Here is a 72,089-nt window from a genome sequence, read left to right as displayed (position 1 = left end):
AATGTGTTTTGCTTGGATTATCAAACTTCCCATCAAACACAAACTCCTGGAGTTTGCGCATTACAAGACTCGAAAAGGGTGTGTCTTTACTCATTTTGATCTGTGTGCAGCATTTTTACTATTCAAATTGACCTGGTTTATATAAACATTTACGTTTCAGTGCACATACCTGGTTCTTCAGGTCATGTGACACTCTTTACCAGTGGAGGGAGGAGTAATTCATTATAAAAGTAAAGTATGCAGTCACAGAAAACAAACAGTCTGAGCCTGAGACAGTCTGAGAGTAGTGAGTAGTAGCAGAGTTCATCATGGATAAAAGAATCCTTTGCTGGATATGTCTGCTGGCATATTTTCACACATCCTCAGCACAAAGTAAGTATTTCTCACAGGTTATAATTTTATCATTGTTTATACTTTTTAGGATTAGATAATTTTAGAGGAGTGATTCAATAGCATCAAATGTAGCATAATACTGGAACTAAATGATAGTAGTACAGACTCCACATATATTAATGATCTGATAAAATAAAATAAAAATCTGTACTACTGTGACTAAGATTATATAAAAGATTTGATTTAAATTTTGTTGAATACCTGTATTTAACAATTCCAATAAATTCAGCTTTGAGTTAATCAAATAGAATCCATTTTAAATGGGCTTAGATGAGTCATTTACTTGAGATATTTGAGAATGACAGGCAGGAGAATTTACATATATCGCCATAATAGTAGATCTGATTTAAAAATGGACTGATTCTTATATAGCACTTTTCTACTCTCCCGGAGTACTCAAAGCGCTGTATAACATGCCACATTCACCCAATCACACCCATTCTCACAAGCACTGTCTCTAAAATGAGTGCTTTTCTAACGACATTTACACACATTCACACTCCGATGGATGCATGGGAGAGCAACTTGGGGTTCGTATCCTGCCCAAGGAGGCCCAATACATATGCAGTCTCTCTTTATCCATATTGCTCATGTTTTATTTTTATGTATTTTATTTTATTTGGGGGGGGGGGGACAAATAACAGCACTGAAAACTATATCCAGTACTATATCCATCTGTAGTGATCTTCAGGGTAATCATTAATGAACTGTTTATATACCACATCTAATAACAATTTATAACATACTATATTGCAAAATTCTGCACAGCCTAAAATCTCTTCACATTTCTCAACATGCTGCAGTCTATGATTACTTTAAGGTTAAATGTGTTTTGCTTGGATTATCAAACTTCCCATCAAACACAAACTCCTGGAGTTTGCACATTACAGGACTCGAAAAGGGTGGAGTGCTCACTCCTGGTCAGGGATGACTTCTATCCCAGGTGGAGGAGTTCAAGTGTCTCGGGGTCTTAGTACACAAGTGAGTTGAGAGTGGAACGCGAGATTGACAGACGGATTGGGGCAGCGTCCACAGTAATGTCAATCCACGTTCCTATCCTCCTATTGTCATGAGCAGAGATGGGCAATAACATGTAATCCGATTACTGTTTTCAAGTAACGGGTAAAGTAAGGGATTACTATTGCGAAAAAGGTAATTCGATTACTGTTACTTTCCCGTAACCACGCTGCGTTACTGCGTTACTAAACAGTGATTTTGTTTATGAGAGTGTCTCATGACAATGACATAAGCGTGTGCGACGCCCGTGGTAACAGACATGTGCAGATCAACGATGAATCATTTAATTTGAGTGCGGGAGAGAGTACGACCATGTTACGTTTAAAGCAAGGAAATACTCTGCTGCCACGGGAATGTGAAATTCACAGAGAAACCCCGATAACGCCACTGATATGACCACTGCGACACCGGGCAAACCTCCGCCGGCCCCACTCCTGCTAAACAGGTGAAAATAGATTAAAGAGCAACAGGATTTAGTGCCACTGAACCTTTGATTTTTTGCTGCGTTTTACTTGCATCTATTTGAAAGACTGAGTGTAAACCAAAACAATTATTTTATTATATGTGCTGGAATAAGCAGAAAATGCTTAAATGTAAAACAAATTTGTTTAAGTCATTTTCTTGCATTAAGATTCAGTATCATTATGGCATTTTAAATCATATGTCATCAGTCTGAAACATTCTGACTTCCTCATAAGAAATGCTCTGCTTACCTCAAATCACATATTCAACATAAACCTTAACATGTTCAATAAAGCTTACTTGAGGTAAGTGCTTCTAAGCTTACTGCTGTCAATATCAAATTAGTGCTTGGAATTACTTTGAGTTGCCACAAAATCAGATTACCGTGTGTCACGTTATTTAGAGAGGAACCAGCAATGTTTGGCTGTTTCTGAAATTAAGGGCCATAATTTTCATGTTGTTGGGTCCTCCAAAGTGATTCTCATCTGACCTTAGCTCACTGTCTTTAACCAGCAACCACAGCTGCAGCACCAACAACCACATCTACTGCAGCACCAACCACAACTGCAGCACCAGCAATCGCAACTGCAGCACCAACAACCACAACTGAAGCACCAACAACCACTACTGCAGCACCGACGACCACAACTACTGCAGCACCGACGACCACAACTGAAGCACCAACAACCACAACTGAAGCACCAACAACCACAGCTGCAGCACCAACAACCACAACTGAAGCACCAACAACCACAACTGAAGCACCAACAACCACAGCTGCAGCACCAACAACCACAACTGAAGCACCAACAACCACAACTGCAGCACCAACAACCACAACTGAAGCACCAACAACCACAGCTGCAGCACCAGCAATCGCAACTGCAGCACCAACAACCACAACTGAAGCACCAACAACCACAACTGCAGCACCAACAACCACAACTGAAGCACCAACAACCACAACTGCAGCACCAACAACCACAAGTACTCCAGCAACGACCACAACTGCAGCACCAACGACCACAACTACTGCAGCACCAACGACCACAACTACTGCAGCAACGACAACCACAACTACTGCAGCACCAACGACCACAACTGCAGAAACCACAACTACCACAGTAGCAACCACCACAACAGCAGCACCAACCATTACAACTGCAGCTACGACCACAACTGAAGTACCAACAACCACAACTACTGCAGCACCAACAGCCACATCTACTGCAGCAACAACCACAACTGCAGCACCAACAACCACAACTGAAGCACCAACAACCACAACTGCAGCACCAACAACCACAACTGAAGCACCAACAACCACAACTACTGCAGCACCAACGACCACAACTGCAGTACCAACGATCACAACTACTGTAGCACCAACGACCACAACTACTGCAGCAACGACAACCACAACTACTGCAGCACCAACGACCACAACTACAGCAACCACAACTACTACAGTAGCAACGACCACAACAGCAGCACCAACCATTACAACTGCAGCTACGACCACAACTGAAGTACCAACAACCACAACTACTGCAGCACCAACAGCCACATCTACTGCAGCAACAACCACAACTGCAGCACCAGCAATTGCAACTGCAGCACCAACAACCACAACTGCAGCACCAACAACCACAACTGCAGCACCAACAACCACAACTGAAGCACCAACAACCACAAGTACTGCAGCAACGACCACAACTTCTGCAGCACCAACGACCACAACTACTGCAGCACCAATGACCACAACTACTGCAGAAACGACAACCACAACTACTGCAGCACCAACGACCACAACTGCAGCAACCACAACTACTACAGTAGCAACGACCACAACAGCAGCACCAACCACCACTACAACTACAACACCAACCAGTACCACAATTGCACCACCAACCACCACTACAACTGCAGCACCAACCACTACAACTGCAGCACCAACAACAACCACCACAAATGCAGCACCAACCACTACAACTGCAGCACCAACAACTACAACACCAACCACAACCACAACTGCAGCACCAACCACCACTACAACTGCAGCACCAACAACTACAACTGCAGCACCAACAACAACCACTACAACTGCAGCACCAACCACCACTACAAATGCAGCACCAACGACTACAACTGCAGCACCAACAACAACCACTACAACTGCAGCACCAACCACAACTACAACTGCAGCACCAACAACTACAACACCAACCACCCCCACAACTGCACCACCAACCACCACTACAACTGCAACACCAACCACCACCACAACAGCAGCACCAACCACCACTACAACTACAACACCAACCACCACCACAACTGCACCACCAACCACCACTACAACTGCTGCACCAACCACTACAACTGCAGCACCAACAACTACAACTGCAGCACCAACAACAACCACTACAACTGCAGCACCAACCACCACTACAACTGCAGCACCAACAACTACAACTGCAGCACCAACAACAACTACTACAACTGCAGCACCAACCAACACTACAACTGCAGCACCAACGACTACAACTGCAGCACCAACAACAACTACTACAACTGCAGCACCAACCACCACTACAACTGCAGCACCAACAACTACAACACCAACCACCACCGCAATTGCAGCACCAACCACTACTACTGAAGCACCAACGACTACAACTGCAGCACCCACAACAACCACTACAACTGCAACACCAACCGCAACTGCAGCACCAACCACCACTACAACTGCAGCACCAACAACAACTACTACAACTGCAGCACCACCAACAACTACTACAACTGCAGCACCAACCAACACTACAATTGCAGCACCAACGACTACAACTGCAGCACCAACAACAACTATTACAACTGCAGCACCAACCACCACTACAACTGCAGCACCAACAACTACAACACCAACCACCACCACAACTGCAGCACCAACCACTACTACTGCAGCATCAACCACTACAACTGCAGCACCAACCACCACTACAACTACAACACCAACCACCACCACAACTGCACCACCAACCACCACTACAACTGCTGCACCAACCACTACAACTGCAGCACCAACAACTACACCTGCAGCACCAACAACAACCACTACAACTGCAGCACCAACCACCACTACAACTGCAGCACCAACAACTACAACTGCAGCACCAACAACAACTACTACAACTGCAGCACCAACCAACACTACAACTGCAGCACCAACGACTACAACTGCAGCACCAACAACAACTACTACAACTGCAGCACCAACCACCACTACAACTGCAGCACCAACAACTACAACACCAACCACCACCGCAATTGCAGCACCAACCACTACTACTGAAGCACCAACGACTACAACTGCAGCACCCACAACAACCACTACAACTGCAACACCAACCGCAACTGCAGCACCAACCACCACTACAACTGCAGCACCAACAACAACTACTACAACTGCAGCACCACCAACAACTACTACAACTGCAGCACCAACCAACACTACAATTGCAGCACCAACGACTGCAACTGCAGCACCAACAACAACTATTACAACTGCAGCACCAACCACCACTACAACTGCAGCACCAACAACTACAACACCAACCACCACCACAACTGCAGCACCAACCACTACTACTGCAGCACCAACCACTACAACTGCAGCACCAACCACCACTACAACTACAACACCAACAACCACCACAACTGCACCACCAACCACCACTACAACTGCTGCACCAACCACTACAACTGCAGCACCAACAACTACAGCTGCAGCACCAACAACAATCACTACAACTGCAGCACCAACAACTACAACTGCAGCACCAACCACTACAACTGCAGCACCAACAACTACAGCTGCAGCACCAACAACAATCACTACAACTGCAGCACCAACAACAACTACTACAACTGCAGCACCAACCAACACTACAACTGCAGCACCAACGACTACAACTGCAGCACCAACAACAACTACTACAACTGCAGCACCAACCACCACTACAACTGCAGCACCAACAACTACAACACCAACCACCACCACAACTGCACCACCAACCACCACTACTACAACTGCTGCACCAACCACTACAACTGCAGCACCAACAACTACAGCTGCAGCACCAACAACAATCACTACAACTGCAGCACCAACAACTACAACTGCTGCACCAACCACTACAACTGCAGCACCAACAACTACAGCTGCAGCACCAACAACAATCACTACAACTGCAGCACCAACAACTACAACTGCAGCACCAACAACAACTACTACAACTGCAGCACCAACCAACACTACAACTGCAGCACCAACGACTACAACTGCAGCACCAACAACAACTACTACAACTGCAGCACCAACCACCACTACAACTGCAGCACCAACAACTACAACACCAACCACCACCACAACTGCACCACCAACCACCACTACAACTGCTGCACCAACCACTACAACTGCAGCACCAACAACTACAGCTGCAGCACCAACAACAATCACTACAACTGCAGCACCAACAACTACAACTGCAGCACCAACAACAACTACTACAACTGCAGCACCAACCAACACTACAACTGCAGCACCAACGACTACAACTGCAGCACCAACAACAACTACTACAACTGCAGCACCAACCACCACTACAACTGCAGCACCAACAACTACAACACCAACCACCACCACAATTGCAGCACCAACCACTACTACTGAAGCACCAACGACTACAACTGCAGCACCCACAACAACCACTACAACTGCAACACCAACCGCAACTGCAGGACCAACCACCACTACAACTGCAGCACCAACAACAACTACTACAACTGCAGCACCACCAACAACTACTACAACTGCAGCACCAACCACCACTACAACTGCAGCACCAACAACTACAACACCAACCACCACCACAACTGCAGCACCAACCACTACTACTGCAGCACCAACGACTACAACTGCAGCACCCACAACAACCACTACAACTGTAACACCAACCGCAACTGCAGAACTAACCACCACCACAACTGCAGCACCAACATCTACAATACCAACCACCACCGCAACTGCACCACCAACCACCACCATAACTGCACCACCAACCACCACTACAACTACAACACCAACCACCACCACAATTGCACCACCAACCACCACTACAACTGCAGCACCAACAACAACCACCACAACTGCAGCACCAACCACCACTACAACACCAACCACCACCACAACTGCACCACCAACCACCACTACAACTACAACACCAACCACCACCACAACTGCAGCACCAACCACCACTACAACTGCTGCACCAACCACTACAACTGCAGCACCAACAACTGCAACTGCAGCACCAACAACAACCACTACAACTGCAGCACCAACCACAACTACAACTGCAGCACCAACAACTACAACTGCAGCACCAACAACAACAACTACAACTGCAACACCAACAACAACTACTACAACTGCAGCACCAACCACCACTACAACTGCAGCACCAACAACTACAACACCAACCACCACCACAATTGCAGCACCAACCACTACTACTGCAGCACCAACGACTACAACTGCAGCACCCACAACAACCACTACAACTGCAACACCAACCGCAACTGCAGCACCAACCACCACTACAACTGCAGCACCAACAACAACTACTATGACTGCAGCACCACCAACAACTACTACAACTGCAGCACCAACCAACACTACAATTGCAGCACCAACGACTACAACTGCAGCACCAACAACAACTATTACAACTGCAGCACCAACCACCACTACAACTGCAGCACCAACAACTACAACACCAACCACCACCACAATTGCAGCACCAACCACTACTACTGCAGCACCAACGACTACAACTGCAGCACCCACAACAACCACTACAACTGCAACACCAACCGCAACTGCAGCACCAACCACCACTACAACTGCAGCACCAACAACAACTACTACAACTGCAGCACCACCAACAACTACTACAACTGCAGCACCAACCACCACTACAACTGCAGCACCAACAACTACAACACCAACCACCACCACAACTGCAGCACCAACCACTACTACTGCCGCACCAACGACTACAACTGCAGCACCCACAACAACCACTACAACTGTAACACCAACCGCAACTGCAGAACTAACCACCACCACAACTGCAGCACCAACATCTACAATACCAACCACCACCGCAACTGCACCACCAACCACCACCATGACTGCACCACCAACCACCACTACAACTACAACACCAACCACCACCACAATTGCACCACCAACCACCACTACAACTGCAGCACCAACCACTACAACTGCAGCACCAACAACAACCACCACAACTGCAGCACCAACCACCACTACAACACCAACCACCACCACAACTGCACCACCAACCACCACTACAACTACAACACCAACCACCACCACAACTGCAGCACCAACCACAACTACAACTGCTGCACCAACCACTACAACTGCAGCACCAACAACTGCAACTGCAGCACCAACAACAACCACTACAACTGCAGCACCAACCACCACTACAACTGCAGCACCAACAACTACAACTGCAGCACCAACAACAACAACTACAACTGCAGCACCAACAACAACTACTACAACTGCAGCACCAACCACCACTACAACTGCAGCACCAACAACTACAACACCAACCACCGCCACAATTGCAGCACCAACCACTACTACTGCAGCACCAACGACTACAACTGCAGCACCCACAACAACCACTACAACTGCAACACCAACCGCAACTGCAGCACCAACCACCACTACAACTGCAGCACCAACAACAACTACTACAACTGCAGCACCAACCAACACTACAACTGCAGCACCAACGACTACAACTGCAGCACCAACAACAACTACTACAACTGCAGCACCAACCACCACTACAACTGCAGCACCAACGACTACAACTGCAGCACCCACAACAACCACTACAACTGTAACACCAACCGCAACTGCAGCACTAACCACCACCACAACTGCAGCACCAACATCTACAATACCAACCACCACCGCAACTGCACCACCAACCACCACCATAACTGCACCACCAACCACCACTACAACTACAACACCAACCACCACCACAATTGCACCACCAACCACCACTACAACTGCAGCACCAACCACCACAACTGCAGCACCAACAACAACCACCACAACTGCAGCACCAACCACCACTACAACACCGACCTCCACCACAACTGCACCACCAACCACCACTACAACTGCTGCACCAACCACTACAACTGCAGCACCAACAACTACAACTGCAGCACCAACAACAACCACTACAACTGCAGCACCAACCACCACTACAACTGCAGCACCAACAACTACAACTGCAGCACCAACAACAACTACTACAACTGCAGCACCAACCAACACTACAACTGCAGCACCAACGACTACAACTGCAGCACCAACAACAACTACTACAACTGCAGCACCAACCACCACTACAACTGCAGCACCAACAACTACAACACCAACCACCACCACAACTGCACCACCAACCACCACTGCAACTACAATACCAACCACCACCACAACTGCAGCACCAACCACCACTGCAACTACAACACCAACCACCACTGCAACTACAACACCAACCACCACCACAACTGCAGCACCAACCACCACTACAACTGCAGCACCAACCACTACAACTGCAGCACCAACAACAACCACTACACCTGCATCACCAACCACAACTGCAGCACCAACAACAACCACTACAACTGCAGCACCAACCACTACAACTGCAGCACCAACAACAACCACTACAACTGCAACACCAACCGCAACTGCAGCACCAACCACCACTACAACTGCAGCACCAACAACTACAACACCAACCACCACTACAACTACAGCAATAACCACAATTGCAGCACCAACAACCACAACTGCAGCACCAACCACCACTACAACTACAGCCCCAACCACCACTACAACTACAGCACCAACCAGAACTACAACTGCAGCACCAACAACCACAACTGCAGCACCAACCACCACAACTACACCAACAACCACAACTGCAGCACCAACCACCACTACAACTACAGCAATAACCACAACTGCAGCACCAACAACCACAACTGCAGTACCAACCACCACAACTATAGCAACAACCACAACTGCAGCACCAACCACCACTACAACTACAGCACCAACCACAACCACAACTGCAGCACCAACCACTACAACTACAGCTACCACTACAACTGCAGCACAAAGCACTACAACCCCTAGAGAAGGGTTAACCACCATTCAAAGTATGTGATTCAAAGTAATTCAGAAAAGTACTTAATGTGTGCAACAGTTTTTCTTCCTGCTTTCTGTTGTCCTTCCAACATCCACACTCTAATACTAGGGTGGGAAACTCCAGGCCTCAAGGGTTGAAGTCCTGCAGGTTTTAGATATCACCCTGGGTCAACACACTGGAATCAAATGATTAGTTCATTACCAGGCCACTGTAGAATTTCATAACATGGTGAGGAGGTAATTTAGCCATTTAAATTACCTGCGGTGGATCAAGGACACAACTAAAACCGGCAGGACACCAGCACTTGAGACCTGGAGTTCCCCCACCCAGGGTTGGACTGGGACAAAAAAACGGCCCAGGCATTTTGACTAGAGACCGGCCCACAAAGTATTATAGGACAAGCCATAAAGCCTCAAAACGCTGTTGTGACTCCTGGTTTCATCTAAACATCTAAAAATGTTATAGTGTAATTGTTTCAGTATTGCGGGAAATGTACCTTATAGCAATAATGAAATGCTTTATGATGTATAATGACTTTGCACTTACCAATTATACTGTTATAATTCTTTTATTCAGTTCCAACAGGCCCACAAGCACTTGCACATCTAAAGATTAGGATGACTACATACGGACAGGTTAGCAATGCAACCATCATTGCCCTTCTTGAACAGGTATAGCTATATCTTAAAGTTTGCTTCGTACATTCTTGACTTATCAGTAATTTCACACACACAAATCATATCCTAAAAATTCAAATGTTTAATCTCTGTGTTTTCTTTCCATTTAGTTTCTTAACACCCAGGTCCTGAATGGAATACCCCACATTCTCTCTGTGACAAACATTAAAAAAGTTGGAGCATAAAAATTGAATGTGGACAGAAGTCAAAAATGAAAATATGAAGACAAGAGTTTAACAGTGGGTTAGTAGATTTGTTTCAACATGATCCGGAGCGGCAGTTTGCCTCAGTCGGTTCATCATATCCTGAATGATGAGTACACTGGTGTGAGAAGGAGACATCAGCTGTGCTGCAGTGGTCGACAACCAGATGGACTTGGATTGCTCTGTGAATGTATGAAACCTAAACCTGGGTGAAAGCAGATTAGATTTAAATATCAATCCCCTTACATGATCATTTGTGAAATTAAATCAAACTGCAGAAACACAATGCTGTAGTTCCCATGAATTAGAAATGCGCTTTTGGTTTATCATCTTGCAAACTACAATAGGCATCTCAAACCAGGCAGCTGGCTAATAATGTCAATACTTCTCCTATTTTAGACCAAAAGAAGCAGATGTCACTCTGACAAAATGGTGACTAAGAAATCAAATAATTTATATGCTTTGAAACTAAAAAAAATTTTTTTTTATTTATTGGTTACTTTTTTAAGTAATATCACTTTTGAGCCATTTAAAGGTACAGATCTGGAAGAGCATTCAGCTTTAATTGTACTGCACACACAGCTAGGCCTCGGAGAAAGTGGGTGACACTCAGTGGGTGAGAATTCCACAGGTGTTGAAAGGTCTTAGCCTACTGCTCACCGTGTCAATAGACTTTTTTAATTAAATTTCCATAACAGATTCTTGTTAACTGGGCTTTTCCACATGGAAAACAAGGAAAATTATTATAGCTGATGCATAAATACTGCAACTTAAATGAAGAAAATAAATCAGTTTTCAGATATTACTGACCAACAACACATTTTTTTATCCCTTTGTGGTATTAGAATCAAATCTACACTGTTAGACTTTTCATCTCCACTTTACGGTAACATACTGGCGTCACTGTTGCCAGCGTCATACCGTGGCGCCGTATTACTGTAGCTTACCGTTCTGCAGGATGATACCGTTTTTTGCTGTTGTAGTATAATACTCTTGGACAAATTATGGTAACACACCGTAGCTTTTTTTACGGTATCTCACTGGCGTCACTGTCACCAGTGAGATACCGTTATGTCGTTAATTACGTCAACAAAGTAACATCATACTGTGATTAAGAAATTGGTATACTACCGTTTATTCACGGTATGTCACTGTAAGCCCGCTACAAAGTAATAAACTGCAGTATATTTACCAGTAACTTACCGTTATCACGCATCATCAGTACCAAAAATATTAATCTCTGCTAGAGGATACCGTGTCCCAACAGGCGGTCATTTACTGTTTAACACGTCGTAATTTACCGTAATTTAAGGAAACAGTAACATACTGTAAGAGACTGGAGGGTTAAAAAAAATGTATTGTATTAAAAAAAAAGGTACCATTTATTTATTTATATTTATATAAAAACATATATATACCCACTAAAGATCGACTGATCGAGATAGATAGATAGATACACACACACACACACAAAATAATTAATGTGCTTCACACCACTTTTTATTTCTGTTCTGATTTTTCCCTGCTGAAATACACATTTCCAAAATCAAAAACTGAAAAGAACTGAAAACATATTTTCATTGAGGAAGCACTTGTTTTTACTAAACCATGTAATCCATTATTTTCTCAGATGGTTGTACAAACAATAACGATATTATGTCATATCCATATCATGGCAGACAACATATGCTCAAGTGTTGGGTTTTCTTAGTTATATTTTGTAGGGTCTTAAACCTACAATGTGAAGTGCCTTGGCATTCATTGTGTTGGCACCATACAAATAAACTGAATTGTAATGAATATAATATCAAGCCCCACACTTCTGCCTTTATATACACTTTATCCAAAATACTGGCTCACACTACCAAATCAATGCACAAAGCAGGGTCCACAGGGACATGGATGAGCGTGTGTGGTGTGAAGGAACTTGACTGACCTGCACTGAATCCTGATCTTGCTTTGTGGACTGAGTTCATTGATTTGTAGGGTGAGCCAATACATGTGACAATTAAAGTGTAAGTAGCTGAAATAAATTTTAACAAATGGGTAAAAGAAGGAAAAAAAAATCAAAACTGTTGCACTCAAAAAACCTATTGGACAGAGACAGCGTCTTGCAAGATGGCAAGAGAGCTTGTCTTCATTGTTGTTCGTCTTGTGTAAATGTCCAGAAATCATGGGCCATGGATCATCTGTGGAGACACAGGTAACAACACATTGGTCACTTAAATTATACAAGAAATTCACTAAAAATGGCAAAAACAGTTACCTAATTTGAAGTTTTCCACTCAAATTCAGTAAGCCGCTGGAGGAAAGTTGTGACATGAGGGTTAATGTGAACAACCTTTCGCTTCACAGTGGTCCCAGTCTTTCTGCTTGTCCCAACCTTGGAGGTACATTTTGTTCCCTCTTCAGGGTTTATCCTTACAAAAAACCTTAAAACATGCCACAATAAATGGTAACATACAGTAACATTGAGTTGTGATTTGAAATAATGAGTTACTTAGGGATAATTCATTCATCATCTATCACAATTAGCTGACTGTTCAAACATACCTCTGAATTACTTCCAATGTTGCACACGCTGACTCCTGGTATTCCAGGTTCAATACATAGAATGAACCAAAGAAGACTGACATCGCATCAGCAAAGGTGTTCTCTTTGTCCAGCTCAACAATTACACGCCCCTCTGCACTCACCATCCAGCAGGTGGCGGTCATTGAACTTTGTCCTTAAATGTATAGGGGCAACATTGTCATTGTGCAACATAAAATAATTTCAATACTTCACTTCTTCACACTGTCTAGATAATCAAAAAGCAAATAGCTACGTACAGTTAATTATTAATGGCCTTATGTAGTCCGTGTTAACATATTAGAATTGTACATAATTGGGAATTATTCTGCACATTAAACACACCTAAGAAAGAGTCAGCCCAATTAAATTACCGGAGATGAATCAACTGTATGGTTATTTTGGAGTTTATAGTTTGTGCTGCTGTTAAACTTTACAGTATTGACTTCAGTATTTCTGCTGTTGGTGTAGCTAGACTACCATGTTGATCAGTAATATGTAATGTGAAATATGATATTGTTACCTTGCTGGGTTCACTGAGACACATGTCCAACAACCTTGGTTTATAGAGGAAATTACAGAAATTTGAGCTAACAAAACAGAGACTGGATACCTGTGTCCATGAAAAGCTCCTGTGCCAAACAGAAATTATAATATGGTCTAATCAGCTCTATTTCATAAATGACTTCTTACCAAGCATAATCAGCCTTGGAGTGATTGGCAGGTTGCTCTCTGCTTCAAGGGACATCCTGGTAGATGTTTCCTGCAAGAAAAAGGACCAAGATATTTTATGTAACAAAAAACAAAACAAAAACAGGACAGCAAGCAACAGCGTTAAACATAGAGCTGTATGAAAAAAGCTTACATCTGCTAAGACAAAGAGGGAGTCTTCATCTTCCTTGAAATACTTAATCATGAGAAGTATGGCTGCTGTGCCAACCTTGTTGTTGGTCAAAACTCCCTCACTTTCTATCTGCTGGATGAGTGTCCTTATACCAAGGTTCCATTTGAGCTTCTGGCTGGAGAAATAGTTAATAATCCTTCTGCCTTTGGTTATGAGGGCCTGACTTAAGCGCTCACTGATATCGATGCCTGTGAGTTTGTAAAAGTGGTTCGAAAGACCTTTCCGAGTAAACAAGAATGGCCACTGCTCCTGAATTTCAGCTACTGAAAGTGAGCGACAACTGTTGATAAGCTGCCACTGAGAAATATATGTGAGGCACATGAAGTCATCCACACCAGGTCTCTCCACAGCTCCAGGTCCTTCTGAATTAAAAATTGTTAACAAGATGTGCTTCTTTTCCTCTAAAGAAGCTGGCATTTCCCCCTCAGGAAGTTCAACTGGTTGCCAATTTATACAACCATAGCTATCAACAAGGCATCTAACTTTTTTAGGTGAGGTTGCATTACTGTTGGGACTGCAGTCTTCCGCATTCCTGGTTCTCTTTGTTTGACGAAGTCTATGTGTTGTATTATCTCGATTAACATGTTCAACTCTAGATTTGATGCTTCTCAGTAGTGAATAATGTCCACAACCCAGTCTTTCTCCCTTTTCAGTAATATCTGCAAATGTTTGAGGGTATCTGTTTACAATGATTTTAGCAACTTCTTCACAAGATGCACGTTTAGGGTTCCTGCAGTGAACTTGCATGGCCTCCACAACAATTCTAACCATACTTCTCCTGTCCTCTGGATGAGCTCTGTCCCCTCTTGTGATTGCATGCGACAATCGGAGTGGAAATCTTTCCCAAGGAATCTAAGTGTGAGACCCAAGAGCTGGAGTAATGGTTGTACATAGTGGTGGACGTGGAGGAGGAGGGGTGAGGTGGATGGCTTGATGTTTCAGCTGATGCAGCAGGGCAAAGCTCCAGAGTAATGGTGTCATTCAGGTTCTCTGGTCTGTTGTCATCTAAACACATAAATAAATAAATAAATAAATAAATATCATTGGAAAAGCTACCTTAAAAAGCTACTATGTCAACAAATATGTCCTCACTAAAATATGAACCCTTCAATTAGGATTGAGTAGTAACGGCAAGGCAGTTTTTGGGGACCTTGTCTGAAGATGAAAAGAAGCAATCCCAGGACTGCAAAAGAACTACAAACTCAAGGTCTTGCATTGAAAAGACCTTGATGGATGACGGAAACATAGCCTTTGACATACTTGGTACCTTTGTAGACAACTGCTGACACATCCAAAGTTTGCCACAGCTTCTTGAATGAGAGCGTTGTAAAGATGAGGATTCTAATCACTTGTTTCTCCAATCATTTGAACCATAGGTGGAAACATTTGGCCCACTGAGAGGTAGGACTGCAGTAACTGATGCCGTTCAGTCTTGCATAAGTTGACAAAGTTATGCAAGACTGAACTTGTACATGCTTTGAAATACGAGTGCTTGCTCTCAAACCTAAGGGTGCACAAACGAATGAGTGGTCCAAAGTGAAGGATAAGCTCTGCATACTGTAACAAATAGTGATGTTTTGCTTTTAAAGCTTTGTCAGGAAACCTACTGTGTCTCAGATATATATAGTCCTCTATGACAAAAGTTCTTGATTGATTTTGTCCACTTCTGCTTATGGAATATTAAATGAAGAGTTTGTCAGACAGTATTGCAAGAACATTGTGCATTGCACAGCTGAGAAGATCCTGAAATTCCTCTATGATGCTCTGTATAGTGCTGGTTGGTAAGAGCATTTTAGCCTGCATTTTTAAATTACACAAAGCCAACTGTCTTCTAATAGATTAACTGTGTCCTGTCCTTGTATTATGGCAAATTCCCCAATTTCTTGTTGCCTTGACTGCTGAACTGTCTACTTATGTTTTCGAGAAATACGGCTGGAAAATGATGTTCGGACACTGAAGTATTTAGAGCAATCTTCAAATGGACATAATACTTTTTTCCCGTCTTTGATGTGAAATCTGAGATGGGCACAGAGTTGTAAAGTTTTGTGCAGCATACCTACATCCAGGAACTTGACAGCTGAGGTCACCCGTGAACTCATAGAACTTCTCCTCAGTGGTCTCCCTTCTTGTTCTGTGATTCCGTCCTGTGATTCCTAGGCATATGTGAATGAAAGGCAGAAAATGTTCTGAAAGTGGCAGGACAGTTCTCAGTTCCACAAGAAAGCCTATAGTTAGCTACATGTTTGTGGCTTTTAACATGCAAACTGAACAATATAAATTTGCGTGCACGGAAGCCACAAAATTTACAAATACACATAGTTGCAAAAAGTTCAATGAATAATTACCTTTCCTAAATGACATATGCAATGCAAAAAAAAAAGAAAAGAAAGAAAAATAAGAGTATTGTCAATAGGGACCAATTCCCAGTTTTTACATGATCAAAATTATTAACAAAAGGCTTCAATAAACAGAAAATGTGTGCTGACAAAAGAAAAGAGAGCAGTGTACAAAAATGAAAAGATATTTGAGCTCGATGCTTTAATGGGTTTAACATGACTAACGGTGCGTTCACACCGAACGCGATAGAGGCGGCCAGAGCGTCAGGTTCACATGTAAAGTCAATGGAAAGAGCGCGATGACACGCGATTGCGCATCCGGCGAACATGCGGAAGCAGATTTGCGTCGCCAAAACGCCTGAAACGCGCGTCAGTGTAGCGCGTGGGGCGCGTTTGACTCGCGAAGAAAACCACGCGTGTCAGATTGTGTGTTGCATTTTGTGCACACGCACATATCGCGCCAACCGCTCGAGTTGGAAAATCTGAACTCCGGCGTCAAATCGCGCCGCGACAACCAGGAGCCTGGTGACGTGGCTGTAACTAGGTCAAAGGGGCAGATCCAGCCAAAGCCCTTCATTCGTCATTCAGTATGGAGGAAAAGCTCATCAGTGCCGTGGCTAATCATCCAGAGCTAAATGATGCTGGTTGCTACTTCTACCGAGACAGGAATAAAAAGGACCTAGCTTGGAGGCACATTAGTGAGGAGATTGGGCAACCTGGTAAGGTCATTCATTCTGCTTTTTAATGTTCAGACTGACCCGATGAAACCGTGCAAAAGCTAGCAAGCCCGCCTACTGTCCCGCTATTTTCCCACTGATGTACAAATACCTTTCCGCTAACGAGATGATGTGTTTATTCAGAGGACATCTGCAGCACAACACATCTGGCACAACTTCCTCCCACATTTCCGGTCCACGCGCGTGGAAAGATGAAATTTTGAGGCGCGATGGATTTGTCTTGGACACGCGTTGAGGTGCGAATGTGCACGCGTCAAATTAGGGGCGTTTGGGGCGTTTTCGCTCGCCTCTATCGCGTTCGGTGTGAACGCACCGTTAGTCAGCACTCCGCACCGTACAGGTAGTACAAGCACACCTGAAAACACTGACCAGCTACCAGCTTTAAGCATTTGGGCGCAACCTCGGTAGTTCACCGATTCACCTATTGCAAACGTCCAACTTTCTATCAAGTCTCATAAATCCATCGGCAACTATTACCTAACTAGTCTTTTGAGTCTCCACATTCATAGATATTGATATTTTGTCTTAGCATTTGAATGAAAATAACCTGGCAGGGTAGCTTAAAAGTCAAAACAAACAGTAATAAGAACGCATTTCTGACTTCTCTCGAATAAGTGAAAAAACACTTACCTTCAGACTGATTAGCTGGTGTCAATCCAACTTTAATGTTTCCCATGTCAGTCCGTTTTAGGGAAAAAGTGTTAAGTTTAGTTGTTTCATTTACTTTTGAGATACTCCCTCATGGACGAGAAATTTGGAGTCTAGCAGAGTTGTCACGAATAGCATACGATCTTCAGATATAATCCAATCAACCGTGCATTTAACCTGACTGAACTCCATCCAGTTACCTCTGACTACTTCTAAGTTGCACATGTTAACGGTCCGTAAATTGTCTCTGTTGTTCTTCCACCATCTCATCATCACTGTGTGCTGCAGCGAACTGGATCTGTGGCACAGAATAGTTGATGGCCATGTTTTTCTCCTGCTTTGCAGCTTTGTTTGAGTTTGAATTGCGTCTTAAACGTGCAAAACTAAGAAAAGCAGATCAATATTTTCTTCTTCTTGTTATTTAATGGTTGTTGGCAACCAGCGAAAGGAGCATTAGCCGCCTCGATCAATATCTTCTATCTGCCATTGTTGTTTTGAAAGTGTGCGCCATACGTCACGTTGTACGTCAGGTAAAGGTGTGGTCTCGACTAATGCTCTCCCATTGAGATGTGTAACCAGTGCTACACACACCTGTCGCATAACACGCTTTAAAAACGTAACATTCGCTTTAAAAACACAACCCAACGCGCTAAACATGAACAAACAAAAACACCCGTGTTACATTATCATGTATATCCAGGACATCTCTTCTGAACCAAGATGAAGTGGTGCTACAAGGAGAGTGCATTTTATAGCAGTCTGGCCTGCCACAAAATGCACCGCTAAAAATACAGTTTCTGCTTGTCCCAGAATTTATTAAATTTGAGAGTGAAGTTGTAGGACTGATGCTGGTTAGTGGTGTAGGTTTCATGGATGTGACACCTGAACTTGTGTAAAATGACCACCAGAGCATATTCCGAGACTTCTGGTTAGTTCACTGTAGTTAGGCAGAGGTCTCTTAAAAGTACCACCTTATACAGAAAAAATGAAGTTCCAGTATAAAAAAGAATAAGAAGAAAAAAAGCTACACCCTGCTAAATGAAGTAACTTTTAAACATTACTCTAAATGTAACGTATAGAAAGGAAATCAGTCTAAGTATACGTTACCTACATTGGCCCCCATTTTAGTATATAGAAGTATACTTGAAATGAACTTTTGGATGTACTTTTTGTTCACTATAACTGTACTAGCATAATGTCCTTTCCAGTCTATAAGAGTATACTTAAAATATACTCTACTCTAACACAATACTAAACTTACAAGTATACTATTGATTTACTTTTTAGTTTATATTTGGCTTGCTTCTGGTTGAAAAATAGTAATTAAAATCCATTTGAAACATATTTTTCACATGTAACAAATCACTCCATTCCCCAGACAGTCAGATAATAGTTCCAACTATCAGAAGGCTTCCTTTGCAGATAACTACACTCTGAATGAGGATTTAGGTAATTACTCTTAGATCTACAGTAGAAAACAACAGAAATCCCGATGGTGTAATAGTATAATCTCAGTGACATCACCAATTGTTACATTTGCTGTATTTTACAGCTGTTTCCATGAGTACGGTGAGTTGCCGTAAAAATAATGTAATCTCATGGAATTTTCCCACAATTACTTGCAAATTACAGTACTAAACTGCAAACATCCTTTAGAGTTTTTTACTGTTGATTTTGCAGTACTAAGCTATGGAAATTACTGCAAAGGCTAACAGTGTACTGCTTTTCAGAATTTGTTTTTGTATGTCTGCTGATTTGTACTGCACTTTAAACTGTGACTAAATTTTGAATAATCCCATGTTATTTTGTGTGCAATTTAAATATGTGAAGGTTATAATTGCATGCATTACATTCTGCATGCTTGCATATTAGCCATCAAGAAGTCCTTATGCACTGTCTGGCTTAGCGGACAACATTGATGACTAATTGGTAAAGCCTTTTATTTTGTTTTACAAACTTGTTACTCCTGCTACTAAAGTCTCATATACACAGAAATATATCTGATTCTGATTGTTCTGAATAAAGAGATATATCCATTTGTAATGGCCATTCTTTGTGTCATTTATTCTTTCAGAATTCTTTTTAAATGAAACTTTATTCAACATGCGAATTTAAAGCAGATTTATATGCATATACAGAATATCAAGAACAACAGCTGTTAGAAAATACAAGAGAAAGTGAAAACATAGCTTGCTGTTCAATGTTAAATGTGCTCATCTTACATTCAACTTGTGCATTTAAAACCCAACTCAAAATCATACTTCACTAGAGCACACATTTTTAGAAGTGCATTTTAATAACTAATGAAAGAAAACTTCAGATCAAATAAGATCTGCATGGACGTTTGGAATGGAAGGGCACATCTTTCTGACTGAGTCTATTCAATCAGAAAGACTCAACGATGGTTTCAGTTAAAGCTATCGTGTTGAAAGTAGTCAGGTATATTATTATTATTGAACAATAAACATCATTACTAGAAGTAGAAATTTAAAGTAATGATTTTCACAAAAGTCGAAAAAATAACTACAGTGAAATTAACACACACACACACACACACACACACACACCTAGGCTCACCTTACCTGCATCAACAAATAAACTCAACATGGATCCATCAACTCTGACTTGGCCCTGCCAAAAAGGTCTAAGAATAGAATAGAATAGAATAGAATGCCTTTATTGTCACTATACAGTTGTACAATGAGATACAGAGCATCTCCTACTCAGTGTAAACATGCTGGGGGGGGGAATACAGTTCTGCAGCGCTATATACATATGGACAGTATTAACATATGGAAGAAGATGATATATAAAATGTACAATTTACAAGCCGTAAGTAATATATAATAAATAGTGTTATGTATGTACAGTTGAGTTATTGCACATAGAATTGGTATAAATAGTGGTGGACCATAGAGGAAGTGGGAAGAGGGGGGCTGTGTTATCGGTGCATATGTGAGTTCAGGGTGGTTATGGCTTTGGGGAAGAAACTGTTTTTGAGTCTGTGGGTTTTTGTGTTGATGCACCTGTAGCGCTTCCCTGAGGGAAGCAGGCTGAACATGTTGAAGCCAGGGTGGGAGCTGTCCTTGATAATGTTTGCTGCTCTGCTGAGGCAGCGGGAGGAATAAATGTCCATCAGGGAGGGGAGAGGGCAGCCGATGATCTTTTGTGCTGTCTTGACCACACTCTGAAGCCTCACTCTATCTGCCTTGGCGCAGCTGCCGTACCATACCGTGATGCAGTAGGTTAGCAGGCTCTCAATGGACGAGCGGTAGAAGGTCAGCAGCAGGTTGGAGTTCAGCTTGTACTTCCTGAGGACTCTCAGGAAGTGCAGCCGCTGTTGGGCCTTCTTGACAACCGCTGAGATGTTTTCTGTCCAGGAGATGTCAGCAGAGATGAGGACACCAAGGAACCGGAAAGTGTGGACCCTCTCCACACACTCCCCGTTGATGTAGAGGGGAGCCAAGTCGGTGTTGTGTCTCCTGAAGTCAACAATGAGCTCTTTGGTTTTCTTGGTGTTCAGTGCCAGGTTGTTTTCTGAACACCATGCTGCCAACTTCAGGACTTCCTCTCTGTAGTCTGCCTCGTCTCCCTTTGAGATGAGTCCGACTACCGTGGTGTCATCAGCAAACTTGATGATGAGAGTGTTGTTGTGGGTCGGACTGCAGTCGTGGGTGTAGAGAGAATACAGGAGGGGCTCAGCACACAGCCCTGTGGGGGAGCCGGTGCTCAGTGTGCGTGGAGGAGAGATGAGGGCCGAGTCTCACAGTCTGGGGCCGGTTTGTGAGGAAATCCTTTATCCAGGCACATGTGAGAGGAGGGAGGCCAAGAGTGACCAGTTTGTTGATGAGGATGTCCGGGATGATAGTATTAAAGGCTGAGCTGTAGTCCACAAAGAGCATTCGGACGTAGCTCTGCCGCTGCTCTAGGTGACTCAGCACAGCGTGGAGGGCTGTGGCGATGGCATCTTCTGGCGCCATCGCCACAGCCCTTGACACAGCCCTTGACCTTGTATGTTGAGTACCATTCCTTCCCGTTCTCCTAAAATACATGATTCTACTTGTCAAAAAATGCGCACAGGTTCTATTATAAACACTACACGGTTTAAAACTATCAGACTCTGAAATCTTTACAAAATGCAAACACTGGTCTAATCTACAGCATCGTGTCACCAGCAACAAAGTGCACACAGAGCCAATTGCAATCGAGCCAATTAGTCATGTTGTTAACATCACACAGAAACGATTAATCTCCAGTGAGAGGGAATTCTCTTCATAATCTCAGCATCATTTCTCTTCAGTTGTCCTCTCCGTCTCGCAGCACTTTGTGCACAGCTCTGTTTAACAGGGCCAGCAGGTCCACAGCCCCAGCCACTCCCCTTGGCAGGTAGAGCTCCAGAGAAGAGGAGGCGGCATGAGGCAGACGCACATCTTCCATGCTGGCATCCTGAAAAAAAGAATAGTGTGGGAAACGTGACAAAGATTCATCTCTAGACAAAGGAAAAGGAGTTATATTTTATCATCTTGGATAGTTGATGCTGGTGGTGATTCTTGTGAATTTGAATCACAATTAAAGACAGGATTTTAAGGATCTTTATGTTAAACACCAACCTGGGAGTAAAAACACAGAGAGATTAATCTGGGGAAGCCAAGAGGAGGCAAACTGTCAGCTCCTGTGATGAAGATGAGGAGGTCTTCAAAGGAAAACTCTGCCTTGCCGTCTGATTGTGCAAACAGAGACATATTTTATCTAACCTGAAACACCAGGAGCATCTTTATTCTTTCCATCACACCCTCCAACCTTACCACGCACTAAAGTGAGGATTGTTTCCCAGTGTCCAGCTGTGGACCTCCTCATCTGCCCTCAGCTGGGAGTCTGAACAGCTAAAGCTGATGGTAAAAAGCTGCTTGAACTCTTCCAGACTCAGAGGCTGCCGTGGTGCACTCGTCATAACTGGGGCAAAAATTTCCCAGTGGGACTGAACCATGTTCCACAGCCCACCACAGCTATTCAGCCCCTCAGTAAACTGGGAGATCATTTTAGTCACCCTGAAGGACAGCAAGTGGGTTAAATTACATTTTTGTATTTAGAAAGCGCAACATTTGCATGTAGCTCAAGTTTAAACTGTCAACACCATGTGTATGATGTACGCATTTGTGTGTGCACTACCTGTCGTAGATGTAGTGTTTTACCAGGCGACTATAAATGGCTGGTATTTCATCAGAGTTGGCTGAACAGATGTCAGGGATCCCGCAGCGTGACACCCAGTCGCACAGACTGCGAGACAGCAGCTTCACATCAGTACAACTATGCAGCTGTGAGAGCAGAGGAACATAATTTGTGTTTGGAGCACAGAAGGCGATTATGTACACAGGACTGAGGGTTTAATACAGAGAAGAGTTTAAAGGTGAGAGAAAAAACTGCAATACAAAAAGTTGATCATTCTACAGCTGAAGGCAGAAACAAGATAATGTTATTCAGCACTGTAATTATGCTACAGTCACATTAGGAAACCACTACAATTGCCATGGTGTGTGCAGTGATCTCACAATCTCACAATGGTTACTTAAGACAGGGACCAGGTCTGTGACCTGTGTTCAAAGGGACTATCAAACATCAGGAGGGTGATTGAATGGCAGTAAGATGCAGTCTGCTATCAGACTGTATTGAATAGGGTCATTTGGCAGTTACAAAGTCTTTTGTCATCTGTTGCTTTCTCTACATACACAGGAATTCACAGTTCCCAGTTATTTTTAGTGTCCAAGCAGAGCCTCACAAATATGAAAAACAAAATTCCTTCACAAGGTAGTTGCACATCCAACTTCTAGGCAACCAGTGGGCTGGTGCAGCTATGAGGTTGCCATCCTATTTTTACTCTAGTGTTACCGACCCATCAATCAAATGCAATGTGCAAAACCATAAACTTCACTCTCTGTGTGAAACAAACATTTATGTACTTTATATAACTGGTTTATATTAAAATCATCATTATCCAAAACCAACCATGTATAATAACATAGGTACAGCAGTATATCAAGTTTTTAAATATGTTACAATTAGAGTTGTGAGTTTTCTTCTTGTGTGCCACCTCTTTCAGTTGGATTTGGACTTCGGTATCAATAATGTCCTGCCAGTTGAAGTCTTCTAATGTTATACTGTAGCAACACATCACCTGTGACAGTAAAATAAGACATACTGACAAAAATTGCGCTGGTAATACCTGACAGAGCTACAGGGCATCAGAAAAAGTAATCTAATATCACATTCCCAAAGAACTCTTAACGCTTAATAGGCAATACTGTATGACAAATTCTTGTAGTGCCTACACTAGCACACATTCAGTTAAGGACTCAACCTGATACAATGCAGGGTGAAGGCAACAGAGTCCATGTTAGGATGCCTGGGTTGTTGACCCAGGGTTTTTGGGTTTATTATATTATTTATAATTTCTAGTCTTTGGGTTTTTGTTAGAGTCATGTCTTATGGTTTGTCTCTGTGTTCTATAGTTGCTCTGTCTCCCCTGTCGGCTGTATCCCCTTGTTAAGTTCGCGTCTCTGTGTTATGTTTCCTGTTTTACTTTGAAAGTCCGTGTTTCATGTTAGTGTATCTGGTTTTGCTTTCCTTGTCTCGTTAGTCCTGATTTGCCCCAGCTGTGTTTCCCTCCTGTTGCCCATTCCCTGATTGCTCCCTCTATGTATTTAAGCCCTGTGTTTACTGTTTACTATGCTGTGTGTTCTGTCTGCTTGCCTGAATTTATTTGGAGTCTTAGTTTTGTTACCTTTTTTGAGTTCAGCATTAAAGCTGTTTTGAGTTCACCTTTTTGCCTCCGTGCGTCTGCACTATGGGTCCACCATTCCTGCCTGCCCACAGCCTACACCTAACAGAAGATCGCGACCAGAACATGGACCCTGCAGACTGTTCCACCTCAGACTTTGAGGCTGAGATGACGAGGTTGGTCGATTTGCTGGACCGCATTGCTCAGGCCGATAGCTTACAGGCTATGGCTGTGGGACTGAGCGCGGTCGAGGCAATGATTACAACCAACCCCCAGCTTCATCAGTTCTCCATGGACACTCATCTGGGCCACACCATAGCCGCGTGGAGGGAGCATGTCAGAGCCAGTGAGCTGGCTATCTCTCTCTCCACACCAACGCAGCAGCAGCAGACGGAGCTCGCTGTTAAGCAGCTGCGTTCGCCACAGCAGGACAGTGTTTCTGCTGGAGGTTCTGGAGAACTGCTCCTGTGTGGTGAGCCGGAGGATTTGCAGCCCGGTCACCTGGAGGCTTCGCGGCCCGGTTCGCCTGCTCCCCCTTCCCAGAGTAAACAGCGTTCACGCCACTGCCACTCCAGAACGACTGAGCACACCCCAGTTTTGGGAGAAAGTGACTGTTTAGTGTTCCGGCCAGCCCCTGTGGCTGCTGTTAAGTCTAGGACTCCTTTTGTTTCTCTGGCAAATTCTCAACCTATGACTTTTTCCATGCCTCAGCTGGCAAATAGAACTGGCAACAGAGTGCCACCTGCCATAACTAAGTTGGCTAAAGAACTGGGACTTGGCGTTGCAGAGCTTATGGATCAAGCAAAGGTTAGTGTTTTTCGGCCAATTATATTTTCACGTTCGCTCATCTGCCCAGCTGCCTGTTCCTGCTGGAGGGTCCGAGGGGCCCGTCCAGCCTTCTGCCTCTGCTGGAGGGTCCGAGGGGCCCGTCCAGCCACAACACCCTGCCTCCGCTGGAGGGTCCGAGGGGCCCGTCCAGCCTTCGTCGCCACCACCTGCGGCTCCCACGCCGTCGCCTGCGGTGCCACCACCTGCGGCTCCCACGCCGTCGCCTGCGGTGCCACCACCTGCGGCTCCCACGCCGTCGCCTGCGGTGCCACCACCTGTTTCATCCTCGCCTGGTCCAGCTTCAGCTATGGCTTCGCCTGGTCCAGCCCTGCCTTTGGCTTCGCCGTCGCCTGGTCCAGCTTTGGCTACAGCTTCGCTTGGTCCTGCCTCGGCCACGCCGACGTCTGGACCACATCCTGCGCCTCTACAGCGCCGGCCTCCTTCCAGGCCTCTGATTGTCCGTCCTGCACGTCCTGCACGTCCTGTCCGGCCTGCACGTCCTGTCCGTCCTGTCCGCCTCATGGCCGGCCTCCTGACCTGCTACGTCGCCGCCGGTGCCTCCCGCCCGGCCGGCCTCCTGAACTTTTTTCTGGACTCTTGGGCCGTCGACCTCCGGGCCGGCCCCCTGAACCTTTTCGAGGCTGTTGCCTGGGCCTCTGCGCCTTTCGTGGGCCCTCTTGTTTGTTTTCTTTTGGACGGTTCCTGGGCCTCAGTGCTGTTGTTTTGTTCTGTTTTGGACTTTGTTCCCTGTGTTTTGGTTTCTGGCTCCTTGTGTTTTTGTTTCGGTCCCTCCGTCCGGTTCCCCCGCCGCCCGCCCTGGTTGGGTTGTTTTTTGTTTTGGTTTGGGCTGTCTGGGAGCCAGCCCTTTAGGGGGGGGTACTGTTAGGATGCCTGGGTCGTAGACCCAGGGTTTTTGGGTTTATTATATTATTTATAATTTCTAGTCTTTGAGTTTTTGTTAGAGTCATGTCTTATGGTTTGTCTCTGTGTTCTATAGTTGCTCTGTCTCCCCTGTCGGCTGTATCCCCTTGTTAAGTTCGCGTCTCTGTGTTATGTTTCCTGTTTTACTTTGAAAGTCCGTGTTTCATGTTAGTGTATCTGGTTTTGCTTTCCTTGTCTCGTTAGTCCTGATTTGCCCCAGCTGTGTTTCCCTCCTGTTGCCCATTCCCTGATTGCTCCCTCTATGTATTTAAGCCCTGTGTTTCAGTTTGTCATTATCGCGATCTACCGTTTACTATGCTGTGTGTTCTGTCTGCTTGCCTGAGTTTATTTGGAGTCTTAGTTTTGTTACCTTTTTTGAGTTCAGCATTAAAGCTGTTTTGAGTTCACCTTTTTGCCTCCGAGCGTCTGCACTATGGGTCCACCATTCCTGCCTGCACACAGCCTACACCTAACAGTCCAGGCCCACCCTGAGCCAATGACCAGCCAATTAGAACCCCCGCTTCATAGTACTTCCTCTCCTCAAGAGCTGTGAGATTGCAGGTCATGAACAGACTTCCTGGAAGACCCTCAAACACACAGCTGTGCTGCAGCTCCAGTAGAATCAGCCTGCATGAGAAGAAATGCAGGCTGATTCTATATGTCCGTTCTCCTGGATCACCTGTTGAGAGAAAAAGAAGTGAAGACAAGCAAAAAAAAACCAAACAAAAACAAAGCAACATACTAAACACAACACCATCACGTTAATCTAGCTAAGTGTGAACAGCAGTAAAATACTAAATATTGAAAGTTGTTGTGCAGCACGCAGGACAGACAGCTCACAATGTACTTTGAAGTAGCAGCTAAGAAAGGTGTAGTTTATGTCTACGAACAGTGAACATCCGTGTGCACACCTGTGTGGATCAACGCGCTTGTATACAAAAGGTTTCCCCATGTAACGGTCTGCTAGAGGGTGTGGAGGCCCATAGCCCCGTCCCCCAGGGCATGAAGCAGGCATGGAGGAGATCCAGGCTCCAGACATCCAGAGGCCCCAGAGTGCGAGAGCCCAAGGAGTACCACCGGAGGGGCATCCGTGCCACCTTCCTGGGAAGGGCTGAGGAGATCCCCAGACGAGGGGTCACCCAGTAGCCATGGAGCAGAAGCCAGAGGGGCTGCACTGGCGTGCCCGCCCGGCTCTGCCGGCAGCCAGCTGTGCCAGAGTGAATCGAGTTGCAGGCCCCGAGGCCGGAGGCCCGAGGGCCCCCTTTGCCCCGGAAGAGGCCTGACCGAGCGACAGGCACCAGGCCCCGCCAAGTAGCCACCGGGAGTGAGCTGGTGCATACCTGAGCGCCCAGCCCCGGACACCAAGAACCACCAATGCACCAACCGCTGAGGACATCAGTTACCAACAGGGAGTGTGGTGAGGGGAGATAGGCCTCCACACTTGGAGGGCCTGGGAGTACCCAGGGAGGTGGAGTCTAAGACCCGACCTGACATATAGACACAGACAAACAGGCACACACAGACATAAACATGCTTTCCCACCCTCATGCACACATATACAAACACTCAGCACTCACCCAACGTAGGGACAGACATACATAGACATGTACACACAATCATACTCCCCAAACATACTCTATGCCCCGGGTCCAGGTACCCTCGCCCCAGAGGGGAAACGGCACCAGACCCAAGAGATGTGACCCTTCCCCGGGGTGGAGGCAAGCAGACCGCCCCAGGCTCCGCAGCAGCAGGGAGGCCAATCGGACAGCCAACACCTCCTCCCAGCCCCCGCCCGATGGCTAGTAGAGAACGGGGGTGTGAAGACCCCATACCTCCCTCCTCCCGCTCATGTGTAGTGTTGCTGCGTGTTGTTCTAAAGTGCATTTAAAACAAGGGAGGGCATGGTGCTGCTGCCAGAGAGCAGCAGGTGTTAGCACAGCCCTCCCGGGAGCCCTCAATGTCTACATGGATTTAAAATTGAGAGGTGGGCACCGGCGCCAGAGGTAGGTTACACAGACCGTCCTCTGGGCGCGCCGTTAACGTGGTCACCCTCAAGGCCCTATATACATATATGTGTGTGTGTTATGAGAGTGTGAATAATGTGGATGTCTAAGTTGTGAAATAAAATTGAGGCACAGGTGGCCAGAAGGGGACAGAGGGGGGGGAATGCCTCCCCTGCACCCTGGTGACACACCCGCACCCCAAGGCCCTACCTGTGTGGGTGGGGTGGTGGAGCGGGAAGAGGAGGCAGCCGGGATGGGGAGGAAAAGAAGGAGGGCAAGATACCCCTCCTTAGGGCCAGCTCCCCGCTGACCCCAGTAGGCACCCCGTCCTCTAGTACCCACCAAGGCAAGGGAGCCCAGGCCCATCCAGACCGGGGCCTATGGCAGCAGCACCGCTAAGCCCCACAGGACCTGGGGAAGCCCACCCCACCCCACCGCAGAGGAAACTATACCCACCCCAACATTCAATCATCTCCAGACTACACAAGACAACAGACACCCAGGTTAGGTTTATTCTCCACCTCTCCTGTGTCTCTCCCCCACTTGCAGAGTGGACTTCTGCAAGGATGGAACAACCTCCCTGCCAGTTGAAGAGCCCCCCAGTTAGGCCGATGCACCAGAGTCCCCCTGCGCCAGGGCTGAGCCCCCGTGCACCCACCCGCTGTTAAGGTTCAAAAATATAGGGAAGGAAACACAGGAGGAATGCAAGTAACCACACTGGTCCAAAGGGTAAAGACGATGATTTTAATGAAGTGACACGCGTGGGAGAATGAGCGGACTCTGTAAGCAGACAGCCCCACAATCTCATCCTCCTAACATCAAAATACAGTTTTATATGCGTCAGAGTATATTTAGTGACGCCCCCTCATTGCGTCATCACATACATCAGCTTCAAAACCACAAATGTTCTATTTGACAACTTAAGGCACAATTAAAAGTACATTGGCTTCCATCTTCTCCCCGGTGGTTTCCCGTAAGCCAGCTCAGCTCTCGCATCGTGCATCTACTGCTTCATCAGTCAACTTTCACCTACACCCTAACAGTGTGTGTGTATGTGTGTCTGTGCGTACACGTGCGAGGGCGCGTGCATGCTGTGTACTGCGTATGTGTCATGACCTCTCACTATTTGTGTCTGTATGTATATGTCTCGCCCTTAAATGCTCTCTTTGCTTTCAGTTTCACTTCTGCAAAAGCTGCAACTTCAAAGACATAACTTCCTGTCTCATTTTGGCACAAAGTGTATTTTCCTGTCTCTGCCCTCTACACAGAGATCATAAAAGCATTAATAACATTTAAATTATAGATTCAACTCAACCATTTAAAATGGTTCTTCTTTGGACCTGTAATAAAGGCTAATATAATACCAATATATTTGAACATCTGAATGCATCTATGAAAGCAACATCCCTATTAACATGAAATGGTAATGATGATTATAAAAATAGCAGCAAATAATAGCAGTAAAATATTTCTATTCCTGACACTTCCCCTTTTGACCTCTGGATGACATCCAGAGGTCACCAAAACAACGAAAAGCATGACCGAAACTAATAATTCACAGAGTAGATCCTAGTCTAAGACTAGATCCACCTTAACTGTAATGGATAAGAACCTTCTCCCTACTATGCTCTAAGTTACTCTGTTCCTCGATTGTTCTCAAAACATGAACCTAATTTCATATTTGGTTTTTGACTTTTATTTTCAAATCTTAATCAACCGTACTCAGCATTTGTAAAACTCTTAAAAGCACTGCCTTTAAGAGAATCGAAGGAAGCACGTCTCTGCATGTGCTTCCTCTTTGCTCCTTATCTGATCATCAACATCCTGTGCACAAAACTGTCACTGCTGCAAGGGCCTACCTCTCATCTAAAGTCACCTTTCACAAGAAAAATCCTAAACACTTATTCTACTAAAGGATCAAAGAAAAAACAACCATTTTAATCAACTAAGTTTAAGCATATAATCAATTACTCCTAAATAACTTTCATCATAGCTAAAAGCTCCTAGGAACAACTTCTGTGTGTTGACACTAACTTCATTGTAACACTCACAGTTCCTGTGTTATAACCTGTTTTAATATATCATTTTATTTCATTTTACTACTCTTAATGTAATGGTACATTCTAATTATATTTTATCAGTCATTATATTTTATCAGTTTTAACCAAAATACATAAGCTTTTCCCCCTTGGACCTGGTTTAAAAGCAAAAACTTGATCCCTTCAACAAGTATTTGTTATCCTGTAGCTGCACTTTATATAATAAGACTCATTTTGGAGCTGCATGTGTTATCTCCATATTTTACATGTCACCCCATTTAGTTACAACCCAACTCCTATTCAGTTCCTCTTGTCTGTCACTTGTTACCGGGCCAACTCAAATTCAGTTAAAAGCTAAATGAATTTCAGGCCCTAGGCCTCAAATCAATACTGTCCTGTGTGTTAATGAACTCTATACGTCTGTAAGCGTGTGCAATCCTTCAAAACTGAGGTCCTTCTCACAGTAGATTGGCTAATCATAACGTTAACCAAAAGTCTGTGACCCTCAAGAGACGACTCTCTGAGCCACAACTCCGTTAAAGGCACAAAAATGCAATGTGTATGAAAAAATCCTTTCTACATATATAATCTCCAATATTATTCATTTAAGTCAGCGAGACTTTTAACATCCTCATAAAAACTCTCCTCTACCCTAGAAATAAATCTATTTACTCTCTGTTTCTAAAGCCTACATTATAACAACATTCTAGCATTATGTCACTGTTACCACTTATCCTAAAAATCAAAAAGAAATCCCACATTTTCTACTCATAAAATCTTCACTATTTTCCCCAAAGCATATCCTTTATTCCCACAGTTTCCCCTTTAAGTTTTGTATACAACTTCTTATTAACACCAGCAATTTATCTTCTAAACAGAATTCAGTTCATTTTAATCCTTTCTTTTAACAAATCCTCAGTTTTACTATATCTAGATTATCAAACAACCCCAATCATTATAAAATCCTAGTAAAACCCTTTCAAATTAAACAAATTAAATCTTAAATCCTCTCTTTTTGACACATCTCATGTGGCAAAAAACTCAACATGCTTCACCCAAGCTTAGGAAATTAAAAGGAAAAAAGGTTAGTCATTTCATTTCTCAGAACAGCTCAGCAATTCTCCTCTCCGGTGTTTTGCTCCAGCCCTGAAAACCTGTGTTTAAGGAACAAAATCAATTAAATTATTATGTCAAATCTCCTCAAAATCGTTGCTCCATGGAAAGTCTGGATCCTTGGAACTTCCTGGAAACAAAACCTGTACTTTACATTTCATACTCTCCCTCTATGATCCAGTCTGCGTCATGACAAAAACAAACTTAAACAAAACAGTTATTAATCATGAGTTACCTCAGTTCATGGTAACTTGAGTTACATCAATGTTTCCCTTTTAGCATTTAGCATTCTCCCAACAATATAATGTAATCCCATAATCTAACCCCAGTAAATAATTTTCTCAAAACATCCATCAATATCCCAAAATCAGCACCCCCTTATTTAAGTCTCCCACTTATCCTTTCATTTATTTCCCCCTTGGTCCCATCACTCGCATTCACTCCCATGCATTCACACACGATCTTTTTGCTGATACTGCAGCCTTCTGCGCACGTCATCAGATGCTCCACATCAGCAAAATGAGCTCAATCATTTGTTTTATTTCGTTTTCCTTTTTAGGAGAGTAGTTCTCTATATTTTTGACTGGATTGACACGCTGCAATCATTTTTTAGACAGAGACTTGCCGCCAATCAGTCTCTGATTGTAATCAATTATAATTCTGTAAAGCCCACCTGATTTTCGTACTTGGTAATTTTGTCAACGCCGTCCGTTCACTGTCTTCCAGGCCTGCTTAGAACAAAAATGAAAAAAGAGAGCTGATTATTAGCTCATCAAAGTACAAAACAAAATCACCTGACAGGTTTTTTCCTGAGTGCACTACTACAAGAAATTTTTGGGGCCCCTCTCAGACATATCCATGTCTTAATCAAACACCCTCTCTGGAAATAAAACAACAGCCTCAAAAATCTGAAACAATCTTAAATTTCACCCATTCAACACACCGAAAACCTCGTCAAAAGCTACACCGTTTCGTACACAACAATAACCCCGGTTAAGCACTTTACCATACTCAGATTCAGCCTAACACCTTACAACAATGTGCCAACACTAATTTATAAACCTCCTAATCAAATTTGCACCTCTGAACAGTCTACCCCTCCTTTAAGGCCTCAATCACACACACACACAGCAAGTCTTAAGAAAAAAGTAAGAGAGGAAGTGTCTCTGCTCATAGACTCACAGCTCAACTGCCAACTTGAGAAGAAAAATACATGTTTACACCTTATCACATTATTGAACTATTTTCATTTTCTTTCTATAATAATCACTGATTTTGATCACTCAGCACGAGAGCACTCCTGAGTCACTCTTATAAACACTTTTCTTTTGTTTTTTCCATCTATTTTATGAAACATTCACACCATTCTCTCACTCATACAAGCAGCAAGCAGATCTTCATTGCATATGCTTGTGTTCTTAGCCAGGTTTTTAAATCAATGTCTGTTCATTACTCTTCATGAGCTTATCTCTGTAAGGTTAGTGCATTTTCTGTTTGTGTGTGTATGGGTATGTGTTATTTTGCATCTATGGCTTCGCAGTCTGTCAGACACCTTTCCAATTCTCCAGTTAAACAGTCAGTTTTCTTTTTCCCCGAATTACTAACCGAAACTTTTGATTTCCCACCTTAAATAAAATCCCTCCTGGTCTTCAGCCAGGAGCTAGGGCTTGCTTTTCAGGTTCCTGGACACCTCATTCTGTGAACAATTCCACCAGAAACTTGCCTTAACTTATCCAGTGAGGTTAACCTATAATTTCCTTCCGACCGGTGCCTCTGGAGAGTTGGTCCAAGTCTGCTTTACTCCTGAAAATAACAAAACTAAGACATTTTCATTATTACCACAAGTGCTTAAATGACCCATTTCTCTGTCTCTGGACAGAAATACCAATTATGCCATGCATGTAAGCGTGTTCTCCCCTGTATTTTATGTTAATTGGGTGTAAACTGCTTCTTCATTAAATTAATTCATTGAGTTTTTCATTGCATTTCTATGTATTCATGTTAATGTACACTACGTGTCAGCTGTTTCTTCATTGCATCCTATATATTCATATTTAATTTATGCATTTCACCACTGAGCTTTAGATTCAAACTATCTCACTTCTGATTCATTTCAAAAATAATCTCACATGTAACAATTTGTATGTGTGTTTTCTATTCATTAAGGTAATGACAATTATTTCTTTCATTATTCTTACCTTTTCTAATGTTTACCTCTTTGTTATGCTGTGGTGGACATCCCTAAACAATTCATGAGTTCAGGTTTCAATTTTCAATCCAATTATATCCTATATTCTCGCAAGCAAACTCGTCCAGCTTCATCTCTCACTGGTCCTCTCTGCACAATGTCCTGTTCGGGCTTCAAAGCTCCAGCAAACACAGTCTCAACTCAGCTGTTGTCTTCTTCTCTGTTTCTTTACAGTCTTTCTTTCAGATTAAGTCCCAGCATGGCAAAATATCACTCAATGTCCAGTGCTCTTCCACACTTCTTTATCCCACTGTTCAACTGCCCAGCCTGTATTTTCACAGTACATGTTGCAGTACTCTTACATGCCGCTGCTGGTTGTCAGTCGTCATCAGTGTTAATGGATCAGTGGCACTGTCGTTTGCCTGCTGTATTCAAGTCCACGATGTTCTATCGGTCTTCATCAGGCGATTGACTGTCCTTTGAACTTCTTCTCCGCTTCAGGGACAAAGTGAGAGATCCAGCCGCACAATTTCGAGCCAAAGACTGGCTTATTTTCTCCCAATTCTATTACTCTACTTTTCTGCTGCTGAACTCAAGGTTCCAATGTTGAGAGAGTCCACCTGTATTGACACACTAAAGCATACAATTAGTATTATATTCATTTTTCTTAAAGGCTTCATTTGCTTCATGTGCCTAGAGTTAACTCATCTATCTCTCTGTGTTCTTTCTGTACACACTCAGTTCCCATATATGGGCATGCACAGTTCCTGTTCACTATTTCCTGTCGCTGCAGCCCCGGTACACAGAGCCATATTTCCTGTTCTTCAAACTAATCTAACTCCTTTGTTTTTTTCTTTGTATTTATAGTCTACAGGCCCTCTTTTATTCTACTAAATCTTAGTCTAAAACAATACACCTTCATTTCACTCACACACATTTAAATAGAGCTCTTCCACACATCATAACCTCACTCATGCGTTTCTTGAATTAAAAGCACTTTCAAACTTTAGCACATCCTACTTTTCATCACACAAGAAATATATTTCACACTCCTTTATTCCATACACACGTTTAAAGGTTCTAACCTCTTTAGTCATTCAGTAATCGTCTCACACACTGCCTTTTCTCTCTCAAACTTCCATTTTCCACTCACTCAGACAAATCATGCAGAGTCACTCAAATCAAATACTGACAGCATTCACACAGTTAAAATCACTTAAAATACACTTTCATACGAGTATTTTAAACATGCCTTCCATGATCAGAAAGAGCAAGTCAAAAGAAAAAAGAAAAAGAAAACTGAAACCTCTCATCGTCTCACACCCCGCTTCTCCCCACACACACATAACTGAAAAATAAAACACACCAACATTTATGGCTCACGAAATATACATCTATCAAAATTCAGTCATTTACTATACATCCGCACTAATATATTCAAACTGTATTTACACTCTCATAATAAACAAAACCAACCTCTTATATACAGGCATTTAGCAAAAAGCTCTCAGTCCTCTCGAAATTGAAACCACCCTCTCTGCGCGTCACGGCTGCTCATTTGCATTTACACACCATCCGTGCACATCCGGCTGTGCATTACTGACACAGAGATTGATCCTACTCATAGATCTCATATTTTATATTACAGACGTCTTTAATCACAACTGCACAGATTTTAGGCCTCTTAAATCCTATAAATTTCGACAAATTTATCCATAACGGTCCGACCGATAAAGTCCCTGACTTTTTTAAGCGACCAATTTTAGCCAGTATTCCGTCCCTGACGGTGGCCCGATTGCTAATGCCCTAACCAAATTTATCGTAGCCAAAAAGCGCGAGATACCGCTCCAAACGGTAAAGTGGTCCAACCACTGGCTTATCTCAGGATGCCCTGTACCCCACGGTCAAGCCAAACCGAGCTAACCCTACTCTGTGATAGGTCAACAATGCGGCGTCCACATCGAGGAGGGATCGCAACGTCCGGGCTATGCGCTTCTTAAGGGTCCCAGACTCCTCGTCCTAAAGTAATTTAGAATAATTTGAAACAACAATCTACACCCAAAACAGGATTAAGATTAAGGACAACCCTCAACAGTTTTGGAGATTCCCGAGTCCTCCTCGAATGTTGCCCGAAACTATCCCTAGTCATCGCTAGGTGAAGGATAGATTTCTCTATCCAGCAGGGAGCGTCACCTCCGAGAAAGTTCTTAAGGGTTGCATAACCAATGGGACTTGAACCCACACAATGACCAAATTCCCTATCATTCTAAGAGTTCACTTAGCAGTCCAACTGCTTTAATTCTCTTCTCATTCCTTTATTCTTTACTTATTTTCTCTTATTCTCTTTACTCTTTACTTATTTTCAACGTTTCATCATCTTTACTTCAACTTATACTTTAGTTCTCATGAGATTTTCACCAAAATCAAAACAGACATCTACCAGTAATTTCAGTGAGTAGACTTTAATTTCTCATGTCCAATCTGGCACACTTAGAAATTCAACAGGTGGTGCCTACCTTTTGTTATATGCCGGCTTGTCACTCACTTTGACCACTGACCAATGCCTGAGCGCCTGACGCCTCGGACCTTTCTCCGTCCTGTCTCACTTCCCCCTCGGACGAAGCCCCCAAATGTTAAGGTTCAAAAATATAGGGAAGGAAACACAGGAGGAATGCAAGTAACCACACTGGTCCAAAGGGTAAAGACGATGATTTTAATGAAATGACACGCGTGGGAGAATGAGCGGACTCTGTAAGCAGACAGCCCCACAATCTCATCCTCCTAACATCAAAATACAGTTTTATATGCGTCAGAGTATATTTAGTGACGCCCCTCATTGCGTCATCACATACATCAGCTTCAAAACCACAAATGTTCTATTTGACAACTTAAGGCACAATTAAAAGTACATTGGCTTCCATCTTCTCCCGGTGGTTTCCGTAAGCCAGCTCAGCTCTCGCATCGTGCATCTACTGCTTCATCAGTCAACTTTCACCTACACCCTAACAGTGTGTGTGTATGTGTGTATGTGTGTCTGTGCGTACACGTGCGAGGGCGCGTGCATGCTGTGTACTGCGTACGTGTCATGACCTCTCACTATTTGTGTCTGTATGTATATGTCTCGCCCTTAAATGCTCTCTTTGCTTTCAGTTTCACTTCTGCAAAAGCTGCAACTTCAAAGACATAACTTCCTGTCTCATTTTGGCACAAAGTGTATTTTCCTGTCTCTGCCCTCTACACAGAGATCATAAAAGCATTAATAACATTTAAATTATAGATTCAACTCAACCATTTAAAATGGTTCTTCTTTGGACCTGTAATAAAGGCTAATATAATACCAATATATTTGAACATCTGAATGCATCTATGAAAGCAACATCCCTATTAACATGAAATGGTAATGATGATTATAAAAATAGCAGCAAATAATAGCAGTAAAATATTTCTATTCCTGACACCGCCCACAACCTCGGCGACACACCGACGAGGACCGAAGCCCCCAAGGCCCAGCCAGAGCCCCATCACGGAGACGAAGCACCCCCGAACCCCAAGCCCCCCCACCTGCCCCGGATCCACTCAGGGGCAGCCAGGCCACCAGGCCAGTAACCTACGTCCGCCAGTACAGACCATCCCCCAGCCCTGCTGCACGCAGCCACGAGGAGAACACCCTCTAAGAGCGACCAGAGCCACTAACCAGGTTATGACCACAACCCCCCGGGTTGAGCCCTCCAGGGATAACGTCTCTAGGGGTTCTCCTGGCGCCCTAAGCCCATCCCAACCTCCACATCAACCACAATAGCGAAGGCAGGACCAAACTATGACCCCCCACCCCCACTAGGTGATGAAGCCGATCAAAGGAGCCCAAAGGGATTGATCAAATGTGGTGGCAGAGGCTGTATCAAGACTAATGTGATCTATTAGATGGTTTTTATATTGATAAGAATTAAGATTATTTTTATTTTTCCAGTTAAGGAGGACCGTTTTCTTGGCAATGCATAGGGCTGTAAAAACAATGTGGGCTGTGTTTATTTCTGCAGTGACCTCATCCAAGTTGCTCAGCAAGCACACTAAAGGGGAGGCTGGAATGTTACATTTCAGACACTTTGATAAGTCTTCACATATCTCACGCCAAAACTTCTGCACTGGTGGACAGAACCAAAGGGCGTGGATGTAATTGTCTGGTGTATTGCCTTGACAGTGTGAGCAGTTGTTGGAAGATGTAAAGCCCATCTTGAACATCCGATGACCAGTATAGTGCACTCTATGTAGTATTTTGTATTGTATTAATTGCAGACTGGGATTTTAATCAATTTAAAGGTTTTAAGCATACCTGAGACCAGAAGTTTTGGTCTAAGCTTACTGATAAATCTGCTTCCCACTTTGCAATAGGAAGGGATATTGATTCATCTAGTTTAGAAAGTGTTCTGTATATTTTAGATAATAATTTGGGGGATTTAAGAGTAAGAAAGTGTACCGCACTTGGTGGTGTTTGTAATTCAGTAGTAATGCTTTCTGATCTCTTAACACTCATTTTGATGGCAACCACAAGTTGATTAGATGGCGCTTGGACCTGCATTGCTGTGTTGATGGCTTCAGCCAAACTATCATATACTCACTTGAAAGACTAAAATACATGAAAAACTAAACTCAGAGTTGTATGAAGACATATAACTATTTTAAACTTTTTGGATTCACTGATTGAGCTACATTATAGATTATATAGATTTTATTTTTATTTTTATTTATTAATTTATTTATTTGACAAGGAACTTGACTGAGGCAGGTGAATTTGGAAATATTAAAACCTTGACAAGTTAATGCACAATTTCAGGGAAAGTATGGCTTTGCATTTTTAATTTTTTTTTCCCAAGAGAGACTAAGACAAAAGAGAAACATGACAACTCAAACAGCATAATGTGTTCATACTCTGTCAGACCTGGAAGTGTTACGTAATGCAAGAACGAAAGGTTAACAAACGTGTCGCCAAGAGGGAAACTACTGTAGAAAAGAAGTCATCTCCTCTATGAATAGCTCAATGGAGGGTGCTGGGAAAAAGCCAGTAGGTGGCACCATAGTTGCTCTTTTTGCAAAGGCCAATATCCTCTGTAATTTGGAAGGTCCTTCTTATTCTGCAAAACAGAAAAGGAAAACAATATGCTTTAAGGTATCTTTATACAGGGAGTGCAGAATTATTAGGCAAGTTGTATTTTTGAGGAATAATTTTATTATTGAACAACAACCATGTTCTCAATGAACCCAAAAAACTCATTAATATCAAAACTGAATGTTTTTGGAAGTAGTTTTTAGTTTGTTTTTAGTTTTAGTCAATAGTCCAACGACGAGGAGCTCAGAACCACTGCCTTAAGAAGTGGCCTGAGGCAATGATGTATCACCAGTGCGTGATTAGGAGCAGGAGCATGGGCCAAAGAAGCAGAAGATCACAGTGAGCACCACCCAGGTAGAGCAATAAGAGAGAGAGAGAGAGAGAGAGAGAGAGAGCAAAACCAAAACAAAACATGTAGCCTTGAGGAGCCAGCCGGGTAGACACAGGGACCATGACAGAAAACATATGTTTACTTTTTCTTTACCATCAACACAGGTTCCACAATTTTGATTTCAGCATACAAATGTAGACTCTTGTGTAAATATTAACATATGTTCTAACAAGAATTATTAGTCCACTTTAATATTTACTTACAGTAAATTAATAAAATGAGTATTAGAAAAACAAGTTTAGAAACATTCATATAATTTCAGAAATAAGCACAGCAGTTCACCAACTTCGTTTGTTTCACAATGTGAACTTCACATCGTGGATCTAATCACAGAGAGTTTGATAAGACTGATTTGTCCCTGCCCTTTGTGATCAGAGCTGAGAGCCTTATGTGAATAAAAATGATCAAAGTGCTAAAACAGAGCTTTTCCCTGTTTTCTAATAATAAAGCATTTTTATTCTTAATGAAACGTGTGTGTGTGTGTGTGTGTGTGTGTGTGTGTGTGTGTGTGTGTGTGTGCGCGCATGAGTCAGCTTCAACCTTGTTTTTGTGTCTCTGGAAGAATGCAGGAAGACAAGAAGACTCATTATACACACAATCCTGTGGTTTTGCTGAGGACTATTATGTGTAATTATTACTTAATACCGATGTAAGTAAGTATAATGAACAGGAGGGAGGGACTGACCCAGCCTGATCTGTGAACCTGCAAATTGGTTGCATTGTTTTCATTTTCCTCTCTGCTCATTTTTTTGGCATGTTAGATGGTTAACTCAGAAAGATTTACATTGTACTACTCACTGAATGCCCAGGGATGCTGCTTTCCTGTTCTGTGATTGTAATCAACTCAGTACATGGGGATAAGCGCATCTTCGGATCCAGTTGTGGTCATCCGTCCTCCAACCTCTCCTCACTAAAGATGAGAACAAAATCAGCATTAGCTCAGAGTAGGTTAGTTAGATAAGTATAGTTCAGGTGATTTGATCATTGTTTGTGGTAGAAGAGTCTGGCTGCTAAACTGCTCTACGTGCACTCTAGACAATTCACCAACTGAACACATTTGGCACATCGTGGAATGAATGTAGCTATAAATAAAAGAAACATAGAATTAATAAAGTTGACTGTAACAAACTTCCTCTTTGAGTAAAACTCATTATGAAGGGAGAACCTCCAGCACATAACAAAAAACCTGTTCGTCTGCCACATTAATAGCTTTAGTTGCTAATTGCAATGGCACTTTAGTTGGCTGACAGCACAAGGACGTTAACCCAGTTGTGCTTTCAAAATTCTGGTTATATGAATAAGCTTTAGCTGCATACTTTCAGTTTATTTTAAACCGGCCCATCAGTGTTAAAGTCAAAATAAAACAACTAAATCAACTTTATGCACACATAATGTTTGCATTTCTTAAGTCTAATATACAATTTACAATTTGTTTTTTGTGTGTTATTAATTTTATCTTTGTTATGACTCATAAACTCTAAGTGATGTACTCTTACAGAGTGCTTCCATTCATAGCCTACAATGAGAATGAAAATTTTACTCATTAAGATCAAGAAGCAGCTACAAATCAGACACTACCAGGTACGACAAACTAAGTTAAACTAGTAGAGATTGCAGTGACATTAACTGTTAAAAACTGGACTGTCACCCTGTAATGCTGCATAGTGTAAGGGCCTTCTGATGTTTCTAAAGTGTAATGCATTTTAATATTATTAATAAAAAACAAAAAATAATTTGTTGTACATTACAAATACATGTATTTTCCCGTTGTGGAATTACAGGGATTAGTTTACATAACCATCATCTTATCATTGCATTAATTATCATTTCATCCAAGCATTTATTGAAGTTGCTGGCGTTATGTTATAATTTGTATTACAGGGGTTATCATAATCAAATATTAACATGTTTATTACAGGTGCAGTTATAACCACTTTAAATCGTTGAGTTAAATCTATAATCTTAAAAGCTTATATGCTGAGTATATTGCTACAGTAAAATAGTAGCTGAGTGAAGGCCTGAATGTATTCAGCTTCTTGTTGCATTTGAGTTTGCCTAGCAACAGGTGACGCAAAGAGGAGGACAAGTCCATGGGGACCTCAAAGGCCTGAGATCATCACCATATTTGAAAGAGGATGCCAGAAAGGGGAACTTCTGTGTCTGCATTTATTTCTTAGAATAGATCATTGTCTGTACAAGGGGCAAAGAATGTTCTTAAGATGCAAATTATGTGCTTGTAAACGCAAGAGGGGGCGTCATAATACCCTGATGTTATAAAAGCAATCTGAAGTGTATTTTTGGTCGGGGATTTACAACTGATGGTTTCCAGTGTACGTCTCCCCACGCTGCGTGTATTCATTAAAATCAATTGTTTGATCGACCTCTTCTGGACCATGATTGTTTTACTCTCGCCCCTCAATTTCGGACCCGTAACATTTGGTGCATTGGCCGAGGGTTGAGTAGAGAGAGTGGAGGTTGAGACCGAGAGGGTCCGAGGCGCTCGAACGGGCAGACACGAGTCAGTGGTCGAAGTGAGTGGACATAAGCCGGCTTATTCAAAGGTAAGGCACTACCTGTTGAATTATTTCCAAAATGTGCCATTTGGATATTCCAAATTAAAAGTCTACTCACTGAAATTACTGATAAATGTCTGTTTTGATTTTGGTGAAGTTTTCATGAGGTTTACCGGTTGAAGTAATGATAAGTTATAAGTAAAAGTACTGGGTTCAAGTCCCAAAGAGAAGGAAAAGAGATAAAGTGAGTTCGAGTCTCACGTAGAAAGTAGGGAATTTGGTCATTTTGTTGGTTAGAGTCCCATTGGTCACTGACCCTATCTTGTGATGGTCATTTTGTGGGTTAGAGTCCCCTATGTCCACAAGGATAGGTCTGCCGGAATTTTACTCTCGTCTGGGAGTGTAGATTGTTGGTTCAAATTATTCTAAATTTCTCTAGAACGACAGCGGCGTCTGTTAAGAAGCGCATTGTCCAGAGGTAACGCTTGCCGAGGGTGCGGACGCGTGCCTTCGTCCTCTACGAGGGATAGTCAGTTGGTCACTGTGGAGCTTGGGGCACTCCAGAATAACTAGTGGTTGGACCACTTGACCGTTTGGAACGGTATTTGCGCTTTTTTGGGTAGCAAAGCTTGGAGCTTGGGCGTTGGACGCTTTTAAATTGAGTTAGGGATTTTAGAGATTAGACCAGAGACAGGTTGGACCTGATACTGGGTAATTGATAATAAAAATCTTGGAGTTTATCCCTTGGAGGGTTAATTTAAATTTGTCAAAATTCTGTAGGTTGTGCAATCTCAGGCCTGATAATTGTTTTTATTGTAATTATAAAGACGTCTGTGTAAAGTTGTGTGTGAGAGGAGTCTGTGAGTCAGGCTGGTATTATTTTTAGACTGTGTGTGTGTGTGTGAAAATGCAAATGAGGCAGCTGCGAGGTCCCTAGAGTTTTAGGAAGTTCACAGAGAGTGTTACACATTGCTGAATGCCTGTATTTAAGATGCTGGTTTTGTTTATTACAATACTGTAAGTAAAGTTTTTATTTCTTGCCAAGACTGTATGACTTTTTGCTGGGTTTTGAGATAGGATACTTAAACTGTTGATACTTATGACCGTTATTTTCATGCAATAACTAAACAATGTTTATTATAAAGTAAATAAATGTTGCTAGATATTTGCATGCTTTCAGTGCATCCTCAAAAAAAAAAACTAATATTCTCATAAAAACAAAATGTCAGCTAATGTCCAGATGACTTCCATATTTATTCCATTTTACTCTAAACAAGACCCAAATTTTACTGAATTGTATTTTTTTCTGTTCGACATTAGGGCTGCAGTTATCGATTATTTTAGTAATTGAGTATTCTATTGAGTATTCTATTGATTATTCCATCGATTAATTGGATAAGAAATCATTTGGGATTAATAATGAGCAAGAATGAATATTCAAAAGATAAAAAAACACAACTCTTTCAAAATGAACTGCACATTAGTTTCCATTTTAGAAACTGCGATTTTTTAAAGTTTAACTGCATACAACATCTGTCAAAAAAAACTTCAACCTTTGACTGTATTACATTTTTTAAAGAAAGCATTTTCTTAAATGTAACAATATATAAATAATCTGAAGTACAGTAAAAGGGTAACGTTAAACAAAATTGGAAGGCTAAATTTAAGTGTGAAAGTGAATGAGTGGCTGCAATGAAGAAAAGCGAGCATATCAGTTTGCTCTGTGTTATCTCATGTGGACCTTGTGAATCTGGACGGCGTTCAAGCAGGTATGGCTTCATATTTATCTTATCATATTTCCAATATGATGTAACCATGACATTCAGTCTATTACTTTAATTGTTACGGCAGGTGGATTGGACTGAGGTGCAGACTGGAATCACAAGTTAACAGTTCTTTTATTTACACAAAAACACCAGAAGCAGAATATATATACGGGGGGGGCAGGGGTTCCAGTGGTCCACGGGAAAGATTCGGGGAAGAGAAACTGATTCTTCTCACTCGTTTGCTCTGCTTGAGGCATCCCACACACAAGCCACTCCAAACTGCAAACATCCACGCTTAAGGTTCCAAGGTTCGGGGAGTATAAGCACTGAGAGACGAAAGTCACAAATAGGTACACACACAAACACACTAAAATTTACAAAGCTGGATTTACAATAACGTATCAAAACTCAATAGTCCAACGACGAGGAGCTCAGAACCACTGCCTTAAGGAGTGGCCTGAGAACATGATGTATCACCAGTGCGTGATTAGGAGCAGGAGCATGGGCCAAAGAAGCAGAAGATCACAGTGAGCACCACCCAGGTAGAGCAATAAGAGAGAGAGAGAGAGAGAGCAAAACCAAAACAAAACATGTAGCCTTGAGGAGCCAGCCGGGTAGACACAGGGACCATGACAGAAAACATATGTTTACTTTTTCTTTACCATCAACACAGGTTCCACAATTTTGATTTCAGCATACAAATGTAGACTCTTGTGTAAATATTAACATATGTTCTAACAAGAATTATTAGTCCACTTTAATATTTACTTACAGTAAATTAATAAAATGAGTATTAGAAAAACAAGTTTAGAAACATTCATATAATTTCAGAAATAAGCACAGCAGTTCACCAACTTCGTTTGTTTCACAATGTGAACTTCACATCGTGGATCTAATCACAGAGAGTTTGATAAGACTGATTTGTCCCTGCCCTTTGTGATCAGAGCTGAGAGCCTTATGTGAATAAAAATGATCAAAGTGCTAAAACAGAGCTTTTCCCTGTTTTCTAATAATAAAGCATTTTTATTCTTAATGAAACGTGTGTGTGTGTGTGTGTGTGTGTGTGTGTGTGTGTGTGTGTGTGCGCGCATGAGTCAGCTTCAACCTTGTTTTTTGTGTCTCTGGAAGAATGCAGGAAGACAAGAAGACTCATTATACACACAATCCTGTGGTTTTGCTGAGGACTATTATGTGTAATTATTACTTAATACCGATGTAAGTAAGTATAATGAACAGGGAGGGAGGGACTGACCCAGCCTGATCTGTGAACCTGCAAATTGGTTGCATTGTTTTCATTTTCCTCTCTGCTCATTTTTGGCATGTTAGATGGTTAACTCAGAAAGATTTACATTGTACTACTCACTGAATGCCCAGGGGATGCTGCTTTCCTGTTCTGTGATTGTAATCAACTCAGTACATGGGGATAAGCGCATCTTCGGATCCAGTTGTGGTCATCCGTCCTCCAACCTCTCCTCACTAAAGATGAGAACAAAATCAGCATTAGCTCAGAGTAGGTTAGTTAGATAAGTATAGTTCAGGTGATTTGATCATTGTTTGTGGTAGAAGAGTCTGGCTGCTAAACTGCTCTACGTGCACTCTAGACAATTCACCAACTGAACACATTTGGCACATCGTGGAATGAATGTAGCTATAAATAAAAGAAACATAGAATTAATAAAGTTGACTGTAACAAACTTCCTCTTTGAGTAAAACTCATTATGAAGGGAGAACCTCCAGCACATAACAAAAAACCTGTTCGTCTGCCACATTAATAGCTTTAGTTGCTAATTGCAATGGCACTTTAGTTGGCTGACAGCACAAGGACGTTAACCCAATTGTGCTTTCAAAATTCTGGTTATATGAATAAGCTTTAGCTGCATACTTTCAGTTTATTTTAAACCGGCCCATCAGTGTTAAAGTCAAAATAAAACAACTAAATCAACTTTATGCACACATAATGTTTGCATTTCTTAAGTCTAATATACAATTTACAATTTATTTTTTGTGTGTTATTAATTTTATCTTTGTTATGACTCATAAACTCTAAGTGATGTACTCTTACAGAGTGCTTCAATTCATAGCCTACAATGAGAATGAAAATTTTACTCATTAAGATCAAGAAGCAGCTACAAATCAGACACTACCAGATACGACAAACTAAGTTAAACTAGTAGAGATTGCAGCGACATTAACTGTTAAAAACTGGACTGTCACCCTGTAATGCTGCATAGTGTAAGGGCCTTCTGATGTTTCTAAAGTGTAATGCATTTTAATATTATTAATAAAAAACAAAAAATAATTTGTTGTACATTACAAATACATGTATTTTCCCATGTTTCAGTTTCTATGAAAGTAGTCTCTGTCACTAATTCTTAAACACTCCCTTTGAATAGTGGAGGGAGGAGCATTTCATGATCTCAGTACAATGCACAGTCAGACATAAAAACAGTCTGTCCTGAGAGCAGTGACAAGTAACAACAACCATCATGGGAAGAAAAATTATTTGCTGGATAATACTGCTTGGACATTTTCATGCAATAACTAAACAATGTTTATTATAAAGTAAATAAATGTTGCTAGATATTTGCATGCTTTCAGTGCATCCTCAAAAAAAAAACCTAATATTCTCATAAAAACAAAATGTCAACTAATGTCCAGATGACTTCCATATTTATTCCATTTTACTCTAAACAAGACCCAAATTTTACTGAATTGTATTTTTTTCTGTTCGACATTAGGGCTGCAGTTATCGATTATTTTAGTAATTGAGTATTCTATTGAGTATTCTATTGATTATTCCATCAATTAATTGGATAAGAAATCATTTGGGATTAATAATGAGCAAGAATGAATATTCAAAAGATAAAAAAACACAGCTCTTTCAAAATGAACTGCACATTAGTTTCCATTTTAGAAACTGCGATTTTTTAAAGTTTAACTGCATACAACATCTGTCAAAAAAAACTTCAACCTTTGACTGTATTACATTTTTTAAAGAAAGCATTTTCTTAAATGCAACAATATATAAATAATCTGAAGTACAGCAAAAGGGTAATGTTAAACAAAATTGGAAGGCTAAATTTAAGTGTGAAAGTGAATGAGTGGCTGCAATGAAGAAAAGCGAGCATATCAGTTTGCTCTGTGCTTTGATACCAGTTTTTGTGTCGGTGACAAAGAGACTTTATAATGGTGTAGACATTAATTACTTTTATTTTTATATTTTAAAATATGAAAGCAATTTAATTAACACAATATTTTATATTGTTTCACTTTCAATCTCTAAAAAATCATGAAAGCCTTGAAATGAATATGGTCTATTACACCCTATGCTCTGCTTGAGACTCATCACTCTTTGCAGGTGTCGCTTCCATGTAAAATAGGATGGCTGCGTCATAATTTATATCATATAGTTTAAACATGGTATCAGACTAAGCTAACAGTTCGTCTGTATTTTAATATACTTTTGGAGGCTTACAACAGATTTTTTTTGCTGTGTAAAAAAACTTAGGTTGTTCTATGAAGGATTCCCGATCGTTTTTTCCCCAGTGGATCAGGAACAGTGCTGCAGTTTTAGACGCTAGAACCGTGTTTTCGTCACTCAGCCTGGGCTCACCCTCTCAGTAACGCCTCCGCCTCTTTGCTCTTCGCAAAACACTCCAGCTCCACGTTAAACAGTGCCATCATCTTCACTGCTGCTGTTGTGTTTTTTCTGTTGAACTTTTAATTCATACACTGCTCCTAAATACATTTCTATTGCATGTATGTTTTTAGTGTGGGTAAAAACTTCCATTTTCATGGCGACAACGGAGCGCTACAGATCCATGCATTAAGCATCAAAGCAAAGAATTTGTGGGTTTTTTTAAAATAATCAAATTATTCACATTACGGGAGTCAGTGAAGCCCTATTACACAAATTGGGTATTGACAGCAAAAAGATTACAGGTATAAAACAATATATTACTTAATAATAATACTTAATAATCAACAACTGCCTTTATATACTTTATGTAATTTTGGATAATAGCCATGGAGACAGAAGGTGCATAGAAAACCAAAGATCCTATATAAAATAAATCGTAAACCAATGATCAATACCAATTGAGATGTAGGGTAAATGTGCTTTATGGCATAGAACCTACTGCAGACATAATACAGTTTAAGGATTTTTTTAAATAAACCTAATTACATTATAGAGAATATATTTAATTTGTAAAGCGGTTCAACTGTACCTAATAATGTGAATGCTCTAAAGCACCTTAAACCATGTTGAAGGAAAGTAGACGGAAAATATTTAACACTGTTATATACTAACAAAATGCATATTTACAGTACACGAGAAACTTTTAGGCAAAGTGAGAATGATACAATAAAGAATCGTGTAAAGTTTGGAAAGTCAAACTGCTTGATGATAATCTTCAAAACTGTTGATAATAAAAGAACTATTGTATCAACAGTCATGACAACAGCACAAAGCACAACTGGAGCACCAACCACCACAACTGCACCTCCAACAACAACTAATGCAGCTGTGACTACCACATCAGTAGCACCAACAGTAACTACACCAACACCAATCAACATGACCGCAGCTCCAAACACTATAGCACCAGCAACATCTACCACAACTGTTGCACTAACCACCACAAGTACAGTGCCATTCATTACAACAGCAGCTCCGACCACCACAACCGCTGCACCAACCACCACAAGTACAGTGCCATTCATTACAACAGCAACTCCGACCACCACAACTGCTGCACCAACCACTACAAGTACAGTGCCATTCATTACAACAGCAGCTCCAACCACCACAACTGCTCCACCAACCACCACAACTGCTGCACCAACCTCTACAACTACAGTGCCATTCATTACAACAACAACTCCGACCACCACAACTGCTGCACCAACCACCACAAGTAGAGTGTCATTCATTACAACAACAACTCCGACCACCACAACTGCTGCACCAACCACCACAAGTAGAGTGTCATTCATTACAACAGCAACTCCGACCACCACAACTGCTGCACCAACCACCACAACTGCTGCACCAACCACCACAAGTACAGTGCCATTCATTACAACAGCAACTGCGACCACCACAACTGCTGCACCAACCACCACAACTGCTGCACCAACCACTACAACTACAGTGCCATTCATTACAACAGCAACTGCGACCACCACAACTGCTGCACCAACCACCACAACTGCTGCACCAACCACTACAACTACAGTGCCATTCATTACAACAGCAACTGCGACCACCACAACTGCTGCACCAACCACCACAACTGCTGCACCATTCTTTACAACAGCAGCTCCGACCACCACAACTGCTGCACCAACCACTACAACTACAGTGCCATTCATTACAACAGCAACTCCTACCACCACAACTGCTGCACCGTTCATTACAACAGCAGGTCCGACCACCACAACTGCTGCACCAACCTCTAAAACTACAGCACCATTCCTTACAACAGCACCTCCGACCACCACAACTGCAATAACTATACCAACCGCAATCAACATGACCCCAGCTCCAAGCACTATAGCACCAGCACCATCCACCACAACCGCTGCCACAACAACCACCACAACTGCTGGTGGTGTTTGCTATCGTAACTTACGAATGTGCATTGGGGTTGCGAATTACCCCATCATGATTACAAAGGGGTCACAGTGTACCCACGGAGTAGAGAGCACCCCCAGTCCTCGCGAAGGCCGGTTTACGCGCAACCCGGGGCCCAGCAGCTAAGCGCTTGCCTGCGAGGAGCAGGAGAACGGAACAGAAGGAGGTAGGAGGACTAGGAGGTAGGGAGAGTTTGAGTTCCCTGCTTAGGCCGGTTTACGCGTAACCCGGGGCCCATCCAGCTAAGTACTCGCAGGAGCAGGAGAACAGAGCAGAAGGAGGTAGGAGGACAAGTATGCAGGGGGAGTCCGAGGTCCTCATGGAGGCCAGTTTACGCGAACATTGCCCTCTGCAAAGCTAAGCGTCCGACAGCGAGGCGCAGGAGAACCGAGGAGAAGGAGGATGCTGAGGCAGGGAGAGTCCGAGGTCCTCACTTAGGCCGGTTTACGCGTAACCTGGGGCCCATCCTGCTAAGCGCTCTCCTGCAAGTAGAAGCAGAACGGAGCAGAAAGAGGAAGGACTAGGAGGCAGGGAGAGTCCGAGGTCCTCGCTTAGGCCGGTTTACGCGAACACTACCGAGAAGGAGGAGATGATGATGATGATGTTGACGATGATGATGTGAAGTTTAGAGTTGTTCCCTCCAGCGGTTCGGGGTCCCTAACTCTGGGCCCATCCACCTAAGTGCTCACCTGCGAGGAGCAGGAGAACGGAGCAGAAGGAGGTAGCAGGACAAGGAGGAAGAGATAGTCCGATGGCCTCACGGAAGCCGGTTTACGCGAACACTGCCATCTGCAAAGTTAAGTGTCCAACAGCGAGGCGCAGGTGAACAGAGGAGAAGGAGGAAAGAGGACAGGGAGTCAGAGACAGTCCAAGGTCCTCACTTAGGCCGGTTTATGCGTAACCCGGGGCCGATCCGGCAAGGTGCTTGCCTTCGAGGAGCAGGAGAACGGAGCAGAAGGAGGAAGGAGGACTAGAAGGCAGGGAGAGTCCGATGTCCTCACTTAGACCGGTTTACGTGCAACCTGGGCCCGTCCGGCTAAGCCCTCCCCTGCGAGGAGCAAGAGAACTGAGGAGCAGGAGGTAGGGGGACTAGGATGCAGGGAGCATCCGAGGTCCTCATAGAGGCCGGTTTACGCGAACACTGCCCTCTGCAAAGCTAAGCGTCCGACAGCGAGGCGCAGGAGAACCGAGGAGAGGAGGAGGATTAGGAGGCAGGGAGAGTCCGAGGTTCTTACTTAGGCCGGTTTACGCGAACACTGCCAAGAAGGAGACGATGATGATGATGATGATCTGAAGTTGAGAGTTGTTTCCTCCGACGTTTAGGGGTCCCTCCAGACCCCAGTGTTTGTCATCGTAACTTACGAATGTGCATTGGGGTTGCGAAATACCCCATCGCCATTACTAAGGGGTCACAGAGTACCCACGGAACACAGAGCGCCCGAGGTCTCCACTTAGGCCGGTTTACGCGTAACTCGGGCCCATCCGCCTAAGCGCTCACCTGCGAGGAGCAGGAGAACGGAGCAGAAGGAGGTAGGAGGACTAGGAGGCAGAAATAGTCCGAGGTCCTCACGGAAGCTGGTTTACGCGAACACTGGCCTCTGCAAAGCTAAGCGTCCGACAGCGAGGTGCAGGAGAACAAAGGAGAAGGAGGAAAGAGGACAGGGAGACAGAGAGAGTCCGAAGTCCTCACTTAGGCCGGTTTATGCGTAACCCGGGTCCCATCCGGCTAAGCGCTTGCCTGCGGGGAGCAGGAGAACGGGTCCCTCCAGACCCCAAGGTTTGCCATCGTAACTTACCCGATCGATGGAGGGTTACAGCCGATTAGGTGCCTTTGTCCGACGCTGTGACGAGACCCGCTATAGCCGGGGGTCCGCCTGACCCCCATCCGCCCCCACCCCGAGCCGGAGCCCTGTTTCGCGACGAGACCTGGGTCCGCGCTGCCGGGGTCTGCGTGACCCCCCCCCTTTTTTGGGGGGGGTCCAGGCCACACAAGGGTTAAAAAGCATAATAAAAACCTGATCATGGTTGGTTGTTTGAACCGGGATGGGGACATCATCACCGGCCGTTGGACGATCATACCCCTTTGGGGCGTACTGTGGGGGACCTGAACGCCCGGGATGGGAACAGTGCATCGGGGACCGGACTCCCAACTTGAATTCCCCTAACCGGCCAGTGCCGCCTGTCCACCCGCTTGGGTAGCGTCGGGTTCCCTGACTGCGATGCCCTAAGAGGGCCTTTGCCCCTTGGGCTGGGGGTATCCCGACCCCCTCATCAATCCTAACCCTAACCACACAGGACACACAAAAACAATTGGACACAACACATCCTGACCCTAACCACATACACTTTTGACAAAAACAATTGGACATAACAAAATAAAGGAGGATTTGGAGGGTATAAAATAATTGAACATAATACAAAAGTCAGCACTACAAACATGTAATTAGGACAAAACAAAGGAGGACTTGGAGGACACAAAACAATTGGACAAAATACAAAAGTCAAAAAAGACAAACACATAATTGGGACAAAACAATAAAAGGAGTATTTGGAGGACACAAAATAATTGGACATAATCCTACAGTCAAAAAGAGAAACATAATTTGGACAGAAAAATTAAAGGAGGACTTGGAGGACACATCCAAACAATTGGATATAACACAAAAAGTCACAGAGGAGGACATAACAAGGACAAAAGAGGAGGGACAGGATAATTACAAAGAAGTCACGTAAAAACCAAAGGAAAGGACAAATAGGAAGGGGGTGCCATAAATATAAAAATTAAAGACAAATACTGGAAAGGACATTAAAGAAGGGGGTGCCATAAAAATAATATAAAACAAAGAAAGCCAAAGAAAAGACAGGACAAAACATTAAGAATATTAAACATGAAAATAATAAAACAGAAAACCCAAGAGTGAGAGGAGACAGCACACTATAAAAGCCAAGAGAGGCACACAAAAAACACACATAGACAGACACGTTCAGCCAGCCTGAAGAAGGCCTATAATTCGCCGAAACGTAGCGACGGCCCAACGATGCACAAGTGCACGATTAAAAATCATTATAAAAACCTAATCATGGTTAATTTTTTGAACCGGGATGGGGACATCATCACCAGCCCGTTGGACGATCATACCCCTTTGGGGCGTACTGTGGGGGACCTGAACGCCCGGGATGGGAACAGGTGTGGACCGTGCATCGGAGCACTTCGGGGACCGGACTCCCAACTTGAATTCCCCTAACCCCCCTAACCCTATCTAAAACATTTATGGTAGTTAAAAACTATTAAAAAACATTAAAAACTATTTTGTGTTATTCAATTATATGCACATTTTCCATTTTTGGGTTTTTTTTCCATCATTATAGGCAAGGCTGCAAAAAAGTTAAAACATCAGTTCATTGAAAACTGCATTTTCAGTTTAGTTTAACAGAGGCTATATAAGGGGAGGAGTGCTTAACACCCTCATTCTTGCCCTGACAGCCGAACAAGCAACATCTCCTGATTGCTTACAGCAGCCACCTTTTCAGTTTTTACAGCGTGTGCCCTGGCCTGAAGAAGACCCTGTTGGGTCGAAACGTTGCCCCGGGCACACTATCAATCGGCCTATTTTGAATTTATTAAAAATTAATTAATTTTTTTATTTTCATTAAAAAAAAGCTCTTTTTCATTCTTTTTGTTTTTTCTTCCTTTTCTTTGCATTATTAATTAGATACATTATCATTCATATCTACATTCATAAATAACAAACAGATAAATTTTATTAAACTATAATACCAAAGGCTGCATCATCCAAACAAATTATTTTATTATTAGATAACAAAGGCTTCACCAGAGACAAGACAAAACAACACAACAAAAAAACAAAAAATGGTCTACCTGGAGGATGACCAGGATTGGATCCCTGTACGGTACCGGGGACGGCGCCTAGTCCCTGGTGGCCGTAACAGGCAGTGGAGTAGCGGGAGGGCCCAAGGGAAGGACCGTGCACCTCCGCGTCCCTTCAGGGACCGGAACACTTTTCCTCTCCCTAACCCCCCCTAACCCTAACCAAGAAACTCAGAAGGAAGGAACACAACAAAGAATGTTAATATAAAAATAGAAAGACCAAAGCCAGACACTTGGTGGACTGCCACGGCTGCTCCAGGGTCTCCTGAGAGCTGTGCAGTTAACACCTTATGGTAGTTTAACCTAACCAAGAAACTCAAAAGGAGGGACCACAACACAGAATGTTAATGTAAAAATAGAAAAACCAAAACCAGATACTTGGTGGACTGCCACGGCTGCCCCAGGGTCTCCTGAGAGCTGTGCAGTTAACACCTTATGGTAGTTTAACCTAACCAAGAAACTCAAGAGGAAGGAACACAACAAAGAATGTTAATATAAAAATAGAGTACCTAACGCCAAATGGTCCAGTGGACAGGAACGGAGCCGAGAGGAAAACGGAAGTAGAGACCGAACATGGTCTAGGAGGCTACGCATGAAGTGCGCCGGCCCGTGCATCTCCAATGACCCTCTATTCAACCACCCAGTCGTCGGACGAAGTGGGGAGGGCTATTGCGTTCTATCTCAAATCCCTAACCCTCCCAACTTGAGCTCCCCCTAATCCCCAACCACCAAGTCGTCGGACAAGGTGGGGAGGGTTCATTGCGTATTTTTTCACAAATCCCTAACCCTAACCCGTGCATCAACAGGGTACCAGCAATTGCTGGGACCACTGTTTTTTTTCCCCAAACCCTAACCACAGGGAACCCTTAAAAAACAAAAAACTACAAAAAAATGTCCCCTGACTCCCTAAGGACCCTAACTGTGGGGACCTCCCAGATAAAACAAAGAAAGGAAAAGAATGTCAACCAAAGAACACAAGTACAAAGACAAGAATGTCATGAAAAATACACAAAGAGAAAAGAAGTTGAAGGACAAGAAAGTCACGGAAAAAAGAAACAAAGTCAGAAAACAAGTTTAAAGACAAGAAGGTAAAACAAAGAAAACAAGTTGAAGCACAAGAAAGTCACGAAGAAGACAAGAGAGTCACATAAAATAAGCAAACAGAAAATGAAGTTGAAAGACAAGAAAGTCACGAAGAAGAAGCAAAGACAAGACAAAGAAATAAAGAAACTCACGAAAAAATGGAAAGGACATAAAGGAGGGGGTGCAATAAATATATGAATATAAACAAACAAAAAGGAAAGGATATACATAGAAGGGGGTGCCAATGATATTAACAAACAAAGAAGAAAGACAAGAAAGTCAAAAAAGAAACACAGATAGAAAGCAAAGTGAAAAGACAAGTAAGTCAAGAAAAAAGAAACACACAGAACCCAAGAACTGGGAGGAGACAAGCAACACTATAAAAGCCAAGACGGCAGACAACACAGACACACTGAGGTCAGCCTGAAGAAGGCGGATTCACGCCGAAACGTCGCGAAGAGCTCAGTAGATGCGCATTAACCCAAGATGGGCAATTTTTTGAATTGGGGCAGGGGTACCACCATCCTGTCCATGGTGGAGAGTGCATCTCAGGGAACCGGCAGTTGCTGGTGCCCTGTTCTTTTTTCACACCCCTTACTCACACCTAACCCTAAAAATTGGACTATCATAAATCGACAACCTAAAAATTGGATAATTTATGGATAACAACAGTTTAAAAGCCTAAAAATTGGAATTAAAAACGACACACAGACTAAATTCATTGAGCAAAGACAAATTTTATTAAAAAACAGTCAGAAACCTAAAAAAACCAGGACAAATAAAACACAAATTCCACTTTGTTTTCCCCTAACCCTACTTGTTATTAACCTCTGTCTCTCTTCCACAGCATGTCTTTATCCTCTCTTCCTTCTCTGACCCCAACTGGTCGTGGCAGATGGCTGCCCCTCCCTGAGCCTGGTTCTGCCGGAGGTTTCTTCCTGTTAAAAGGGAGTTTTTCCTTCCCACTGTCGCCAAAGTGCTTGCTCATAGGGGGTCATATGATTGTTGGGTTTTTCTCTGCATGTATTATTGTAGGGTCTACCTTACAAGGCAACTGTTGTTGTGATTTGGTGCTTTATAAATAAAATGGAATTGAATTGAAGGACTACAAACACTAAGAACTAATGAAAACCCAAAACTATGAACAACAATATTCAAAAAATGTTATTACAAGCGCTGAAAAACAAATACTTTTATCAACAATGTTCTCAGTGCATTTTTATGGGCGGTGAAATAAACACACCCAAAGGTTAATTAGAGCTAGAAAAACAAAGGAAGAGACAGGATCATATGACAACCTCAGCTGTGGAGCTTGTTGTTGGTGTCTCTGTGTGAAGAAACTGTAAGTTTGCTTTGTTTCCTTCTTTAACAGTTTGACTGTTTGTTTCTGTGATGTTTGCACCTGATGTTCAGCTCTTATTTCAGGACAGACCTTGATCACTCTTGTGTTTGCAGACATAATTATAGATTATTGATTCGCTGGAATCAAACAGTTTCATGAACATTCATTCATATGGCAGTTTCAGCTGCTGCTCACAAATCTGATAACATGGAGAAATTAGTTCCACAATGACGGGCACAGATGAGGAAGACGCTCATATCGGTGTGTTGACAGCGTCTGTCACGTGACCGTGTTTCTGTTTCAACTCAAACCGACAGGAGCGGCTTAGCTCCAGGGCAGGTGTGACAGGATGATGCTGCACAGCCTCATTGTTCAGGTGTAAGTCAGCCTATTTCTTGGATAACACCAGAGGCCTAATGACTAATTGGGCCCTTGGTCTGTGCTCATTAGTCAGTTAATTAATTGTGTCCAAGGCCTGGTGTGATGGTGTGTTCAGGCGTAAACCTCTTTTAACAGGATCACACAGTCACATTCAGAAGAACAGAACAGGCAGCAGTCTGATCCAGAGGAAGTGTTCAGTTGAATATTCCTCTGCTGAGAGCAGATAACTAAATCATCAGAAACTGATGGAACTGAGAGAGAATTTGAACTGAACATTTTACTTCACACAAAGTAAATCTGATGTATAAACTGAATCAAAGTGTAACACCTGATGTCCTTTAGTCTTCCTACAGAAGACTCAATACTGTATTATACAGCTCGGTTAAATAACGTGTGTTGAAACTGAAACTATGCTACATGGAGTTACTACAATAAAAACACAGCTGATTCTCATGAATGCTTTAATGAACAGCTTTTTGTGTCTGTGGGAATCATTTCATTCTGTAATGTGAAGAACTTTTTGTACATAAGAATTATGTTGTATCATTCAAGTCCAGGATATTAATTCTTTGTCATGAGATTTATTCTAAATGACACTTCTTCAGCTAAGAGTTAAGAGTCTAAGAGGAGAAACACACACAGACGCTGCAGCATTTACTTGTATACAAGGGCGATCACAGAACGCTCACACCAGAGTGGGGGCCCTGTGATGCGCACTCTGTTCTTGCACTTGTCTTTATTTATACACAAGAAAAATTAGTACATTTGACGTGAGCATGTGCGTATGTGATTGTGTGTGTGTGTGTGTGTGTGTGTGTGTGTGTGTATGTGCGAGGTCAGAACTGCTTGTTCGACTTCTTACTATTGCTGTGGGAAGATTCAGATACAAATATCAGAACACGTTTTATAAAGAACAATCAGTCCAAAACAATGAAGAGTACAATCAGTTCTAAGCTAGGAAATGATCATCATGCAGCATTCTATCACAAGCAAACTTATATCATTAAAAGCTTATACTGGCTACTCCGTACAATTTTCCCTTAACATTCTTAGAGGAAAAGGAAATCAAGGAAATCACGAGACACTCCATGGTACAATATCATCAAAAATACTTTACTGCCATATCAGGGCATGGTGCTGTCCAACTCCTCATACAGTGAGTCAGGTTATTGCATTAAAATGCTCCAAAACAAACCAGGTTGAAGCGTCCAATTTAGGGACTCAAATTATCCTCATGACAGTCTGACAGATGATTACATGCTAAAGCCTCCAGTACCACCGTCCCTATGTCAGTCATTAGCAGTTGATGGGAATAACAGCATTAGAAGTAACAGCGTTACTAACAGCGTTACTTTTTTCAGTAACGAGTAATCTAACGAATTACTATTTCCATCGTTACAACGCCGTTACCGTTACTAACAAGAAAATGCGGTGCGGTCAAATTACTATTTTTCAGGTCAATTGTGTTAATACAGTATGTCAAAATGAAAACATAACTGTAAATCCAGACACGTGAGGTTGTGCTGAAAAGAATGATACCAAACAAGGCAAATTAAATAGTTCTTAAAGGTGAAATGTAGAGGAAACATCAAAAGTAATTAAAAATGGCCAATTGTACCCTGGACCCCATGGTTAAACATTTTTTTAAAGTAACGCAATAGTTACTTTTCAAGTGATTAATTACTTTTAGAATCTTGTAACTCAGTTACTTTTTTGAAGAAGTAACTATAATTAATTACTTTTTCAAAGTAACTTGCCCAACACTGGTCATTAGCCACCCCTCTAATAATGGAAACTTTGAGTCTTGTTAAAATTTGAAGGGGCGATATTAAATAAAGGGTTTTTTTGTTTTTGTTTTTTTGTGAAAATGCCTACCACCCCCTCTTCTGCTTTCACATTAATCTTGGGTTTTTTTCTTTGCCTAGAAACAAGGTAGCTACCTGCTTACAAGGCAGAGGAAGATGTCTTTAATTATCCCTGTGTAACAAATACTTTTATATATATATATCATATTTAACATTCATTTAATACGATTTCTAGTTTTAATGAAGACTGAATTGGAAACTGAAATTAGAACTTCAGCTAAATTCAGAAGCTTAGCCTGCTACAGTCAGTATTTAGTAAATGCTATTCTGAGATTTCAGACTTTTTCCCTCTAATATCATTATTGTATTTTAAGCGGAGATGGGGAAAATAGTGCATATAACAACAATGTCTGGAACCGTAATTCAGGAGTTTATGAGTGGTCACATCTGCCATCCAATCCATCCATCCAACAGGAAGCTTGGGTCCCTGGTCAGATATGATGTAAACATGTTTTTTGTATTAGTTCTTGTTATTATTATTATTATTATTTTACTGACACCACTGTTTCAGTTGCAACTGATTCTTTCAAATAGATATGAGGCTGAACCAATGGTCTGGACTCAGAGGGAAAGGCACATTTGCAAAACAGTCATCCCACAGTCTGGTTACATTGCTCCCTACCATTTGGCCTGTGAATAGTTTCAGTACTGGGCATGAAGTCACCACCGTGTCTGCAGTGATAGCGCTGATGAGCTCACTGAGTTAGCAGAGGGCACAAGCTGTCAATGCATTACCTTCTCAAATGGGTTATGTCAGAGTGGTATTTTAGGATTGTCATTTGTACTTAGAAACATGTAATCATTTATGCTTAGAGATATGTAATCATGCATCTTGTTTGGTGATCTATGGTATGGCGGAATACACACTCTGTATCTGTTCAGTGTCAAGTCTTAGTTGATTGCAGCTAGGAGGACTTCTCCCAGGAGTCTCCTGGTGCCAGCTATCTGTGGAGTGGCATTCCTTTGCAGAAAGTAAAGTGTAGGTATTGTAAGTATAGGGGGCGATTGTGGCTCAAAGAGTTGGCAGTTTGTCTTGTAACCGGAAGGTTGCTGGTTCGAGCTCCAGCTCGGACAGTCTCGGTTGTTGTGTTCTTGGGCAAGACATTTCACCTACCGCCTACTGGTGATGGCCAGAGGGGCCGATGGCGCAATATGGCAGCCTCGCTTCTGTCAGTCTGCCCCAGGGCAGCTGTGGCTACAACTTGCCTTCACCAGTGTGTGAATGTGAGAGTGAATGAATAGTGGAATTGTAAAGCGCTTTGAGGGCCCCGAAAAGCACTATATAAATGCAATCTATTATTATTAATATTGTGAGGCCTGGCTGAGCAGGTTTCACAGGGTCATATTTTGACACCCACACACACACACACACACACACACACACACACACAGGCATATACTGTGTTCACACCCACATGCCTGTTTAAGATGTCATGTGTTAATGAAACTATGCACATTCATGTAACCACAAAAAAGGGAGCGCTACGGGAAAGCTGGCTGAGACTTGGCCTCCCTCGCGCGAGATCACACAAAGAGCTCTGTCTGGTGTCTTGTTTGCTGCTGCAGTAGTTTGTCTCGTTTGTTCCAGCAAAGGTTTGTGCTAAGATAAACCTTACAGGTTTGACTCTTTTATTTGTTGGTTACTGCTTAAAATCAGACCCTATATTTTACTTTTAAATTCTGTGTAGATTATAGAGCAACCATGTTCTGTGTCACTTGAGTGGAAACTGTGAAAGCGTTATGCATTTGTGGCAAAACAGAATTCTAGATTGAACAACAGTAAGTAAGCTATTACTCGGTTAAGGTTTTGCTTCGTGGAGAGCCAGCCAGGTACACAAATACAAAGTTCTTGAATGTCTTAGATACTATTTAAAACACAGTCAAGAATAATTTATGTCCTGCAAGTGTGATTGCCCTTTTTTCAAATAACTGAGATTCATTTAAAAAATATATTAGCTTGCTCTGGTGAAGATTATAAGTCTAAGTTTGTGCAAATAAGCACAATGGCTTTTAATATTTGTTTTTTTCAGGTTCTCACTGTGACATTACTTGAAGAATGATAACACATGCTATTATCTTTTTAAAATGTTTTTCCCTCCAGGTAATACTGAGCCAAATAACCAATCCTAGAGATGCCGAAGCTATACCATTTTCTTCCCATTGTGTCGATTGTGTTACTTTGGACCCTGCTCATCACTGTTTGGCACCAAAACACTTTTGCTCCACTTACGGCCAGCCAAAAGGGTACGCAGCACACTGCACTCCAATGACAATATCAAACTTGAAGTGGGCCCTTGAATTTAACACCGTACTTCAGGTTTAGACAGCAGGCTGTTGACATAGAGACACTCGAAAGCCATGATCATCAGCATCATTGGAACTGAAAAGCACTTGTCTTGTCACTTTCAACCTTATCTGTGTTTCTGTTTCAACTCAAACCGATAGGAGCGGCTTAGCTCCAGCGCAGGTGTGACCGGATGATGCTGCACAGCCTCATTATTCAGGTGTGAGTCAGCCTATTTCTTGGATAATCAAATTCTGTCTTTCACTAGCTGGGCCCACGTCCTCATTTTAGGATTGACAGCGTTTTAGTAGGTAAAGGTGAATGCTTGGACATGAATTGAGCTGTGGCTTGGGGAAGGCCTCGAAGGGGACTAGCGACAGCTCCCAGGCCTAGCAGATCCCCAAAGAAGGCATCCCCTAGAAGCAGTAATTACTGTGTGATACGAAGGTCGAAGACGTCAGCGGAATAGTTTGATTTTCGATTCTACTTATTTATACAACGACTACGACCTATATGGATGACCACCGCACTGCCTTTATCAACCAAGTTGCGGCTCCTGAAGACCATCGTTATACCGATGGCACTGTATGCAGCGGAGACTTCAACTGCAAAGATCAACCGCCATCTTGATGTCTTCCAACAACGTTGTCTTCGACGGCTGCTCAAGATCACATATCGGGATGCATTACCAATGAGGAAATATATCGCTGTGCGGGAGTAGAGCCGCTCCATGTCCAAGTTACGAAACGTCGGTTCAGATTTGCCGGTCACATCCTTCAGCTACCGGACCCGAGACCTGCCCGTGTCGCGGTTCTGTGGAACCCGAAAAATGGAAAGAGATGGCGAGGAAGACCCAAAATAACATGGAGGACTTTCCTTGAAGATTTACGTTCAGTCGAACTGTCATTGGATGAAGCAACAACTGCCGCGATAGACCGAGTTCGATGGCGTTCTCTTGTCGCCCGATACGCCGATCGGCGCGGGAGGATCTAAGTCTAAGTTATTAATACAGCACCGTGCCACAGTGACAGACCTTGAGACCCTGCAATGATGTCTAGAGGAAAACCCAACAATCATATGACCCCCTATGAGCAAGCACTTTGGCGACAGTGGGAAGGAAAAACTCCCTTTTAACAGGAAGAAACCTCCGGCAGAACCAGGCTCAGAGAGGGGCAGCCATCTGCCACGACCGGTTGGGGAGAGAGAAGGAGAAGAGGACAAAGACGAGCGCAACGGAGAGCGAACGCCGCTCCGTGGTGTGGAGTGGATGAACTTGGACGATTCGGAAGGAATGGCAGAAGAAGAGATCAAAGGAAGTTGCAAACAATGGAAATCTTAATGGATGAATGAGGGGAACCTAGCGACGTGGATCGACTTTGATCTGAAGCTCTGACATTTGAGATTTGAGGTAGGGCTTGGTGGCTTGAAAAGCTTGTGAGCTTGTCTTTGAGTAGAAGATGAGAGGGGGTGCTTAGCTGGTTAATTACTTCGGATGAGGTAGCAATAACAACGGAGCTGATTTCTGAATTAACAGAAGTGACAGCAGCAGCTTGGGAAGAGTTGATGGATTGAAAGACTGATTAGAGGAAAATAATGTCTATAACCCCCAAAATCGTCAGAGAGCAGAGCGCGAGTCCACTGGACTTCGTGGGAGATGATAAGCCGTTCAGATGCAGTCAGAAACGATGAGTCGACTTAGAGAGCGGTCTTGAATGATTGTGTCGAGGGTGGATGCACGTGAGAAGAGAAGGGACGCCGTGAAGAATTATGCGCAGGATGCAGTTTGGAAAGGAGTGATAGAGGACAGAACCTGGCATCTCAGTGCCACGAAGGTTCACCTTTGCTTGCAAAGGAAGGAAAAGATGGCAGCGAAACTGGCATCTCGGTGCATGCTGCTGCATTTGTGAGTGAGGGACAAAGAGAGAACCTGGCATCTCGGTGCCACGAGGTTTGCCTGTGCTTTGCAAAGGCAGGAAAAATGGCAGTGAATGTGGCATCTCGGTGCCGAGCACAGAAACTGGCAACTCTATATTACAAAGCGTGCTGCTGCGTTTGTGAATTAAGGATAAAAAAGAACCAGGCATCTTGGTGTCAAGCTTGATATTGTTAAGGGTGATGAGTTAGTGAACCCAGATGCGAACCTCTCGTTACAGTTGAACAGTGTCTTTTTTTACAGTGAAGCCAATACACAGTTATCCACAGTGCAAGTCTCTTCAGTGCTCCTCTCCCTGTCTCCCCTCATGTGTCCACAAAACTCCCGGGAATCAGTGAAGTCTCCCCTTCCTTCTCTCTGTCTCGTTCGCAAGCCTGGGAAAAGGCAAAACAGACACGATTAGCCTCCCTCCGCTATTGAACACTTTCTTTATACTCACTGAGCTCGAGTCACTACCAGACTTGGTGCAATACTCCAGCGCTGTCTGTCACTCAGCCACACCATTAAATAGCTCTGCCAACGAAGGGGGATGATTGGCAGCAGCTGGCGAGGAATCAGTCGCAGGTGGGACAGCTCAGAGCAGAAAAAACACTTCCGGGTCAGAGGTCTCCCGTTGCTACATGACCGCGTAACAATCGCAGCGGAGCCAGAGAGAAAAACAGAGCGAAAGAGGAGGACAAACAAACACACATAGGTTGACGGTCGGGGCACCGTCTGACCTTGACAGATATAGCATTCGTAAAGAGAGACAGTGGAAGAGAACCTGGCATCGCGGTGCCAAAAGCATGCTGTTGCTTTTGCGAATGAGGGATAAAGAGAAGACCTGGCAACCGGTGCCGACGTTTGCTGCAGAGTTTAGCTGAGGAGGGAAGAGGCAGGGTGTTGGGTCTGTTCCCACAAACCCGCTAATTCTAGAGACTTATTCATCATGAAAGAAAAGAAGACAGTCAGCGATCAATCGATTACTTGCGCAAGGGAGGCCTCATCTGTGTCCAGCACGAAAATGACCCCAAATCCGGCCTCCTCTCGCTGCCTTTTATTGAGAACACAGTTCACACAAAACAATAGTACCTCCTCTCATAAACCCCCTTGGTTACAAAGACAAGGCACTGTATGCATATGTGTGTGTGTGTGTGTGTGTGTGTGTGTGTGTGTGTGTGTGTGTGTGTGTGTGTGACCTCCTGCTGGGCAGGAAGCTTACATCAAAAGGACCTTCACAAGGATGTCTGTAATAAAAGACTACAGCCCCTTACCTTGAGAATCTAGGGAGGGGGACAGTGGAATTCCTTTTATCACAGAAAGGAATTTCACTTTCTGTGAATTCCATAATGACAACATTTAAGCATAAAAATGACAACATTTAACAATTCACTCTAACACAGGGAACCTTGCAACTTGGTGGCGAAGCATGCTGCATTTGCTATGGAGGGAAGGAATAATGGCAACTCTGAGCCCCCCCCCTTTTTTTTTCTTCTTAACTATGCTGAAAAACTGGCAACCAAATGGTCAATAAGCTTGCGAATGAAGGAAAAAGGAACCTGGAAACTCTGTGCCAAGGTTTGCTGCAGAAATTTGCGAAGATGGATGAGTGGCTGCAAACCTGACAACTCGGTGCCAACGTTTGTTGCACAGTTTAGCATATGAGAGGTTGGGAACCTGGCAACTCGGTGCTGACATTTGCTGCAGAATTTTGCGAAAGAGGGATGGGTGGCTGAGAACCTGGCAACTCTGTGCCGATGTTTGCTGCGGAATTTAGCAGAGGAGGAATGAGTGGCTGCGAAGCTGGCAAGTTGGTACCAACATTTGCTGCAGAGTTTAGCAGATGAGAGGCTGGAAACCTGGCAACTTTGTGCCAAGGTTTGCTGCAGAATTTGCAAAGGAGGGATGGGTGGCTGTGAACCTGGCAACTCGGTGCCGATGTTTGCTGCAGAGTTTAGCAGATGAGAGGTAGGGAACCTGGCAACTCGGTGCCAAAGCATACTGCATATCGCCCCTGATGGATGAACTTGCTCAAGCATTCATCCTTCATTCAAAGGAAGGATGGAAACACCATGAAGATGGAGAAGAATAGAGAGTATGGAGCTAGCGACAGATTCCCAGCTTGCTTTAAATAGTGTTAGTACGAAGGAGCAGGGAGCTGAGCTTCCCTCTGCTACCTGGTGCTGGCGGGTGGGTGGAGCTATGATGTACACTGTAGCTTTTGCTGTTGGATTTGTTTGGAAGCATGGGTTCGGCGGTGAAGTCCTTTGGCTTTTCGTCTAACTCGCCCGGCCTGTGACCCATTTCTGAGCAACATGAGAGGAGCTGTGAGTTCTGCTGGCGGGTGACCTCGCTGGTTTTTGCTGGAGTGGCGGGCGGCCAGAGTTTACTTCATCACTGAATTTAGCAGATCAGACGACTGGATGGATGGATGTAGCGTACCGTATGTCAGGTGGCGAGAAAAGGGTTAGGGGTTAGGGTAACCCTAATGATGTACTGCACTGACACAAGCTATAGACTTAGCACACAAACCTCAGTTTCTGCACTGATACCGAATGTAACACTTTAAGCTCCATTCCAATTTTAGGTCATGTTAATTAAAACATGTCCGGAAACCCGCACACGGTGTCATATGAAAGTGTTTCCATGAGAAACCTTCACTTTGCTGTTCTCTCTATCTAACATACAGTATGTGTATGTGCAGGTCATGGATGCAAAGAAGATACCAACACAATATGGACAAAAGCAACAGATTTTCAGTGAACAGGGCCTTGCAAATTTCATGATGGCTTGATACAAGAGTTTTCACCTAAGGCCCTTAATGAGAAATGGCAGAATCCAATGTTATGCCATTGCTGCTTGACTCAAAAGCCCACAAATCTGACTGTAATAGCACACATGTGGATGTGGATGTTTAGGTCAAACTCATTTTACATGATGGGCCACATAGAACCCACTGTGATCTCTAGTGTAAAAAAGTTTAGCTAAACCCTGAGATATTTTAACAGAAGAATAAGAGCAATTTGGACATTAAACCTTAGTTTTCTACAAGATCATTATCTTGTAGTAATGCTGCTGTGGTAAATGGAAAAAAATCTATTAGTACGACTCTTGGGACTTACATTGTAAGAAATAAATGTGTAAAATTACAGTCCAGCAGCTGTGTTATCCTCTCACTCTTTCACTTTTTGCACCCTGTCACCACCTAGTAAAAGAGATTTTTATCATTCCAGAGAGCTTTGCAGTCCGCCACCACCAGCTCTCAGGCACACTTTACCCCCATTGGGTTTAAGTCACCTGAGGCAAATATAGACCAAGCAGCTCAAAGTCACACTAATGCCTTACATCTCTTCTTATCCCCAGGCGGCCAAGCGACAGAATATGTGTACAAAGGGCCTCTGCCCTGGTCCAGTGTGTTGCCCACAATCTACATCATCACGCCCACATATAGCCGGCCCATGCAGAAGGCTGAGCTGACACGGCTAGCAAACACCTTCCTCCATGTCCGCAACCTGCACTGGATCTTGGTGGAAGATTCCCAGAGAAGAACACCTCTTGTCACACGACTCCTCCGAAAAACGCGGCTAAACTACACCCACCTCAATATAGAGACAGCCATGATCTATAAGCTGAAAAGTCCCATTCAGGGTCACAAACCAAGAGGCACTATGCAGCGGAATCTGGCCCTGCGGTGGTTGAGGGACAAGTTCAACACCAACAACAACCAGCCTGGAGTCGTCTACTTTGCTGACGATGATAACACATACAGCCTGGAGCTGTTTGAGGAGGTCAGTGTCTGAATAGTAATAAACAGTGGCGGAGCGGGGGGGGTGGCTTACTGGGCTTAAGCCCGGGGTCTTTTGGAGTGTAATTTTTTCATAGTTAGATGCCTGGCTGACAACTGTATAAAACAAAAAACTCTTTCAATGATGAGAATGTACACATCCTGGACAGGGAAGAACGCTGGTTTAAACGTGGAGTCAAGGAGGCCATTTATGTGAAAAGGGAAAGACCATATCTGAATCGAGGAGGGGGCCTAAGGGTACATCTTTCCCCATCTTACAATGCTGTGATTGCAGTCATTCCCCAACTCTCTGTGAATGGTACTCATGGCCATTGATCAGTGGCCTTTGATCAGTGGTTGTTGATCAGTGGTCATGAGAATTTGATTAAGGAACTGACCTCCCAGCCCATTGTTCCTTCAGTGGGATGGTTTCAGTCATTATGCAAATGTACTGTTTATAAGATTGGGGAAACCTGCAGTCAGCTGAGACTGAAGAAGTCACTTGGATGAGTGATGAAACGTTTCGCAGCTTTGCAGGCCACAGTAGCTTGGTCAATATTCTTTCAGAATGAACGGCAGCAGCTCTAAAAAGCCTCGGTCCATGGTCTACTGTAAAGCCAGCAGCTGATGATCAAACACTGCTTTGCTGTTATGTATGGTTTTTCAGTTGACTAATTCACTGTTCCCCCCTCTCTCCTGTCACTAGATGAGATCAACTCAGAAGGTTTCTGTTTGGCCTGTGGCCTTTGCGGGTGGCTCAAAGTACGAATCCCCAAAAGTCAATGTAGCCGGTAAGGTCTACGGGTGGAAGGTAGCGTTTGAACCCCATCGGCCTTTTGCCATCGACATGGCTGGCTTTGCCATCAACCTGAGGCTCATCCTCTCCAAGTCGCAGGCATATTTTAAGCTTTTCAAGGTGAAGCCAGGTTACCAGGAGAGTAGCTTCCTTCAGGAGCTTGTCCCACTCAACGACCTGGAGCCGAAAGCAGCCAATTGTACCAAGGTAATTTCCTTGTTTTTAGGGGTTAGTTTTTAACATGTTTACTGATGTTAAGCAGGATTTCAGGGATTTGCTTAACTGTGAGGATTTTAAATGGTAAATGGCCTGTATTTGTATAGCACTTTACTGATCCCTAAGGACCCCAAAACGCTTTACACATTCAGTCATCCACCCATTCACACACACATTCACACACTGGTGATGGCAAGCTACATTGTAGCCACAGCCTTCCTTCCTTCCTTCCGATTACAAGGCGAACTCCCAACTCTTGAGCCACGATCGCCCCCGGATTTTAAATCCTACAAGACAGAAAATCTTAAACACTACACTGCTTTGTTTTACAGGCTGGGAACCATGTGGCTGGAAATGTTGTGGAATAAAGAATGTAAAGGGCCACAAACATGCACAAACATGCACTTGATGTAAATATAACTTACTATAGCCTTGTAAAATAACGACACTAACACTAAGCCGGCTAATACTCCTTTTTTTGTTCTAATGGGGACAGCATAATACAAAATATATTTGGTATCCAGTTTTCAAGGCTTTAAAGTATCAATTGTGACCATCAGGAAAGTGTCTACTGATATCATGTAGGCAGTGTTGGTCAAGTTACATGAAAAAAGTAATCAGTAGCTAATTACTGATTACCTCCCCCCAAAAGTAATCCCATTACTTTACTGGATTCCTTATTTTCAAAAGTAATTAGTTACTTAGTTAGTTACTTTTTAAAAAAATGATTTACAATCTGAACAGGTAATAAAACGATAGATCTTTCAGCCCAATTCTACTTTTTCTGCATAATCCATCATATAAATATAATCAAATGAAAAAGTCTCTTTTTGAAACTTGTTTTATTAGTTTTAATCTTTTAACTTTACGCATGAAGCAAACATTAAATTATATGTAACATTCTCTGACTGGAAGAAATTTGTTTAACATTTAAACCTATTTTTGGCATATTCCAGCATATAAAATAAAATACGTTTTTGTGTTTACACTCATTCATTGAAATACATGCATGTAAAACACAGCAGAAAATAAATAAAATCAAAGACTCAGTGGTCCTGTTGCTCTATTTTCACCTGTATAGCACGAGTGGGGTAGGCGGAGGTTTTCCCTGGTGCAGGTGTGCCGCAGCGGTCAGTGGATACGGCAATTTCTCTGTGAATTTCACATTCCCGTGGCAGCGTACCGTCGGTGCTTGCTCGGACATTTAGGGTTTTTTCACTGTAAAAAAAAAGTGTGTTACAGTAACCTGTTACAGTAACGTGTTACTTGTAACGCATTACTGCCCATCTCTGCATGTAGGTTGTGTTTTCTAGCTTTGTGTGGTGTTTTTTTTTTCTTCTTCTTTTATGTAACCATTGGTCAAATAGTCATGACCAAAAGTTTGTTTTCTTTTTTGTTTTTGGCACATTTCCAGTTCTAATGATTTTAATGGAAGCTTTTTTGTTTCCTTTTTAACACATTTCACTGACTTGTAACTCATTCAAGCATTAAAAAAGTCACCTAACTCAATAAATCACTGCATCTATTTCCAATTTTCCTTGCAAACTAAAAAGAAAGAAAATGGTTGGATAAGAATTCTGCACAGTATAATGTATCAAAGCAGTGGAAAAGTCACATTCCCAGGCTTCTATATATACAACTGGACTTATTTTTCACACAAAAGCAGTTGCCTACTGGCCATTATAAAGAATGGGGGGTTTTAGCATTTGAGTGTCTGCTTGACTTCTTTAGATTCAATGCAATCTTTTATATAGTGCCAAATCACAACAATAGTTACCTTGAGGCACTTTATATTGTAAGGTAACGACACATTATTATCTCACCATCAGACAAGCCCTATGAGCAAGCCCTTGGTGACAGTGGGGAGAAAAAAACTGCTTTTCTAGCAGAACCAGTCTCCACAAGGGGTGAAGGGAGGGAGGCCAGACACACTGTGGAAGAGAGACAGATTTTAATAACTGTTAATGATTAAATGCAAAGAGGTTAAACACATAGAGTGAAAAGAAGTGTATCATGGGAATAGAACCATTATGCCTGTGCATATCCCACCTTGACAAGTTTACATGATTTTAAGTGCTGAATCATCACTCTAAACAAATTTCACCAGTTATTTAGGCTAAGCAGAAAGAGTGGGAAAAATCCACACTATGTTTTCTTTTTTTTTTTGCTGCTGTTTCCTTCCAGACTTTGAGCTAAAGATAAGCTAAATGGCTCCTGGCTTTTTGATTTAGAATAAACTTAATTGACTGACCCCTCACCCCAGTCCCTCTCGCTGGGCTAAAAAAACAAAACAATACCCAGTCTTCTTTGAGAGTCAGAAGGTGAAGTATTTCTTGGGCCAATCTTAGAGGTTTCATCAAAAAACATGATCATTTTGTAATGGTCAGAGTATCAATAAGTTTATGGCTGTTGCAAAAAAGTTAGAAAGGGTAAATGGACTGATTCTTATATAGCGCTTTTCTACTCTCCCGGAGTACTCAAAGCGCTCTAAACAACATGCCTCATTCACCCAATCACTTCTAAACTCAAGTGCAACTAATAAGCATTCACACACATTCTCACTCCGATGAATGCATCGGAGGGCAATTTGGGGTTAGTATCTTGCCCAAGGATAGTTGACATGCAGACTGGAGGAGCCAGAATCAAACCACCAACCTTCCAATCAGTAGCTGATCTGCTCTACCACCTGAGCCACAGCCACCCTTCATTGACTATATTTCCCACGCTGCCCTCATGCTCTCTTGCACATCCACACATACACTTGCGTCAGTAGCTTGAGGCCAACAGCAGCAGCAACAACACAATTTTTTTCTGAGTACCGGCTCTACCATTCAAACAGACACACACAGATACAAATAGAGAGAATGAAACAAGAGAAAGGAAGGTCCAGTTTTATCTCCTGCTGTCCAAATGAAAAGAGACAATTCAGAGGAGAGCTGAGAGGACGGAGTCAGTGGAGAAGTAGGGACATTGGGGTGTCGCGCTGAAAACAGATGAGTGCAGGGACTGACTGAAGGGTGGGAGCAGAGGGTGAGGGGGAGACAAAAAAAAGATGGAAATCCCATTCCATCCATTAACCCATGGCAAAGAGAGAACTCTTTTACACGGGGAGGGCATCATCATAGTTGTAAAATAACACACTCCTGTGGTCTCCCCTGACTCCCTTTTAATGCAGAGTTCACACTCAAGTAGCTCTTTGCACATAGATGATGGGGAGTGGGGGGTGAAGTGGGAGTGACCGAGGAGCAGATTGAATGGGTGCATTAAGGGAGTGGTGTGTCACTAATGTTCCTCCTTGTTTATTTCTGTTTTTTTTTCACCAGATACTCGTTTGGCACACGAGAGCACAGCAACCCAACTTTAGAGATGAGGGAAAAAAGGGATTCACAGACCTCAGTATGGAGATCTGACTGCATTCCCGCTACAGTAAGTCTGTGCCTACAAAGGCAACGCTTGTTACTGAGCTTAACCTATTGTTCACCCGAACACTTTATTTACAAAAAAAAAAGGTGAAATCATGAGGTTAGCATCACCTGATCTGGCCTGGTTAGCCTACAATAAAGAACATTTGTCATTAATGTTTCCTGATTCACCATTCAGCCATTTTCAGTGCCCCTCTGTTAAAGTCCATTGGGTTGCGGTCCATTATTAATGAAATAAACAGATTTACTGAGATTATTAAATTGCGCCTTGGTGACCTTTTTCCTTACCCATCTTAAACCCCTCCATTGCAGGTGGCTGACCTCGGAGCTGAAAGGGAGAAAACAGTTTGATAAGTGCTCACATCTCAATAATGAGGAAAAAAAACAGGGGGGACAGTGTTGGCCCGCTGAGGACAGCCTAAGAAAAGAGACGGCACAATACGAGAAAAAAAAAAGAAAACGTGCTTTTAGAAATATCACCTCAAATTTAAAAGAATAAAAAAGCAAATAAAAGACAGAAGACAAATGGGGTCTTCATCTCCCCCGAGAAATTTCTCATTGTCATGGTTCTGGGTCCGTTGGACCCAGTATTTTGAGTTTATTATGTTTTGGTTTACTTTTGCATCATGGATTGTTCTTTATGTTTCTCTGGCACTTTGTGTTTCAGTTATCTTGGTGTTTTGGATTGTTTTCTCATTTTGTGGTGATGGTGATGATGATTATTGTTATTAGAGTTCCATGTTTCTGTTTATTGGTAGTTAGGATTTGTGTTCTGATGTTTTGTGTGGGTTTAGTTCCATGTGTCATTTTCTGTCTGTCTCTCAGTGTCAGGTCCGCGTCTTGGTGTAGTGTTCTTGTTTCCTGTTTTATTGTGAAGGTCTGCGTCTCATGTGAGTGTGTTCAGTTTTACCCCTGTCTCATCTTGTTGATTATTCCCAGCTGTGTTCCCCACCTGTGTGTAATCTCCCTGTGTTTCTCTGTGTGTATTTAAGTCACGCCTTCTGTGTTTGTAGTTGCTGGTCCGTCTGTGTATCCACCCTGTTTCATCCGTGTGTCCCCTGCCGTCATTATTATCGTCTTCCTTCTTTCATGTCCAGGTTCGTGTTCTTGTTCATGCTCAGTAGTTTAGTTGTCCCAGTATAGTTTAGTTCTCCGTTTTGCCGTTTGCCTATCTTTACTTCATATTCAATAAATCACCCTCACACCTTTACGAGTGCCTGCGTTTGGATCCTCCTTTATTTCCCACACGGCTCATCTCACTCGCCGTGACACTCATTGATTTTAAACATTTTTAATGACCTTTTAACTTTTACTGACTGTGGAGATTCTGCCATTTTAATATTATTAGACCTCAGTCCTGCTTTTGTTACAGTAGATCACAGGATTCTTACCTCTCGACTGGAACAATTTGCCAGAATTAAAGGGATTGCTTTGAAATTGTTTAAATCCTACTCTCTAATCAAACTTTCTCTGTTAACTCAGACACATTATCCTCAAGGACCATATTTTTTGGGGGCAGTCCCATAGGGCTCTATCTTTGGCCCAGTCTTCTTTT

At 43.0% G+C, this 72,089-nt stretch overlaps 2 protein-coding genes and 1 long non-coding RNA gene across 6 annotated transcripts; 2 read left to right on the top strand and 1 right to left on the bottom strand.

Moving 5' to 3' along the window:
- Positions 1 to 10,108: 10,108 nt before the first annotated feature.
- On the top strand, positions 10,109 to 11,295 carry LOC120433936. Its single transcript, XR_005608848.1, has 3 exons — positions 10,109 to 10,215; positions 10,782 to 10,876; positions 10,993 to 11,295. It is a non-coding gene; the product is annotated as an uncharacterized LOC120433936 (long non-coding RNA).
- Positions 11,296 to 12,985: 1,690 nt separating this feature from the next.
- On the bottom strand, positions 12,986 to 17,028 carry LOC120433933. 2 transcript variants are annotated; one of them, XM_039601050.1, is made up of 6 exons: positions 16,906 to 17,028; positions 16,617 to 16,713; positions 14,522 to 15,565; positions 14,350 to 14,419; positions 13,639 to 13,813; positions 12,986 to 13,517 (listed from the first exon to the last, which is right to left on the bottom strand). In XM_039601050.1, the coding sequence occupies exons 3-6, from the start codon at positions 15,329 to 15,331 to the stop codon at positions 13,352 to 13,354; spliced, it is 1,221 nt and encodes a 406-aa protein (XP_039456984.1). In that variant the 5' UTR covers positions 15,332 to 15,565; positions 16,617 to 16,713; positions 16,906 to 17,028; the 3' UTR covers positions 12,986 to 13,351. The 2 variants fall into 2 exon arrangements, with proteins under 2 accessions (XP_039456984.1, XP_039456985.1); XM_039601051.1 differs by lacking the exons at positions 12,986 to 13,517; positions 16,906 to 17,028 and adding an exon at positions 14,180 to 14,213 and having other exon boundaries at positions 13,674 to 13,813; positions 16,617 to 16,836.
- A 38,738-nt stretch (positions 17,029 to 55,766) lies between these two features.
- LOC116335539 (galactosylgalactosylxylosylprotein 3-beta-glucuronosyltransferase 1-like) lies at positions 55,767 to 71,081 on the top strand. Of its 3 annotated transcripts, none has more exons than XM_039601053.1 (6): positions 55,767 to 55,874; positions 60,222 to 60,364; positions 65,680 to 66,104; positions 66,807 to 67,103; positions 70,436 to 70,538; positions 70,847 to 71,081. In XM_039601053.1, exons 2-5 carry the CDS (start codon positions 60,253 to 60,255, stop codon positions 70,520 to 70,522), a joined length of 921 nt encoding a protein of 306 aa, XP_039456987.1. In that variant the 5' UTR covers positions 55,767 to 55,874; positions 60,222 to 60,252; the 3' UTR covers positions 70,523 to 70,538; positions 70,847 to 71,081. The 3 variants fall into 3 exon arrangements, with proteins under 3 accessions (XP_039456987.1, XP_039456986.1, XP_039456988.1); XM_039601052.1 differs by lacking the exon at positions 55,767 to 55,874 and adding an exon at positions 59,607 to 59,713; XM_039601054.1 differs by lacking the exon at positions 55,767 to 55,874 and adding an exon at positions 59,709 to 59,738.
- Positions 71,082 to 72,089: the final 1,008 nt, after the last annotated feature.

Source organism: Oreochromis aureus, linkage group 17 (genome assembly GCF_013358895.1).
Source record: "Oreochromis aureus strain Israel breed Guangdong linkage group 17, ZZ_aureus, whole genome shotgun sequence".
NCBI lineage: Eukaryota > Metazoa > Chordata > Actinopteri > Cichliformes > Cichlidae > Oreochromis > Oreochromis aureus.
The sequence above is the reverse complement of the archived record's forward strand: the minus strand, read 5'-3'. Positions and strand labels throughout refer to the sequence as shown.

Bases quoted from the DNA above. Each gene is read 5' to 3' on its own strand.
- LOC120433933 (XM_039601050.1), bottom strand. From the start codon at position 15,331: ATGGTTAGAATTGTTGTGGAGGCCATGCAAGTTCACTGCAGGAACCCT. The intron at 14,420-14,521 runs GTAAGCTTTTTT...TTTTTCTTGCAG, and splicing joins CCCTCTTTGTCTTAGCAGAT to GAAACATCTACCAGGATGTC. The intron at 13,814-14,349 runs GTAAGAAGTCAT...TATACATTTAAG, and splicing joins TCCAAGGCTGATTATGCTTG to GACAAAGTTCAATGACCGCC.
- LOC116335539 (XM_039601053.1), top strand. From the start codon at position 60,253: ATGCCGAAGCTATACCATTTTCTTCCCATTGTGTCGATTGTGTTACTT. The intron at 66,105-66,806 runs GTCAGTGTCTGA...TCCTGTCACTAG, and splicing joins GCCTGGAGCTGTTTGAGGAG to ATGAGATCAACTCAGAAGGT. The intron at 67,104-70,435 runs GTAATTTCCTTG...TTTTTTCACCAG, and splicing joins AAGCAGCCAATTGTACCAAG to ATACTCGTTTGGCACACGAG.